The 72,089-nt window shown below is 37.0% G+C and overlaps 4 protein-coding genes and 1 pseudogene across 5 annotated transcripts in view; 4 read left to right on the forward strand and 1 right to left on the reverse strand.

Moving 5' to 3' along the window:
• The first annotated feature begins 17,811 nt into the window (after positions 1–17,811).
• Positions 17,812–24,277, forward strand: LOC132032645 (serine/threonine-protein kinase PBL34-like). Of its 2 annotated transcripts, XR_009408564.1 has the most exons (7): positions 17,812–18,948; positions 20,319–20,656; positions 20,968–21,103; positions 22,365–22,501; positions 22,575–22,698; positions 23,349–24,015; positions 24,180–24,277. XR_009408564.1 is itself a non-coding variant. In XM_059422306.1 (6 exons), exons 1-6 carry the CDS (start codon positions 18,756–18,758, stop codon positions 23,867–23,869), a joined length of 1,449 nt encoding a protein of 482 aa, XP_059278289.1. In that variant the 5' UTR covers positions 17,812–18,755; the 3' UTR covers positions 23,870–24,164. The 2 variants fall into 2 exon arrangements, 1 of the variants encoding a protein (XP_059278289.1); XM_059422306.1 differs by lacking the exon at positions 24,180–24,277 and having other exon boundaries at positions 23,349–24,164.
• Positions 24,278–33,543: 9,266 nt separating this feature from the next.
• LOC132035145 (disease resistance protein RPP13-like) lies at positions 33,544–36,127 on the forward strand (annotated as a pseudogene).
• A 989-nt stretch (positions 36,128–37,116) lies between these two features.
• On the forward strand, positions 37,117–41,163 carry LOC132032647 (hypersensitive-induced response protein 2-like). The gene is made up of 5 exons (XM_059422308.1): positions 37,117–37,571; positions 38,542–38,662; positions 39,506–39,597; positions 39,696–39,792; positions 40,399–41,163. Exons 1-5 carry the CDS (start codon positions 37,383–37,385, stop codon positions 40,716–40,718), a joined length of 819 nt encoding a protein of 272 aa, XP_059278291.1. The 5' UTR covers positions 37,117–37,382; the 3' UTR covers positions 40,719–41,163.
• Positions 41,164–41,481: 318 nt separating this feature from the next.
• LOC132032646 (mitochondrial outer membrane protein porin of 36 kDa) lies at positions 41,482–45,403 on the reverse strand. The gene is made up of 6 exons (XM_059422307.1): positions 45,243–45,403; positions 44,049–44,116; positions 43,269–43,379; positions 42,628–42,714; positions 42,324–42,532; positions 41,482–41,982 (listed from the first exon to the last, which is right to left on the reverse strand). The coding sequence occupies exons 1-6, from the start codon at positions 45,289–45,291 to the stop codon at positions 41,676–41,678; spliced, it is 831 nt and encodes a 276-aa protein (XP_059278290.1). The 5' UTR covers positions 45,292–45,403; the 3' UTR covers positions 41,482–41,675.
• A 23,513-nt stretch (positions 45,404–68,916) lies between these two features.
• The window catches only part of LOC132032649 (ricin B-like lectin R40G3), a 6,264-nt gene continuing 3,091 nt past the window's right edge, over positions 68,917–72,089 (forward strand). The window contains exons 1-2 of the mRNA XM_059422310.1: positions 68,917–69,499; positions 70,482–70,604. Of these exons, the coding sequence (XP_059278293.1) occupies positions 68,963–69,499; positions 70,482–70,604 (660 nt within the window). The 5' untranslated portion in view covers positions 68,917–68,962. The remainder of the gene's footprint in view (positions 69,500–70,481; positions 70,605–72,089) is intronic.

Here is a 72,089-nt window from a genome sequence, read left to right on the forward strand (position 1 = left end):
GTATTTCATGCATGACGGCTCGGTCCACGGCTTGCAACAAGCAACGTTGCGGCCACCAAATAATAGCAAGGACAGCCGCAAATTCAACTTAGATGAGATTATAAAACATGTATCGAGGTTTAATGACTTTCATTTAGCTACGTTATTAACTTCTAAAAATACTATCATGCTTAGTTGCAAAAAGAGGGAAGTTTAACACAGCATTTACTATAACAGTAATCTCAACAGTTTGTATTCGAGCAAACAATAGAGATAGGTAGTCATATAGAACTTTAATATGCTTACGCTTGACCACAAAAATAGAAGCATTGACTCATTCTCGACACAATTAGCCAAGACAAGAATTTCAACCCACATGATATGCCTTAACAAAGGTCAAAAAGAGGAAAAAAAAAAAAAAAAAACATTCAAGACTCATGAATCAAAGCCTTGTTCAAAGATCACCACGTGATAATGCTAAGCCTGATTAAACCCATTAACTTATTAAACTAGTTTCTGAGACAAGAATTGTAGAACTAAATCATTCCACATGACCGAACGAACACAGTTTTTTCAATTTGAGTTCATCAAACAACTCCAAGGCCTACAATATGACTACCATTCAACATTTTTCTTAAAACCAGTTTATGAACCATAGCAAGGAGAAATTACTTCATGTTCTACATACGCAGAAACCACGGGAAATAGTAAGGATTCAAACTTATGAATTTGAACTAACCTATAACATAACGACACTAGAAACAAGAAGCGATTAAAGGAAAATTACTTCATGCTTCACACACAAACCAAATAGAGGCACAACATCTCACAAATTTGAATTAAACTGAACAGCACTAAAACGAAACACTTGCCAACATCGAAAATAAAGGAGAATTATTGAACTAAAAAAAAAAAAACCAATATAATCATTGCAAAACAACTACACACGAACTTTAATGGATAAATGTAAAACAGGAAGTGAAATGCTAAAGAACAAGAATGTTACACTAAGCAAATACTGACATTAAACTAAACTTAAGCATGGTCACTAAACTAAACAGAATCTAATCAACAAACACATAACTGAGCTAACCCTCGAACTTTGAACAAGGAATCTATGCTACCCTTTTTAAAAGATCCTGATACTAAGCATAGCAATAAATTAAAACCGAACATTATCAAGAAAAGTCATCTAGACCTGAGCATATAGGCATCACTAGAACTTACACTAAATTAAGCAAGAACATGAATACTATTGACCAAAAACTAAACTGAAACCTGAACATACTTATATGCACACACATACACATAATATAGACTATTAACTATAGCTAACTAACGAACGCACAGAATCTTTGTTGGGCCATCAAAATGCCACCAGATTAACTAAAAAAAAAACAGAAACATACTGACTAAACAGAATCATACACGCATACACGAATGCTATTCGGCTACTAGCGAACTGAAATTAAACGAACTAAAGGAAAGTTATTTACCTTCTTCGAGTGCAGCGAACTGGGTACGAGGGTCTTGGATCTAAGCTCGAATACCAACCTCGATTTCAGGAGCAAAATAAACGATTAGCATCAAACGAATCTCCTCCACGACTAAAGCGGACAGAGATCCAAAAGAAATCGAATATGACTTTAAGACTAATACTTTAGAGGTTAAACTTAACAGACGATTTGGAAGTTGAAAGGGGGAGAGGAGGCGGAAAAAGAACTTCCCTCAACGAATGCTAATAGGATGTATTTATAGGTGACGAAGAGCTAGGTTAGGGTTTTCTCGGCGGGAATTGAAGATTTGGTATTCAAAATCGAGTCAAGAGACCCGTTTGAAAAATTGTACGAATTGCAGAGATACGCTTCAGATCACTAACCGAAATAGTGAGATTTTGTTTGAGATTTGAAGGGAGCTGATGCGTCTTGGAGCGTAAAACGGGAAAGTCTTCATGAGACTTCTGAAATACACTAGTCTCGGGCAAAGGGGACGGATCTCTTTGCTTTCAAAATGGAAAGATGAAAGGCGTCCATAGCTAGGCTATTTGGAACCTTTGCTTGAAGAGGAAAGGGAGACGAGCGAGTGAGGAGAAGAGAGAAGATTTGCACAAAAATGGCAAGGAGACATACGCCATTGATGCTTCAAGTCTTTGGTTTTGCTTCAATTGGAAAAGGGTGAAAGAGAGCCGCCTTAGGGATTTAGGATTCGTGTTCTTCTTTTTTATTTTTTTTTAGGAGAAATGGAGAAATGGGCTGATCGGATATGGCCGTTGTTGGGCCGGTTTTTGGGTCCGGTTGGGCCTAAAAATTGACTAGCCTCTTTTAAATAGGTGGGCTTCAAATAATGAATTAACATCCTTTGATAAATTACATATTAATAAGTGCTTAAATGAACAAATTATGCAATGCCAAGTATAATTACTAGTAATTACGTGGTAGTGAAAACTATATGATGCGATAATATTTATAAATGCTATTGTTTACTTGTATAAAATAAAGGCGATGCGTCTTGCATAAGACGGAAAACAAAATGTTGAAAAGGACTATCGCGATTATAATATTAAGTGCTTTGCATGATGAAAAATAATAATAATAAGAATAATAATAATAATATTAAGACGACGATTATAAAAATATTAATAATTATAATATTAAGTGCTCGCATAATAAAATAATAATAATATAATAACTATGATAATAATAAATATAATAATAATAATAATATAACTATGATAATAATGATAAATATAATATTGATAATAGTAAAAAAAAAATGACAATAATAATAATAATATTAATGATAATAATGACAGTAATAGGCGATGACTATAGTTGAATAACAAACGACGATATTAATAAAAAGCAAAATCGTAATAAAATATAAATAATTGTTCTTAAATTATCAAAATATTACAAGCTCAGATAGATATTTCGGAAGAAAGACGGGACAAAATTGGGTGTCAACAAATGGTCCAAGCTGTGGAAAACATTGTGACAAAATTGCCCCCGTCGGATCATTACCGTATATCTTCAACCCTAACCGTAAAATCTCAACTTGGCTTCCAGTTCTCGAATTCCCCCGACTCTCTCCATTTACACAATAAATACCTGCAACACGACAAAAACACATCAAATGACACAACTTGCTTGAAAACAACTAAAACTCGCCGTTAAAAAGCATAAAATGGGCCGAAATTACACGACACATCATTGATCCTTCCATTTTGATGCTAAGTTCTGATAATATCCTTCGTAGCCAAATGATTTTAGAGCATGCAGCAGACATACTTCTATACTCTCCTCTTCAGGATGACTTCGATATTCGAGCTTGATTTTTGCATTTCCAAGAGATCATGCACAAGCCGAGCATCATGCACCATCCTGTAATGGATCGTCTTGGATCAGGGCATCCTTTCCAATCTGCATCAGCGTATCCCACCATGTCCAGCAATGAAGATGCTGGAAATAAGAGACTTCGATTCACAGTGCCTCTTATGTATCTAATAACCCTTAGCAAAGCTGAGTGGTGAATCTTATAAGGCTTGGTAACAAATTAACTTAACACCTGTAGTGCATAAGAGATGTCAGGACGACTGATAGTAAGATATATAAGTGATCCAAAAAGATGTCTATGCAAAGTATGATCTCCAAAAAGCTCTCATTCCTCTTTTTTGTATTTCGTATTCGCTGCCATTGGAGTATGAACCTTCTTATGATCTATAAGATTGGCCAACTGAACCAGATTTTCTGCATATTTTTGTTGACTTAATCGTATGCCTTCTTTTCCATAACTTACCTCTAAACCCAAAAAGTATGTTAGTTTTCCTAAGTCCTTCATCTTGAACAAAAAGTGTAACAATTTTTTCAAATGAGAGATTTCAACATCATTGTTTCCTGTGATAATCATGTCATTTACATAAAGGAGGAGAATAGTAATACCTAAGCTAGAGCGACATAGGAATAATGAATAATCTTAGCTGCTCTGAGTAAAACCAGCATCCAAGATTGTAGTTCGAAATTTTTCAAACCAAGAGCGAGGAGCCTGCTTTAATTCATAGAGAGATTCTTAAGACGACACACTTAATTTGGATTAGAATGTATGTGTTTGGTGGATTCATATAGACCACTTCCTGCAAGTCTCCATGCAGGAAAGCATTCTAGACATCTAGTTGATGTAACTTCCAACTTCTTATTGGCGCTAAAGCAAGCAATATACGTACTGTCATTATCTTAGCAACCGGAGCAAAGGTTTCATCATAGCCGATTCCATATTTCTGCTTGTATCCTTGAGCTACTAATCATTCCTTGTATCGATCTAGGGATCCATCAACTTTCACTTTGATTGAATACACCCATCTACTTCCTAATATTGTTGCATCGGTTGGTCTATCCACCATATCGTATGTATCATTCTCCTCAAGGGCAACTAATTCTTCATGAATTGCCTCCTCCCAACATTTCTGACCACTAGTCTGCATGTAAGAATTTGGTACAACTATAGAATTCAAGGTTGTTAGTAAGGCATAAGATCAGCCATGTTCACCTGTTGAGTATCCATATCAATTTGGAGGAGGAGCATGACGAGATGATCGTCTAACGTGGTCAATGATATTTTGATGAGGAGAAAGTTGGATATTAGGGCTTAATGAAACATTATGTGTGTCAGCTTGGTGAGGTAAAGGATTAGTGTTTATCGAAGTTGTATCATTATAAAAAAAAAAAAAGGATCAAAGTCATAAGTAGTACCTGTTATGGCAGCTGACAAGTTCAACGATGGACCAGTGGCTAGGTTGCTATGGCAGGTAGAATCATGAGTAGAAAACTTTTTCAAAAAGGATAAAGTAGAAGATTGTGAGTCTTTGTTAGCATAAGTAAAAGAATTCTCAAAAAAGATAACATGTCGAGAAATTCTCAATAAACAACATGTTGAATCATAACACAAATACCCCTTTTGAATATCATTGTATCCCCAAAAAATACATTTAACAACTTTTGAAGATAATTTATGAAATTCATGATCTGGAAGAAGAACAAAACATACATAACCAAATACTTTAAGATGCGAATAATCGGGCAATTTTTTTAAAAGAATAAAATAAGGGCAATTTTGTTTCATGGCTGAAGATGATTGTCTATTTATAAGATATATAGATGTTTGGATTGTTTCAGCCCAAAATGTTTTTGGAACATTTGAAGTATCAAGAAGAGCTAAGGCAGTTTCAACAACATGTCTATTCTTACGCTCCGCCACACCATTTTGTTTAGGTGTATAGGGGCAAGAACATTGATGAATAATTCCTTTTTCTTGAAAAAAAATTAGTGAGGTTTGTATTGACATACTCCCCTCCCGAATCTGAACGAAAAATCTTGATCTTTTTATCAAACTACGTTTCTATAAGGTTATAAATTTTTTTGACAATGTTTGGTACCTCATATTTGTGTTTCAAAAAGAAAACTCATATATAACGAGATGCATGATCAATGAATAAGATAAAATACTTGTACGTCGAATGAGATATAATTGGAGAAGGTCCCCAAACATCGCTATGAATTGAATCAAAAGGAGTAGATTAAATAGTATTGCTTAATTGAAATAGAAGCTTATGACTCTTTGATCTTGCACAACTCTCACAAGGTAATGTAAAGGGCAAAATCAGTGAGTGTTTACCCAACAAATTACAAGATTTCAACATGAATTTTAAACAAGAAGTGTGTGGATGGCCTTAACGAAGAGGCCACAAGTTCAACATTTTATCTGAAAACTCAATATCTTTATTTGAAGCTGAAAGAAAACATTGATGAAGCTTGGTGTCCGAAGATTGAAGAAGAAATAGCCTGCCAACTTTTCGGCCCATGGCTATCGGTTCCCCTGTCAATATGATTTGAATAACACAACCATTAGGAGAAAAATAACCAAAAATTCTGTTCTACAAGTTGTCCGATAGATAAAAGATTTGCTGTAAGTTTTGATACACAAAGAACTTTTGAAAATGGTTTAATAGAGTCAATGCCTGATACAGATAAAACATGACCATTTGTTGTAACAATTTCATGTGGAGAACGTGTTTTAGATAAAGTAGAAAAAAGTTTTGGATTTCCTGTCATATGATTAGATGCAGCGGAATCAACATGCCATACCATTGAATCCAAAATTTTATTCTTACCAGGGTAAGTAGCCGATTAGAGCAGGGAAGAGATTAGGAAGAGCGACCACCAATGATTCTTGTATCATCTTATAAATATCGTTGCGATCAAGCAATGCGAATTGCTTGATGTGTCTTTGTGTCCGGTGTTCGTTTTGTATCAACATCCCTTGCCATCACCTGAAAGGCTTTATAAGGAGTTGAGTGTTCACCTGGACCAAATTTCTTACGATATTCCAGAATAATGTGACCATCCTTCTTACAATAGTTGCAATAATTTCGCTTTTTGCAATGAGAGATGACATGCCCTGCTTCCTTGTAATGATAGCACTGAACTGGCTTGTTGGAGTTGCCCACGGATGAAGAACTTCTGTATGTAGCCATGGCAATGTCCACGAAAATGGAATTCTCTATAGAAGCTTGAGAACCCAACCGAGTTTCTTCATGAAGAACTTCAGAAACTGCCACATCCAAAGCAGGTAGTTTTTCCCGGTTAAGAATATTGTCACGTAAAGGCTCGAACTCAGATCTGAGTTTCATTAGAAATTGAACAGTCCTTGTCCTCTTTATAGTATCCATAAAATCCTTCAATCCAGTCGCAGGAATAGAGGCAGCAAAAACTTGATCTTGCTCTGCCCATAATGTGAGCAATCCAGAATCGAAAAAGAACGAACATTTTTCTCACCTTGTGTCGATTCTGCTAGTAGTTTGAATTCTCTCGCCAGATTATGTTGGTTACTGAGGGTATGTAGATGACTCCAAATTTCTTATGCTTTCTCAAAAGATGTCAGTTCCATAGCTATATCAACAAAGACGGAATTGATAAGCCATGTGATGATTTTTCCATTGTCAGCCTCCCAAGCTTATTTTTCTTCGTCTTCTGTTGGTACAGCCTTTGAGCCATCTAGAATACCAAGGAGGCCTTTGCCTTTAATGAAAGCTTTGAAATGGAACTTCCAGATTGAAAAGTTATGTCTGTCAGATTTTGTGGACAATGTATCTCGTGAATCCATCCCGAGGCTGATTCAAAAAGGAAAAAAATGGAGTTGAAAGGAGTCACAAACAAATTCGAAGATAACTAGGTGAGTGCCGAATATGGATCAAGAATTCGAGCCAAAGAGGAATCAAACAGATTTTCTGGAGAAGAAAAAAAATTCTGACTCGGAGAGAAAAAAAATAACGTGGCTCTGATACCAAGTTGAATGAAAAGAGAGAGACCAGAAAAATTAGGAGTAAAAGAATTGTAATGACTTTCAATAATCAGACTGCATGATTTACAAGAAATTTATACAAAGAAAGGAGTCCTAATTAACCCCTGATTGCTAGCTAATGACTGTTAGCCATTAATAGGAAATTCCTGATTTTAGGGAGATTCCTGATTTAGGACTGCTAATTAAGGATAACTTAAGCTGATAAATAAGGATAATTAACATCGAAGCTACCATATTCAGGTCTAGCTAGGATTCTCTATATACATTCAAATGAAGAAGATGAGCAAAGGTATCATTAATTTATAACATGTTAATTATTAATCTTAAGCTACATCATCCGACCATTTTTATATTAACAAAAAAGTGGTTGTATTAATTTAAAGGGTTAACTATAGTAAATACCCTTATACTATGACTCAAACACTTGCACCATTTTACTATGAAAATCCTACAATTACACCCATTGACCTAAATTTGTTGAGATCCGATGTAGCCAATTCTTTTCTTTTCTTCTCTTTTCTGGGTCGAAAAGTACAGGGTAGATAATTAACTAGTATACCTACTAATATCATGCCGAGTTTCTGGACCAAAAAAACAATTTGCTAAACTGGACTATTCACATCTAAAGAAAGAAGCGTGACAAAAGCCTTTGAATTGCCAAATTAAGAAAACTACAATACGTTTTCCTGTGGTTGCAGGCCTAACTTAGCACATATTCCTTGCACGTTTAAAATTGTATTTTGTAGCCACTCTTTGACTGAACAGGTAAATCTTTGACCTCGTCCTCATGCCTGTGTTATCCCACACATTTTGTTATTGTATTTTTATTGCATTTTATGTATGTAATCAGGCTTGATTTATTAGAGTATTATTTACGGGTTCACGTGATATAAATAATTTGTCCAAATGTTATATATCTATTAAGAAATTCACTTAATATCTATAAGATAATAACTGCTTCACAGAGCAATAATTATAAATATTTTGTAGAATTCTTAATATATAAATAAGGTCTGGGCAGAAGTACATTCATAAGGTTCCCGTGTACCCGTAAGGTTGTGCTTTAGATCCTCCGGTGGATATAAGAATTCATAAATTTTAAATTCTAAATTTTGCGTCTGTGACTGTAATAAGTTTCAAGCTAGAAAAATGAGGATTGTGATTGGTTTAAAAAATTATTTGAGTTACTTGAATATGTTCAGTTTATTAAATGTGCGCTACGAAATGAAATGAATCTGAATAGATTGGAATAGATACAACAAGTTCATACAATTGATGTTTCATTTAAATTTGAGATGAAATTGATTGACAATAGATAGAGCGTTACATTTAGGGGTGTACATGGATCGGGTTGGTTCGGATTTTTTAAACGCCAAACCAAACCAATTGCGTCGGGTTTTTATATTTATACACCAAACCAAACCAATAAAATTCGGGTTTTTCAACCTCAGGTTTTCTCGGGTTATTCGGTTTTCTCGGGGTTTTTTTTTTGGAATAGTCTTGATACAAAATATATAACTTTTACTTCAAATATTTCTTTAGTTCTAGTAAGATACAACTATATAATTAAGGTGTTTCTTAAGAAAATAACACAAAATGTGAGAAGAGTGATGGCATTGTATTAAAATATTCAACAAAAGCTAATAAATTCGGTCAAAATAAATATTGCTAATTAACAAGCCATAAAGAAAATGACCATAATCTAAAAATGCTAAGTCATGCTAAAATAAGTAGGGCTAATAAGTATTAATTACATGACAAAGAAATAAAACTTAAGTTATGTTTTTTCACTCTCTAAATAAATTATGCAAAACTGAAGAATAGATATCCAACATTATTGTCATTCCTAGTGATAAATTGAATTTCTTTTGTTAGCATTAGTGTTGAGTTAGTTTTGGTTTGGACTTTATTTGAGTTGGACTTTATTTGAGTTACTAACATCCATAGGATATAAAACTTATTAACATTCAAAACTCGAAGTTCAAGCTTGAATATTATGATAATAGTTAAAGAACTACCAAAAAATTTAAGAAATATTTATAAATTACATTACAAATAAAAAATTTTATGTATAAAATATTTTAAAATTTGAATACATGTAATGTCGGGTTAGTTTGGTTCGGTTTGACTTTTTTTAGTTAAAACCAAACCAAACCAATTATTATAGTTTTTTTTTCAACACCAAATCAAGTCAAACCAAACCACTAGTCGGGTTTTTTTCTCGATTTGACTCGATTTATTGGTTTGGTGCGGTTTACTTTGTACACCAATAGTTACATTATTGTAGTTGTTAATGGTGTTAGGCCTCGGTTGAATAAAAGAGTTGTTTGACAAATAAAAGAACTGAAAATACTTGTGTCACACGCAAAAGGGCTCTCTTGTTCTGATTTGCTTCTCAAATTGTTTATACATCTCTCGTTCTTTTCTTTTGTTTTTTTAATTTATTTTCTGAGTTTCTCCCATCATTGTTAGTATTTTATATTACCCCTTAAAGCCCACGTTTGTAGGCTTGTAGGTTGTGGGGGTGTAAAGTGACCCATGGATAGTCAGCTTTTCATGTAATTATTGCCTTAAACTTTGTCTTAGAGATCTGAATTTTATGGGCGCACACCTCAAATCATTTGAAACTTACACCTTCTGATGCTAATAAAAAAATATTTAAATGAAGTTAATATAAGCGTAGGAAAATTCCAATTGAACTCGGTGTAAAAATAGGTGTAAGAATTTAAATCGTGGAGGATAGGGGTAAAATGGATTGGAGCGTTGAGGCAGTGTGTCTCGTGACGTTTACCTCATCAAATTGTCAATCCCACATGAGATTGAGTGTTCACCTTGGATAGTTCTACTGGAGAGGGGTATATTTGAATTTTATTGGTAATGGCGAAGAAATTTTTGTATGGATAATATAACATATGTTACCCAAGAGTGTGGGTTAGTGATCGATGAAGTGGGTTGAGCACCATAAGATTTCAAATTCAATTTCCAACATAGACAAAAACACTAGGTGATTTTTTCCATTCGTTCTAGTGTTGGTGGACAGAGTTACCTGGTACCAGTTGCTAGTGGGAGGTGACAGGTATTACGTGAAATTAGTCGAAATACGAGAGCTAGCCCAGACAGCACAATTATTAAAAAATATATATAACAGATAGTAAAATCAAATTTTTCCAATAGTAGGGGAAATTTGACCCTTTTCCCTTAAAATTAAAATCATAGTAATATTTTAAAAAAATCAGTATGACGGCATCTGCAACTCATTGAATGACACGTCACATTGCGGGTCCCATTCTTTCACTCTCCTGCCCAATAGTTGCCCGCGTTTTTCCACTTCGCACTTTCTGAAAACTGACCGCTAAACTCTTTGAATTCCATTTTACCAAAACTATACTCTCCCTAGATAACTCTTTGCTAAGGGTGCTTATCGGTCGGTTCGATTCTGTTTTGTGAATTATTGGTTAGATTTATTGGTTTTCGGGTTTTAAATACTCTAAACCAAAACCAAATCGATAAAATATTCGTTATTGATTTTCGGTTTTCGATTTTCGGTTTATCAATTTTTAGCCCTTAACAATTCGGTTTTCGATTTAACCAATAAAAAAATGCTCCGCTATTTATTTTTGCTTTCTCTTATTTTCACTATTTATATATATACTGCCTTCATGCATAAAGTCAAAAATTAGTACCTCAAACAATTCATAATATGTATTACAAACAGAAAATCAAGGACAAGAATGATTGCTTCATTGAAATTCTCATCTTGCAAATAGAAAATCCAAAAGAGAAAAATTGAATTGAGAGAAAGTACCTGAAACACGGGGGCGGACCCACGTACAAAATTCCAAATGCTTTCCTTCTTTTTCTCCAATACAAGTTCTTCATTCCTTTTCTTAGACTAACTAATTTTATGGCTTTTCCTTTTAATTTTGGTATCAACTTTTAGTGATTCATCCTCTTCCGTTTATACTTTATTTATCTATTTTACGTTTTAATTTTTAATTTTTTTATGTAATATCTTGTGACAAAGAAAGAGGACAAAACCAGTGTTCGGTTGTTTTTCTTGAGAAATGTTGGTTGGCTAAGAAAATCTTTCAAGTTAATTCATTTTTTTCTAAGAAATGAAGCGTTTTATTTTTGAATAATAATATTAATCGCATTTTCTAATTCATTTTTTTTAAAGTACCGCATCTAAATAGTTGTGCACTTATACTATGTAGATTTGTAGTAACTTTATATTAAAAAGTGAGCACCCACAAGCTTAAAATTCTGAATTCGCCACTGCTGAAACAACTCAACGGTATCGCCTGAAACTGAGAGAATTCCAAGCCATACTTTCGTTTGAGAAGTGAGGGAGAGAGACAAAGAGGCATGCAAGCCCTGGTTCGTATGAGAATTGAGAATTAAGAGAACATTAATTAGAATAATTGAGAATTAAGAGAACATTAATTAGAATAAGCGTGCCTGCTGTAAGTAATTTAGAAATAGAGTTTGTATGTAAAAAATAGAATTTAAAGTCAATAATATATAGTTAGGGATAAAAATATAATTTTAATATAAGCTTATTGGGTTATCGGTTTAACCATTAGCTAAATCCTTAAAATCGAGAACCGAACCGATAACCTAATAAAAAAATTACAAAATTGTTTACAAACTGTTAACCCAGCAACCCATCGATAAACCAATAGCGGATTAGACCGGTTTTTGCACGCCCTTACTCTTTTCTCAATCACATTGGCATTTTGGGCGGCCCAACTTGACTGAAAATAGTTACTTGTATTTGGTAGTATATTATCATTTCTTTGCGCGGATTGCCCTTCTTTTGGGATGGTCTTTAATTTTAGCCCCTCAAATTGCTAGTCTTTAATTTTTGCCCTTCGCTTAAAAAAGCGGCCGAAAATACCCCGAGGTTCTGGATTCAAACCTCCCTCAGTCAAAAAAAAAAAAAATTGCAAGGCAAGGCTTTGGGAAAAGTCTGCCTCATGCGACATAGGTTGCCTTAAGACATAACTAAAGTTATGCCGGAACCAGCATAGGTTGTCTTAACGCATAACTAAAAGTCTGCCTTATAAGGCAACCTATCCCGGATCCGGCATAAATTTAGTTATGCCTTAAGAGAACCTATGCCGTCTCCGGCAGTGGTTGCCTTGGCATAACTTAAAATCTGCTTTATAAGGCAACCTCTGCTGGATCCGGCAGAGCTTTAGTTATGCCTTAAGATAATCTATGTCGCATACGGCATACTTTCCAAAACTCTTGCCTTGCGATTTTTATTTTTATTTTTATTCTTATGCCTGAGCCGGAGTTTGAACCCAGAACATTAGGATATTCTAGGCGAAAGGACAAAAATAAAAGACCAGCGATTTGAGGGGGCAAAAATTAAAAACCACCCCGAATAAAGGGCATTCCTGCTAATTGCCCGTGTATTATTAGTAAAAAAGTTATATTAACCTATCATAGTTATGTGGTAAATTAAATTGAAAATCAACCTGGTGTTCGTAGTGGTAGAACCTATGGTTTCCTAGTCGGGTATGCCCTTGGAATAGAGATTTGAGCCCGAGTTTGGAGGTAGAAAATGTCTTACCCCGTGTACAAGGGTACCAGCAGATATTCCTGGCAATCTATAGAGTTAAAAGTTGAGCGAATCAAGTCGACGCGACCGGAACTGAACCAGAAAAACCTGCAGGACACCAGTCATCGTCGACGGGTCGTCGACATGTTTGACGGACCGTCGACGTGCGGCGTCGATGGGATCCAGCAGCCATGCATTTGCAGGCGTAGGTCGACGGACAAGTCGACGGATCGTCGACACGTCGACGGGCCGTCGACCCGCTTGTCGAACCGGACCACTGTAGCCTTTTTGGCTTCCAAGTATAAATAAGTGGTCCACGATCCTATTTGATATTTTCCTCCTTCCAAAAATCAGAAAACCCTAATATATTCTCTCCCAATATTTTTCCATCATATTAGTGAAGATTTGCTAAGACCCGGACCCCGTAAACCTGAGATGGTGACGAAGAAGGTTGCTTCTAGCGTTTCTTCAAGTTGTGGAGTTTAGGGAGTTGAAGTTGAAGTGATTCTTGGGATTCTTGACCCCTCAAGATATGTAAATGATTTCTACCCTTATATTTAAGTTGATTATCAAGAGTTTAGTGATGTTAAGTGAAGAGAAGGTAATTATGGAAGTGTTAAGTTGACGAAGGGCAATGTAGTGATATAGGGTTGTTTTAGGAGATGAGTAGAAACGGGTTTACGTATATTTTGATATATATATATATATATGTGTGTGTGTGTGTGTGTGTGTGTGTGTGTTGTCATTGTTCTTTTGTGAGTATTATAGTTGATGTGGGATCGAATGAGAAGTTGGAGAGTTGTAAGCTTACAAGGAAATTATTGTCTATAGTTCGTTGAGCTTTATGCACATTTGAGGATGACTAGTAAGCGAAGTAAATAGCCTAATTACGCCCTACGTTATCTTAATTGTAGACTTGCAAGTTCAAGAGGTAGAAGTTGAGTGATTGCGTATACTTCAAGGTATGATAAGACTAACCTTTCCTTCTTTTGGCATGATCCTATGATATGATCCAACAAGCGAGTAAGCGAGATTTCTTATTACTCTACTCTTAGAAGTATTAGGAGTACCTCAGTCTTTGATGTTCATCTACCCCATTTATGAGTGATCCTTCTGTTCATGGGCCCAGTCTTGTGTAGCCAATCCTGTGCATACAGTTTATTCATGCATTACAATTATTATATATTATGTATATTGACCCGTGACTAGAAGGCGTTAGATACGCACACATATCAGGCGTTATACACGCGAATATTAGACATATGCAAAGTAAGAGAAAAGATATAGGCGTTATATACGCATTACTACTATGATGATGATATTGATTATGGCCACAGAGGAGCCAATATGATACGACGAGATGCCATAGAGGCTTACAGGCGTTATATACGCACGTATCGTGCGTTATATACGCGCTCGTATAGATGCACGGTCATTATTGATAGGTATGAGCATGCATACTATGTGCCAGGCATTATCGGATTCTCTCGCAAATTTAGGCAGATACTAGTTTATACAAGTACATGCAGTCAGTCATTTCAGTTTATGAGTTCAGATTTTATCCATGATTCTCATGTATATTTATGTATATGTTGCTCTTATGCCTTACATACTCGGTACATTATCCGTACTGACTCCCCGTTACTCGAGGGGCTGCATTCATGCCCGCAGGTACAGGGAGACGAACGGTGGTCCAGCCCGATGCAGACCTCTAGATCTGCGTGTGGTCGCACGCTCCATTCTATCCGGGCTACGGCCGGGTTTTGGTGTGCGCTTTTCGAGATGTGTATGCATATGGATATGACGAGGCCCCCGTCCGTCTTTCTGGCGGCTTTCATTCCAGTAGAGGTCTATAGACAGTTGTATGTAGTAGTCAGATGATGTAGCCTTGTCGGCTTCTATTCTTTTGTGTACAGTATATGTAGCTGGCTTGTACTGTTCTTCCGCATGTTGTGTATATATATGTAGATTGTACAGAGTTCTGATGTTTCCCTTTTATGAGATTACCCTTTTATGAGATTAGTTTGTGCCATTTATGGGCCTTTGATGTTCAGTATGTCTCAGATAAGTATTTAAGGGTGTTTGGTCGCTAGAGGTCAGACTCCCGTCACGGCTCATCGGTTTGGGTCGTGACATGTATATTTATCAAATATAATTAAATAATAAAAATATAGGCATAAAATACGTTATGTCTTTAATCGAGTCGATTGAGTGAAAATACTACTATGAGTAAATTTTTGGTCAATTTGTTCTTTCGTATCAAGCAACTACTTAAAATTCAATTAAGAGTTTGAGTAATACATATTGTTAGTATAAATAATTTTATTAACAATCATATTATTTTTACATGTTGTAACATCTTATTTTCAACATTACAAGGAAGCTTGCCTGTATATCATTTGAATGATAGTATAAGAAAATATTTTCGCTACAGTATATAAGTAAAACTTAGAGTCTTCAATCAATTATTAAAACTTAGAGTCTTCAATCAATTATAACTAACTTAAAATGTTTAACTGAGATTATATATAAAGATCACAGGTTCTTAAAATTTACACTTGCTTCGTACAAATATATGTTTTTTATTGGGATAAAAAGAACATTAAACTTTAATTTTTAGGAGGAAGTTAATTTGCAGTAATTTTCTTTCTTTATTAAAAAGCAACCAACTTATGATTTGCAAAACTTACATATAGAACATAGCTTTCATTTTCAGTACATGTCAATGTATCAATGGTAACTTTTTGTGAACCAATTATACCCCCACACAGACATACATTCCTGTACTTATCAGAAAATATTAACCGCCCCCCCCCCCCCCCCCCCCCTTACCCACCTCTAAATTTAATTAACATTTTAAATAGGCTTAATGCATGTGCGACCCTCTAAATTTGTCGTTTTTTATTTTTTTTATTTTGACATTTCAACTAAGTAAATTCCTAAACTCATCTTTAAGTGTATTTATCAAACCTTTTAAACCTGATTTTTATTAGCAGCAAAAATTAAATTGGGGAAATGAAGGTGAAATAATATTTTAGACATGTGGTAAGCTATTGATGTATCGGTTTCTGCTGGTTTTGCTCTTCCACTGTCAATTTAATTAAGAGCTACTATTTTTTTCTCTCTCAATTGCTGTTGATCTTAGCTAAAAGATGTCATAATTAAATTAAAATATATATTAACATGTTGCTACATTGAAGATAGAATACTATGTAAGTCGGATTGTGTTTGATAGATACGCTTGCGGACGAGTTTAGAGGTTCAATAGAAATAACACTTAGTTGAGGTGTCAAAATAAAAAAATAAAAATAAAAAGACAACTTTAGGAGCCACATATGCATTCAGCCTAAATTTAACATATACTGAAAATTGAAGCATGCTACTATAAGTTTTGCAAATCAGAAGACGAAGGAAGAAAAATAGTGTAAATTAACTACCTTCCAAAAATCAAAGTTTACTGGTGTACTATCCTCTCTTTATTCTAATTAAAACTTTAGTAGACGTTTGGCCATGAAAATTAAATTTTTTTTATTTTTTTATTTTTGTAAAAAATTAGAGTTGAAGATGGAATTCTCTTTGGTTATAGTTTTGCAAGTATATTTGGTTGTTTGAATGTACTGAAAGTTAAAAAAAGGAAGAAAAAAAAAAGTGAAAGCAAAGTTTTACATGCTCTTCAATCAAAACTACTACAAATTGAAGCTATATTTGGAATTCTCATGGCCAAACAGTCCTTATATTATACAGGACATGCGTAAACTTTGAAGAACCTGTAGTATTAATAATCTCAGTTATCATTTTAAGTTAATAATTAGACAAATAGACCTGTCAGAACGAATATAGAAAAGTCTTAGTAAATAAATCATTGATGACTTTATGTTTTATGTACTGTAGCATAAATTAATTTTTACGCTATTAGATCCTTCAAATTATATTTATATATGTAAGTCTTCTTGTAATGTATATTTAAAAAATTTAATGCATATGGAGCCCCTAAATTTGTCCCTTTCTTTATTTTGACACCTAAATTAAATATTATTCTATTAAACTATTAACTCGTCTTTAAATGTGTTTATTAAACATAATTTGACTTTTTAAGGTACCAAAATGAAAAGAAACAGTAACTTTTTTAAAAAATGGGACCGAATCGAACCGAACTTCAAGAAACCGAAACCGAAAGAACCGAACCGAACTAGTTAATTTTGGTGTTCAGTGCCCACCTTTAAAAAATCGAAACTGAAATAACCGAACTGAAATTTGATAAAATCGAACCGAAGAACTGGAATTTAAACCGAAATTTAATATATTACCCAAAAAAATTAAAATAGTCCAGACTCATTAAGTTTAAGCCAGAAAAAATCCAATTATAACAAGTCCTCTGTTACTTTTGTATCCCTAATTTTTCACCGAGTTGAGAAAATCAAATATACTTAACAAAGGAAGGTGACTAGGATGCGTCTTTAGGATTAATGTATATACTTTATGTATTTTCTTAATTATTCTTACTGTATGTGTATAACACCTAATAATTCTATATCATAGTTATGATTTTTTGTTCTTCTGTATCCTGTTTGTTTGATTTTGATTTCAATTTATCTATTTTATTGCTTTTGAGAATATAAATTAATGTAAATGAAATCGGTTCTAATATCATATCAAAAAAACCGAATTGAAAAAATCGAACTTCAAAAAAATGAAATCGAAAGAACCGAATCGAACTAGTTGGGTTCAGTGTTCGGTGTCCACCTTAAAAAAATCAAAACCGAAATAACCGAACCGAAATTTAATGAAACCAAACCGAAGAACCAAACGTCCACCCCTACCTCCACCCCCCCCCCCCCCACCAAAATTTAATTAACTATATAATTTTTTTTTTTATTACCATGTGTATTTTTTTTTTTTTTCCATTTAGTAGCCAAGAACTGGTCAGCATATTTGAGTCTCTTTCTTTTTGTTAATTAAGATATCAGTGTCTTTGTTTAGCAGACATTTCTTTGGGACACTTTTTTGAAGTGGTATTATCTGATACAGTGTCTTTGTGATCTGAAATCAAAATTTTAGCTTTTTTAGAGCTATTTAATGTCATATTTTCTTGATCTTTTGAACTTGGTCTAAGTTATTTTCATCTCTATATCCCTTAAAAATAATACTTTCTTTTAGGGGATATTTGGATTTCCTTTTTTGGGGTCTCTTATTAGGTCATGTTTGTGATTTTTAAGGAACTTTGGTTCAGTTGTTTAGCTGATAATTTAAGGGTTTGAAAAAAGAACAGATTTTTAGAACTTGGACTGAGCTATTTCATCTGTGTATTTATATTTTTGTCTTTTTTCCCCCCTTAAAATACTTTTTTTTGTGTTGTTATTGGAGGATTTAGCTTTGAAGAAAGTGGAGATATTTGAAATTTCCTTTTTGGGTCTCTATAAGGTCATGTTTGTGCTATTTAGGGAACTTTGGTTCAGTTGTTTAGCTGATATTTTAAGGGTTCTTGATAAAAGAACAGATTTTAGTGTTGTGTGAGGTGAGGGGGTTATTTAAAGTTGGAATCTTGGGTGGTGGGGTTTGATGATTTTTGAGTTTAGCTGATAATTTAAGGGTTTTTGGAGATTATTAGACACAAATTTGAAAAAAAGAACAGGTTTTTAGTGTTGTGTGAGGTGATTTAAAGTTGGTATCTTGGGTGGTGGGGTTTGATGATTTTTGAGTTTAGCTGATAATTGAAGGGTTTTTGGTGATTAATAGACACAAATTTCAAAAAAGAACAGGTTTTTAGTGTTGTGTGAGGTGAGGGGTTGATTTAAAGTTGGTATCTTGGGTGGTTGGGTTTGATGATTTTTGAGTTTGATTCTTGGTATTGTTAAGTATGAGATTGGGTGGTGATGGTGTAAAAGGGGAGTCTTTGGAAGTAGAGAAATCAAAAGGAAGGAAGAAAAAAGAAAAAGAGGATGTGGAGGAGACTCAGACTGGTTGTTGGATTAAGTTGAGGTTTATTGGTAGCTGTATTTCTTCAAGATCTAAAGTTGATAACTCCATCAGTGGCATCAGCGCTCGCTGTGGTAATTTTTTACTCACTTTGAACAGGTTCCATTGATTTGTTATGCTTGCAAGTTTTAATTGCATTATGAAGTTTCATTGTTTGTTATTCTTGGAAGTTTTAGTTGAATTGTTCTTTGGTTTTCCTTGATTATTAATCCTACCTTTTACTAAAGAATTTTGTTCACTTAGCATTCGTAGTCAGTTGTCACAGGGGAAAGAGGTTAAATGGAAAGGGGTGTTTTTGTTGGAATAGTCATTTGAGTCTTAAGGGCATTCTTTATGGTTGGTACTAGCTCGAGGTTCTTTTTGGTGCTTTGATTTTGAAGTGTAAATCTCCAGTTTTTAGGTAGTGAAATGCATTGAGTTTCACCAATGGTGTACAGGTAATATTTGAAAATATGATGTGGAAAGACATGTCTCTTCGAGCTGTAGAAGTTGATGATATTAACGCAGAGGAGCTAATAATGATGGCAATTTAAAGAAATTCAAGATGGGTAACGGGATTGTTTAAGAGGCATTACTTCTTTTGATAGGTGAAAATAATTTGTTTCATAGGTCAGGGTAATAATGTTTGTGTTTCCAGATAATTATGTTACCGTTAGCGATATGCAGTTTTCTCCTGTCATTCTTGTTGTTCTTGGGTTTTATTTTTCTTTCTCTTATGTTTGCCTGTGTCACAATTTTCTTAAATTACAAATTCGCACTTGATATGTAAAGCTGCAAGACAAACTTAATTTGAATCAACAATCAACGGCAACAGAAAATCAAGATGAATCATATATTGTCTCTTTAGTTCTGGTGAGAAGAACACCATACAGATGAAGCTGAAACTTTGTTATAGTTTCTAGAATCCTTGTAAGATGAACAAGGCTGTTCCTTTTCATTGTCTCCAATCATTTCTGAACTGTAAATATGGCTGCTACTACAAATCTTTGTGCTGATGAATATAATGTTACTTTTCTCAAAAAATATCTTAACCATTTTCCTTGTTTACTTGAGGAAGAGATAGTAAATTAGACTGCTAATGTCATCTAGTTATAGATTAGAACAACAGTTTAAATCTTTATCTACTAATGATGCAAGCATAGACTACATAAAGATTTTAAGGCGAAAATAATGTCATTGGAGTCATAGTTCTCTTGGCATAATGAGAACATATCAATAAAAACATTAGACACTTTGTAGACTTAAATAATGTTGTATCGCATGCACACATATTACTTACGTCAGTTGCATCTTTCCTCGCTTCAGTAGCGAAAACCATTTATTCTATTCCTAACTGATAGGAATATTTAAGGTCTTTTCAAGATTAAACTAAATAACATATTTCCTTTAGTGGTAAATGGTAATTAGTGTCCATGCTCCTAATATCTTGTATCATTATTGGCAGAAAGTAAATCCACAAATGATACAAGCATAGACCAGCCTGTTGCTCCAATTATCTCATCCACAACCACAAGTAATGCTGAAAGTAATAATTCTTCCACCTCCAAACTCGAAGAGGAACTTAAAGTTTTTTCGCAGCTTCGGAAGTTCACATTCAATGATTTGAAGTTGGCTACGAGAAACTTCAGACCAGAATCCCTTCTCGGTGAAGGGGGTTTTGGCTGTGTCTTTAAGGGTTGGATTGAAGAGAACGGGACGGCACCTGTTAAGCCAGGAACAGGGCTTACTGTTGCTGTGAAAACTCTAAATCATGATGGACTTCAGGGTCACAAAGAATGGCTGGTTTGCTTCTCTCTTGATCTTTATTTAAATGGTTTTTTTTTTCTTTTTATTTTTTGGTCCGTCAGCCGAAATTAATTATGGATGCTAGCCAAAATATACAAAACCTGTACACTGATTATGTATATTATATGTCTATTTTGCTTATACCATAGGTATATTTATACTTAATATACAAAACATTTACGTTTGCTAGCTATTATTCTTTTGAGTAGTCCAAAAATGTAATTATCCCTTACTTAGAAGCTTATGGTGCATTCTCTATTTCTGCTTTTCCTGTTGGTTTGTATTAATTTATTATCTCATTTTGGCAGGCGGAAGTAAATTTCCTTGGCGACCTCATTCATCCAAATTTGGTTAAATTAATTGGTTACTGTATTGAAGATGATCAGAGGTTGCTGGTTTATGAATTTATGCCTCGAGGAAGCTTGGAAAACCATCTGTTCAGGAGTATGTAATTGGCCCTTCTCTAATATGCTTTACATTGTTGTATTTTGTGGATTTTGATTATATTTGAAGATCAGTTTGTAAAATGTGTATTCTCAAATTTATAACCCCACCCCCCCCAAAAAAAAAAAAAAACATAGGAAAGACAAGAGATGATGTTTTCTTTATATTATTGGAGAGATTTTGTTACACAAGTAAGTTCTTAGGTAAGTTAAACACCATTTAAAAATTCACATGCATCATGCTGATCTCCACTGCAACCACTAGTTGCTTTAGTCATGTGGCATATCACTACTTGTGGAATATAACTTGAGTTCTCTTGTTGCTGTTTAATGATCTATGAAGATAAGATGAAGCTAATTTATGTTCCAATACCAATTAGAAAAATTGTTCTGTTAGATATAATGCAGTTCATTGCTCATAAATTTAAGGTCGGAATGGTAATATGGAGTTCTCCATATTAGCAAAGCTACCAACAGGGGAATGATTTTACCTTTAATGCCTTCTTCACAAAAAAATCCATTTCCAATGAAATAAAAAACAGTGGTTAAAGAAAATAATCATTTGCGATATTAGCCACAAGATAAGAATGACTAATTTGTCGGCTGAAATCAGCAAGACCTATTTCTATTGCTCGAAACTAAGCAATATATAGCTGCGTTTTCCTTCAATCCTAAGTGAAATCTACAATATCCCTGTTGACCATTTAATTTATCTCTTTCATTTCAAGAAAACATTGAAGCTACTGATTTCTGAAGATGCAGACGAATCAATGTAAAGACAAGGTTGTGTGGAAGTGAGGATTTGAGTTTGGAGATTGTGATCAGAGAGATAGAGAGAACTAGTTTGTCAGAAGGGCACGGGTACTGTAGGTTGGAGCCAGAGAAAAAGGGGTTTGGCTGGTACAGTTTGAGATAGACTAGAGGAAGTAAGTAGGTTGGCTGCTTTTGTGTGTTTGGGGGAGAAGGAGGGGGGGGGGGGGCGGATTCTATTCTGGAAGAACGGCAGTTAATCATATGATGCTGGGTGTTTTGATCAGTAGGATTGATCTGTCCTTGAACTCAAGAAAAACCAAGTTGAGACTGCGTGGATCAATCCCTGTTTGATCCCTTAAATGAGGCTTGAATAACCAAAATATGATGGCTTTTATCTCTTATGATTTTCCTGTATTGCACTCTGAATCTGGTGAACTGATGTTATTACTTATGAAGTTCATGTCTTTGCATATCCTTTATGAAACTTTGAAATAATTTATTTATTTCAGGGTCCCTGCCTCTTCCGTGGTCCATCCGCATGAAGATAGCATTGGGTGCAGCAAAAGGTCTTGCGTTTCTTCATGAGGAAGCAGAAAGACTAGTGATATACCGTGATTTCAAAACGTCCAACATTCTGCTAGATGCGGTGTGTTCAAACACATTGGCAAATTGATCTCTCGCCCATTTTTTATCATTCTTCTAATAATACATTCTCTCAGGATTACAATGCCAAACTTTCTGATTTTGGACTCGCTAAAGATGCTCCGGAAGGCGACAAGACCCATGTTTCTACTCGTGTCATGGGAACATATGGTTATGCAGCTCCAGAGTATGTGATGACAGGTAAGATTGAGATCTCGGTGGCTTCTTTCTTCCTAAAATGCTTACCCACTTTTTTACTTGGACGACCCGCTCAGCTTTATCTAATTCTAAGGGTGTGTTCGGTATGAAGTAAAATGTTCTTTACAAACAATGTTTTTCTTACTTATTTTCTTGTGTTTCAGACGTAAGTAGAAAATATTATCCCAAAAACATTTGTATATAATCTAGACAAATATTATGGGAGCTGGGGTGGGGGTAGAGGGTGTGGGGATGGGGATGGGGTCTACGGTGGTGGGGGTAGGGGTGGGATGTGTTGGAAGGTGGGGAAGAGACGATCGATGTGGAATGACGCTTGTGGAACTTATTTTCCCTACTTCCACTAGAGAATTCATTTTCCTCATTTTTAAGGAACTTCTTTTCATAGAGAAAATGTTTTTCAGAATTTCTTACCAGCCAAAACATGGGAAAATTGGAAACATTTTTTGAAAAATATTTTCCTCCATACCAAACACACCCCAAGTGTCACCTCAAGTCTAACCTAGTTGGATATAGTTTGCTTACAAATCCTTCAAATCGTTTTAATCTAGTTTTTCTTGCTATCAACGTCTCTGTATAACTCCATGACTTGAACCTCAGTTAAAAGTTAAACGTGTGCCACTCTTTTGTCTCAGGACATTTGACATCAAAGAGTGATGTCTACAGTTTTGGTGTAGTTCTGCTTGAAATGATGACAGGTAGGAGATCTATGGACAAGAACCGGCCAAACGGGGAACACAACCTTGTTGAGTGGGCCCGACCACATTTGGGCGAAAGAAGAAGGTTTTATAAATTGATAGATCCTCGACTCGAAGGCCATTTCTCTATAAAAGGTGCGCAGAAAGCTGCACATTTGGCTGCCCGATGCCTCAACCGGGATCCCAAAGTAAGACCTATGATGAGTGAAGTGGTCGAGGCCTTGAAGCCGTTGCCAAACCTCAAGGACATGGCCAGCTCCTCCTACTATTTTCAGACCATACAAGCAGACCGGGTCGGGTCCAGCCCGAATACAAGAAATGGGCTCAGAACGCATGGATCATTCTCGAGGAACGGACAACAGCATCCGAGAAGCCTATCGATTCCAAATGGTTCTCATGCTTCTCCATACCGTCATCAACCTCCTCAGAATTCACCAAATCCAAAAGGCAAAACGTAGAATCCGAATGACAGTAATATGTTTGTATTACTCGTCTTTCTTCTCTATAAATATATTTTGTTGGTCCACATTTATGCTTTGGATGACTGGCAAGAGTATAGGAGTACAACATGTAGTACTTCACTCCTACTTGAGAAGCATGTAGTGTAAGCACCATGGAGTAAATATATTTTTGTGTCAGATATGTCACTCTCTTCCCATTTCTCTTCAGCCCACCACATCATAGGAGGAACTAGTAACATGTCACGGATTCAATTCCTCTAAAAGTTTTTTTTGTTTTTTGTTTTTTGTTTTTTTGGTTGTTTTGCAGATTTCATGTAGTGTAGCACATAGAAAAGGGTAAACAATATCAGGGGTTGAACTGCAGTCTTCATGTCTTATCAGATGGTAATATACTTTTGTTTCTTTTTTGTTTCTTTCCATTTGTGGTTGGACACTAGAGCAAATTTTTTGGATGAAGGCAGTCTGTGTATTAGACTCTTGTTAAAAGGAAAGACGAATAAAGTTGTGAAACATCACGCATGACTATATTATTTATACCAATGAATGCAATTTAATCACTTAAACGCGGTTAAGTTAATTGATATATTCTCAGTTTAACTTGTAATTGCCAAAGTTAAATTATTTAATTTGGTGTAAAACACTGGGTGTATGCAAGTATCTATGGTGCCAAATCGGGTGGCTGATATGTTGTTAGTACTCTTGTTTTTTCCTCCGAGTACACGTCTTGCAAAACTTGAACTCGATCTTTATTTTTCCAGGATTTCAAGCCCTATGGTCTATAAAACTCCTAAATCATTGATTTATCTTCAAGATTGGATTTCAATTGGAATAACACAAATAGCAGATGTTGAATTATATGTAACACCATATTTCGTCATCGAATAGACAAATTTTTGCAATTAATTATATATAGAAGAATATTGGGTAAGGAAATGACTAAGAGCCCGTTTGGATTGACTTATAAGTTGCTTTATAAAACTTTTTTGAGTGTTTGTTGGCGAAGCAAAATCATTTTGTCTTAAAATAAGCTTAAAAAAATAATTTCCGTTTGGCTTAGCTTATCTAAAGCGAACTTATAAGTTGAAAATAACTTTAAGCCAAAAAAAATAAGTTGGCCTCAACTTTTTTTTTTTTTTATTGGCTTATAAGTTTTTTTCGCCCATCCAAACGAGCTCTAACATTCCACTATTGATCTTATACCTGTTTAGCTGAGAACTTTATTTTTTTTAAAATCTTTATTTTTTTCAATAAGTGCTTATTTTAAAAGAAAGTGAGGTGTTTAACCAAGCTTTTGGGAGAAAATAGGTGCTTCTGGGGAGTAGCAGAAGCAATTTTTCAGAAGATAAAAAAAATATCTTTTGCCCAAAAATACTTTTTTGAAAAGCACTATTGAGAAAATACACTTAGAAGCACTTTTTAAAAACTTGGCCAAACACTAATTGTTGTTCAAAAGTGCTTTTAAAATTAATTGGCCAAACAAAAAAGCACTTTTGGAAAAAAATACTTTTTAAAATAAACTGATTTTAGAAGCTTGGCCAAACAGGCTATTAGATTATTTAATTTCCTTTCCTTCCCCTTCTTGTGGAAAAGATAATTTTGGGAGGACAAGAAGTGACAAAAAGAAGATAAAAAATGTGATGAGGCCTGAGGGGTATGAATAACTATTAAAAGGAGTTAAAAAGAAGATAGGAAGATAAAAATGCGAATGGATATTAGGGGAGATGGGAGGGGTTCAAAGACAAAGAAAAAGGGAGAAAGACATGGACTATTGGTAGAAATAATAGGGTCCACTTTAGAAGAAACAAAAAAGATGACAGGAGGAAAAGTGTGAAACGAAAAAGAGAAAAAGAAAAGAAAGAAAATATGGAAAATATATTTTGTATTTGCCACAAAGTGGTGCATTTCAAAATAATCATTATAAATCTAATTTCTTTACAAATATATGTTACATTTTTTTTTTCTTTGCTTTATTTTTAATGAAATTTCAAAAGAAACTAGTAATTAAGAACTATGCTCAAAGCCTCAAACTAAGTTAGAAATGGTTTTCAACATGTATATAATTTGTTTTCCTTCATAAAACATCTAAACTTAGGGAAAAATATTCTTTTTCATTGTTGTATAAGACAAAGTGAAATGAAATAAATAATAAAAATAAGATAACTTTTTTTTTTTTTTTTAAAAAGTGAGCGTAAAAATTGAGTATTTACAACTATCTCTATTTCTTCAAATGAAAAGTAGTAGATGTTGTGATCGAACTTTGTATTCAAGTTGCCAGTAGTAGCGGAGTCAGGATTTTTATTAAGGGGGTTCAAAAATATAAAGTAGTAACCAAACGAAGAAGTCAAGCGGGTTCAATATCTATTACATATAATACATAAAAAATAATATTAATCTTGTGTATACAAGATAATTTTACGACGAAGGAGGTTTGGATGAACGCACTAGCCTTTACTTGGCTCCGCCCCTAGTCGCGACATCAAGTTCTTTACTTACGGAAAAATGCCACTTAGCCACTGTTTTTTTTGGCTAATTTGCTTTCAATATGCCCCCAACGGTGAAGTCGTTGTCTATGCCACTTGATTCTCAGGGGTGTTTTAACTATGAAGATTATAATTCAGGGAGGTTATGTGAACACCTAATAGTTTAAGTATGAAAATAACAAAACATACTATAGTTTAGGATAGTTTTAATGTATTTTTCCTAATTTGAAACAAAAAGTTTCTAGAGGCGAAATTGGATTGTTACCCTTGCAACGTCGGGGTGTGGGGTTAGGATGATAACAAAATGACCAATTCTTGCTGAAAATGACCTTTTCTGTAGTATTCACTTTGTGATGTCTTGTCCAAAAGTAGTTGGTGGCTTAGAAAAGATGTTAACTTTCACATTAATTTACCATTTTAGACATAGATATCAACTTCCATAAAAGGTGCGCAGAAAGCTGCACACTTGGCTGCACGATGTCTTAGCCGGGACCAAAGTCAGACCTATGATGAGTGAAGTAGTCGAAGCCTTGAAGCCATTGCCAAACCTCAAGGACATGGCCAGCTCCTCATACTATTTAATTTTGGAAAATTTGCATGTAATAACTATTTCTAAGAGCTATTTATGGATTATAACTATCTTTTATCTTTCATAAATAAAAAAGAGTTGACAGCGCAATTTCTGTCCAGACACCCTTTAATAAAAATACCAACTCCTAGATAAAAATAGGTAATTTGACTAAACTACCCCTAATTAAATAGGCATTGGGATTTGATCATATAACACTTAATAGGTGCAAATATGAAAAATAAGGTTAATTCTTTCTTGATTTGCTAGGTAGACTCTTTTTTTTATCCAAGAAAAAAAGGCTAAGTGAACTTTTTTTTTATCCGGAGGGAGTAATAATTAGATTTCATAGCTACATTTTACATTTCGTAGCTACTATACATGAGGCACACTTTAGTTGGAGTGGTCATTGGGCATGTACTTTGCCCTTGAGTGCCCAGGTTCGAATCCCGCTCGCCACATTCTTTTTTCTAAGAAATTACAATTTCGGATGTATTTTCATGTTTTTAAATACAACACTGATAATCTTTTTGTTTTGGTTGTATTTAAACGTACAAGTTTCTACTGTATATAAATACAATCAAATGCACTTGTATCTGACTATATTAACAAAATTGGGTTGCACCACATTCACCTCATATGTTTTTCGAATAGCAACCTAACATTTCACTGTATTGGACTGTATTTCAATGTATTTGGTCAGATGTATGTCACATGTATTTGGTGTATTCAGTTATATTTCGGATAGCAACCTTACAGCTGTATTTAAAAACTTCCGAAAATATACGAAAATACAGCCGAAATTGCAAAGATAGCTACGGTTTGTAAATTGCAAACTTGTAGCTATATATTATTACGAGCTTATAAAAGATAGTTGTTTATGTAAGTTGCCTACTATTTTCAAACCATGCAAGCAGACCGGGTCGGGTCAATCCCAAATACAAGAAATGGGCTCAGAACGAATGGATCGTTCTCGAGGAATGTACAACAGCATCCGAGAAGCCTATCGATTCCAAATGGTTGTCATCAACCTCCTCAGAATTCACCAAATCCAAAAGGCAAAACGTAGAATGAGATCGGATTTGTACCATTCTTGTCTTTCCCCTCTATGAATATATTTTGTTGCCCCACATTAGTGCTTGAATGACTTACAAGGGAATTGGAGTACACATTTACATGTTCTAATCTATGAGATAAATATATATTTGTGTGTCAAATATGTCACTCTCTCCCATTTCATTTCAGCCCACATCATAGGAGGAACTAGTAAAATGTCACCTAGTGAATTCCTCAGAAAAAAGAGATTTTCTTTTTCTTTGTTACTTGCAGATTTCATATAGTGTAGCTTAGCACATAGAAAACGGTAAAAAATATCAAATATTGAAAGCAATCGTAATGTCTTAGCAGATGGTATACTTTTTTTTTTTTTTTTTAGTTTACACTAATGAATGCAAGATGTTTCTTCATGCATACATTAATCACTTAACCATAGTAAAGTTAATTGATATATATTGTCAGTACTTGTAATTGCCAAAGTGAAATTATTTAATTTGGTGTAAAACACTGGGATGTATGCAAGTATTTATCGTGCCAAATGGGAGTGGGACTCCTGTAGGGATGGGATGGTAAAAAAAAACGGAGAAGGCTTATAAATACCCCTAACCTATTGAAAAAGGTTCATACATACCCTCCTTTTATCTTTGGGTCTAAAAATACCCTTAAGGTTTATTTTTGGCTCACATATACCCTTCAAACTAACAGACCAAATTTGACGGTGTTAAAAAGCCACGTGGTATTTTCTAATTGGTGCCACATTTTAATTTAAAATAACTAGTATCCGTACCCGCGCGATGCGCGGATCGTGTCGAAGAAAAAAGGAGCGGCGAAATTCTAACAATTTTGGCTTTAAATTCTGATCATTTTGGATTGTGTTAATAGATTAAGAAATTATACTAACATAACATCGTGATAACATGAAGTAGAACCGAAAAAAAAAATTGAATTTATCTTAAAAATATTATTGATGCCCACAATTCAATTTCCTAATTTTCCTAGTGGCACCATCATCATGAAGTTTCCGAATCTACACAATTTGAAAATTTTTCAATATTTGAGATTTCAAATGGTTTAGTAGGCGTTTGACCATGCGATTTGGAAGTTTGATTTCATAATTTGATTTCACATCAGCATTTGTTTATGAAATCTGCACAAAATTTTAACTTTAAATTCATGATTTCAAATCCCATATTTTCCAAAAAGTATGATTTAGAATTCCAAATTGTGATTTCAAATTTTTAAATATTGTCGTAGACGGATAATTCTCAAACTCTACCATTAAAAAAGAAAAGGTGACGACACAAGTCATGAGTCTATCCTTCAAGTAAACTCTGAATTATCAAAATTTTAAGCAATTATTTTTTATGCTCATACGACAGATATAGTTCATTAACTTAACGAATATTATTCATTAATCTTCTTGTTCCATTTCAAATATACTTACTACTCCATCTGCAAATAACCTTATTAAATTAAAAAAAAAAATCAACTAATAATGACAATTCATATTTATTTATAACACAACTACTTAGGTGGCATTTCAAAAACCATCCCACTATAACACAAATTCATGTTCATATCCATGTAAATGTTTGGCACCTGTTGGAATCTTCTTCATTTTCAACTTTGTGAAGTAAAACAAAATCCCTTCTCCAACAATAAACAACATTCGCTACATTTTATTCATGTAATGTCTATTTTACCTTTTATTATTTTCAGTCCTATTTTGACAGATACAATAATTGACTTATAGTTTTTCTTTTCAATTTCTTTTTCTTTTCAATTTCTCCAACAAATAAAAACTGCAATTCTTCAAACAATTATTATCACGTTTTTATTTTGTAGATACATGCAAGGAAAAGAAATATTTTGGAGAAGTAGCTCCCCTTGTTTAGTTACATCAATGATTCCAGCAAAACTATCACAGGGTTTTAACATCAATAATTAATTTTTCCATTTTGATTCTTTTTTTTTTTTTTTTTTTTTTTGTCAATGCACATGAAACTTAGATCAAAACTTACCTCTACTTGTACTTACGATTGGACAGCTCTTATAGATTTGCAGCTTATAAATGTGGATATACACTTCTTCCAGCGAACTATCGGAAACATCTGTGGATGACAAAAAAAAAATTAAAACTTGACAGCCCTTTTAACATAATACTAATTTAAACATGTCACGACAACGTAACGTACTTATGGAAAACACAGAAATTTGAAAAAAAAATATGCAATTGACATAACAAATTAGCACGCATTGAAGCTCATCCAAGTATTGTGGTTCTTGATCAATAGAAAAATGGTACTGTGATGTCTCCACGTGTAAAATATGTACTGTGATGTCTCCACGTGTAAAATATGTATCTATTTAAATTTAGATTTTGTAAGTAGGATTTCTTTTTCTTGTGATCTTGTTATTTTTAATAATTTAAATTCTCATGTAGGTAATTTATTTCCTATTTGTTCTTCCAATGACACTAATTAAGAGTGCAAATATCAATGAGAAATTTAGTAAAAGATATAACTGCAAAATCTGACGATATTTACTTTATCAACGTCGTCCCTCATTTCTTTATACCTATCATACAACTCATCAGTAACGCTATTAACAAATGGATCAAATATCATATAATCCTTAAAAAATAAAAAGTATGAAAATAATGAGAGATATCTAATCATTTGGCGTCTACAAAAGGACCCAAAAATTCCTTCTAAAAAAAGGTATACTCATCCCTAAACAGAGAGGTGCTATTTAAATAAAAATATTCCATTAGCATTAAGCAACATTTACCATACATTCATCGATAAGGATCTAACAAAACCTCAAATTGCATGTTCTCAACCCTCCGAATGGCAGGAAGGACTTGAAGAATCTGTTAAACGCAGAACATTGATATTCAGTAAGTAATGAGGAAAAAAGGGTTGGTGAAACCTACATACATGAGATCTCTACAAATAAATTTATATATTGTGACTTATTAAAGTAGATAAAAGGGTACTGAAATACGCCAATGAAATCTCCATTCAAATGGATAAGGAAAGCCCACGTTCAAAGTTGTGGTCCATTTAGCCAGCAAAATCGTAAGTCTTTAAAACTGCTTTTTTAAAATTAATTCAAACTATTTAAAAAAAATAAGATATCAGTTATGAAACTGAGAAGGATAAACTTGAGTTCGAATTTTAATTGCGATTTAAAATTTATTTCTTAAGTTTTTAAACTTTGTGAAAACACAGTGTATTTTTTTAGATTTTATCCTGATTCATCCTAAAAGTGTCAAGTGACATATTCTTAAAGTGCACTTAGCTTAATGACATTACAGACTTTTCTTAATTTTTTTATATTTTTATTTTTATTTCTTATTTCTTATGATTAAAAGGAAAACAAATAAAAAGAGAGAGAAATGTAACTGAACTACCCCATTTCCCCCTAGAAGTCTACTTCATGCACCAAAAACCCACCCACGTCCCTTTTTTTTCCAAAAGCTTTAACCACATACTAAAAACTTAATTTTTCTTTTTCAATCCCTTTTTTAAATTCAAATTAAAAAAATTAACTAATTATTAACTAATTAACTAATTGTTGTCCTAAAACTAACACATGGCATTCTCCTACATTGCCACTTGTCAAACTCCTAGGGCAAACTATCCTCTTTTTAATAATATATAGATTATATAAAACCCACCTAAATTCTGAACCCAAACCCGTGGCCGACCCGTTCTGGAGGTACTATACATTCTTTTTCTCCTCCTTTGTCTCCAATATATCAGAAACTCAAATACTCGATGAGATTTGAAAGTTTTGATTTGCAATATATATAACAGGGTTTTGTTTTTATGTGAAATTATAACCTATGAATTGTCAAACGATTTTTATCCTTTTGCTAAGCCATTATTTTCTTATTTGAAGGAAAACATCACATGCGACTGCCATGTCTTCTTTTTCAGTGAATTTCTTCCTCAACACCCCACCCACCTACCCCTTTGTGCGTTTTCTTCCCTTCATCAGTTTCCATCATTTTCTTGATTTTTTTTTCCAGTTTTGATTTCAAGAAATTGGAGAAATTGAAGTGCTTTGAATTGAGAATTCTAATTTTTATAAAGTTGGGTTTTTTTTCTTTCATGAAATTCATATTAAAGATATAAATGGAGAACTCTGCTACATCTGAGGAGCCTCAAAAAAAGCGTCCACATATAACTCTGTTTTTTCATTACCCACCATGGCTAGGTATTCTAAAGCTTCTTAAGATAATAAAGTTATAAAGTTTTTTTTCACTTTTCATTTAGTGTATCGTACCTCCAGAACGGGTCAGCCACGGGTTTGGGTTTAGAACTTGGGTGGGTTTTACATAATTATTTTAAATCAAAATGTGGCACCAATTAGAAAATGCCACGTGACTTTTTAACACAGTCAAATTTGATCTGTTAGTTTGAAGGGTATATTTGAGCCAAAAATAAACCTTAAGGGTATTTTTAGATCTAAAGGTGGAAGGAGGATATTTATGAGCCTTTTCCAATAGGTTAGGGATATTTATGAGCCTTTTCCGTAAAAAAAATACAAAATGACCAATTAGTAAGGTCTTATCCGAAAGTAGTTGGTGGCTAAGAAAATATATCAACTTTAACATTTATTTACCATTTGAAAACCAAGTGGACAGATAGGTACCACTAATTATATTTTGTTTTATTTAGTCCCTTTCTTGAAACCCCTTTGTGAATCTTGTCCTACACTTGTACGGTTAGGATGTGGTCATGTCTGAATAAACCAAGATTCTGCTAATAATATTATCTCTAGCTTTTAATTTTTAATAATTAAAGAAACGTTGAGTCTAAGACTCCCAGATATAGCATGTGGATCGATCATCCCTCGTGAATCACTAATATGTGTTTGGTCTCGGATTCCTTTGATTGGCAAGAACCAGAATGGATAAAGAATTTACTAGCATTGACTTACTTGTGAGAAATAAAAGGAGGCAAATGACATTGAAAAGATTGACTGGAGAAGAAATTAGAAGAAGAAAATTGTGTTAGTTATGTGAGGCAAGATGTCAAATGTCTTTATCATTATTCTGATATAATACAACAAAATCAAATGATTGGATCGAAAGATGCTTTTTCAGGTCTCCAACTCCAAACAAACCAATTATACTATTTCTAATAATAAGATGGAGTTAAATTAATTTTTTAGGGAATCTGTACGAATAATGAAGAGTAATGCAGTTAATATTAATCTAAATTAGAATGTATTATTTTATGTAAAATGATTACGATCAAAAGTAATATTCCTCATCCTGATTCCTTTTTTTTTTTTTTTGGGGGGGGGGGGGGGGGGAACAAACATCAATTATCAAGTGTGGATGCAAGTGGTTGGTCAAACTTGAAACAATTAGTAAAATATTAGAGTAGTTAAATGACAGCTAGAAACATATTAAAATATATTTACTCTGCATCAAACTTCTTTCTGACAGCGACCTTATAATATAAGCCTAGTGCATGTATTGTTATAACACCACACTCAAGAAGGGCACAACTTCATCTCTTGATAACAGTTAAAAACCCAAACTCCTGAAGATGGTTGATGCCTTTGTTTCATATGCAGTTGAAAAACTGGGGGATTTCATCATACACGAAGTTAACCTGCGTTTAAGTCTGAGAATGGATGTGAAGTGGCTGAGAAATGAGCTGTTCTTCATGCAATCTTTTCTCAAAGATGCAGAAGAAAAGCAAGTTGAAGATCATAGAGTTCAACAATGGGTGTTTGAAATTAACGATGTTGCTAATGATGTTGTCGCTATCTTTTGGAGACTTACTCCATGACAGGAGATCAATGCAAGGATCATGGATTTGCTAGTCGTCTTAAGGCTTGCGCTTGCATCAGTAGGAAGGAGACCAAACTCTACAATGTCGGCAAGGAGATCCAATCCCTCAAGCAGCGAGTCATGGATATCTCTCGCAAACGAGAGACTTATGGTATTAGAAATATCGACAATATTGCAGGAGAAGGACCAAGTAACAGACCTAACAATCGGTCCACTCTAGTTAAAACATTGAGGAGAACTACCTCATATGTTGATGAGGATCACATTTTTGTTGGCTTTCAGGATGTTGTAGAAAGATTGCTAGCTGAACTTCTCAAAGAAGAGCCTCGCCGAAGCGTCATCTCCATTTATGGTATGGGCGGATTAGGCAAGACCACTCTTGCAAGAAACCTCTACATCAATCCTAATATAGTCTCTCACTTCCCAACACGCGCTTGGGTATATGTTTCTCAAGAGTACAACACCATGGATGTACTTAGGAATATCATAAAATCCATCCAAGGTCGCACCAAGGAAAATTTAGATTTGTTGGATAAGATGACTGAGACAGATCTAGAAAGTTACCTTCGTAATCTATTAAATGAACGCAAATATCTTGTCGTGGTTGATGATGTATGGCAGAGAGAAGCTTGGGAAACTTTGAAAAGAGCACTCCCGGATAGCAAGAATTGCAGCAGAGTTGTAATTACGACGCGCAAAGAGGACGTCGCTCAAAGAGCAGATCACAAAGGTTTTGTACATTATCTCCGTTACCTTAGCCAAGAAGAGAGTTGGGACCTCTTTTGCAGGAAACTACTTGATGTTCGGGCAATGGTTCCAGAAATGGAAAAGTCAGCTATAGATATGGTGAATAAGTGTGGAGGCCTACCTCTTGCAATTGTTGTATTAAGTGGACTACTTTCACATAAAAAGGGGCTAGAAGAATGGCAAAAGGTGAAGGACCACCTTTGGCAGAAGATTAAAGATGACTCTATTGAAATATCCTTCATACTATCATTGAGCTACAATGATTTGCCAACTGTGCTCAAGCAGTGCTTTCTTTACTTTGGTATTTTTCCAGAAGATAGTCTGATCAATGTTGAAAACCTGATGTGGTTGTGGATCCCCGAAGGATTCATACCAAGAGGAGAAGAAAGAATGGAGGATGTCGCTGAAGGCTTCTTGAATGAGCTGATAAGACGAAGCTTGATACAAGTGGTAAGTACGTTGTGGGAAGAAGTTTATGAATGTAAGATTCATGATCTACTTCGAGATCTTGCCGTACAAAAGGCATTGGAGGTAAGCTTCTTTGACATTTATGATCCAAGAAAGCACTGCATATCCTCCTTATGTCTTAGACATGTCATTCATAGTCAAGGAAAAAGGTACCTCTCACTCGATCTTTCTAACTTGAAGTTGAGGTCAATTATGTTCCTTGATCGCATTTTTGTAAGGTGAGTCTTGTAAGGTTTTGTAACGCGTTCCAACATCTATATGTGTTGCATTTGGAGATTCGCGTTGGCACTATATCTATAGTACCTGATGCCATAGGAAGTTTATACCACCTCAAGTTCTTAAGCTTTACAAGTATCCATGATCTTCCCTCCTCCATTGGCAACCTCAAGAATTTACAGACAATTCGTATCTTGAATCATTTCGGGCGCTTATGCCAACTACCATCCGAGACAGCTGACCTAATAAATCTAAGACATTTAGCTGCTCCGTATTCAAAACCTCTGAAACGTATAAGCAAACTCACAAGTCTTCAAGTTCTTCAAGACATCTCTTGTGATCAGTGGAAAGATGTTGACCCCGTTGATTTAGTCAATCTTCGAGAATTAACCATGCATGGTATTAAGAAATCTTACTCCCTAAATAACATTGGCAGCTTGGAAAACCTTAGCACTCTCATATTGTATTGTGAAGATGATGAATCATTCCCAGCCCTTGAATATCTTACTTCTTGTCAAAAGCTCCGCAAAATGTTCTTGCGTGGGAGAATAGAAAAACTGCCTCATTCGGTCTCATTTCCAAATTCCATCACAATGATGGTCCTTTGCTACACGGAAGATCCGATGCCTATTCTGGGAATGTTGCCAAACCTAAGGAATCTCGAATTAGTAGCACCTTACAAAGGGGAAGAAATTACCTGCAGTGATAACATGAGCTTCAGTCAACTAGAGTTCCTTCGTCTTGATAGTCTTGAGAACCTAGAAAGATGGCATTTAGCTACAAGTGCAATGCCTCTGATTAAAGGTATTGGTATTTATGACTGTCCAAACCTAAAGGAGATTCCCGAGAGAATGAAAGATGTGGAGATGTTGAAAAGGTCTCATTTATGGTGAAGCTTTTCAAGCATATATGATGTCCTACTTCAGCCTCTTTCATTATCTTAGAGGTAACAAATCCCAATCCGTAATGACCATTTCTTTAATTCCTTTTACTCATTCAGCCGCAGATCTGTTAGTACTAGGTATAATTATTATATTATGAAAATTAAATATATTTTTTTCCATTATCAACTTACTAAATGAAATTTGAATCCAAATTTGTGACAAACCACTTGAATCTGGTTCTTCCTCTTCAACAAGCAATGTTGGACATGAAACTTTATCGATTGTTGAAGTCAAACCTAAAAAAGGTTTTGCAGTTCAATGTAATAATATAGTATTACATTGTCATGACCCAAATCTGGCAACTAAACCATGACAGGGCACCCAACGAGCCACTACCCATTAGGCAAACCCTCTAAGCTAAAACATGCCAGTTTTGGTTAGGTCTCTCATCCTCGTGATTGCAATCGTGGCTGCATCAGTTTAAAAAATTTGCAGCAACATAGTGACACATGCCTGAGCACTTCGGATCTCAACCCAAACCATACCAACAAGTTATAAAATACAAGATTACAAGACTGAGGGTTAGATTGTTACACATGTGGGGATGGGATGTGGGGTTCGGAAATAATAACAAAATGACCATTTCTTGCTGAAAATGACTTTTCTGTAGTGTTCACTTAGTGAGGTCTTATCCAAAAGTAGTTGGTGGCTTAGAAAAGATATTAATAGCCCGTTTGGATTGGGCTTTAGGCAAAAATTTGTTTTGTTCTAAGGCAAAAAAAAAAAATAAGTTAGGGTAGTCATTTTATTTTTTTTAAAAAATGTTGTTTTTATAAGCCGCTTTAGATAAACTAAGTTAAATGGGTCAAATTATTTTTGAGCTTATTTTAAGACAAAATAGCTTTAATTCCCGTAAAAAAAAACTACCCAAACACTCAAAAAAAGTCGAAAAAAAATTTATAAGCCTAACTTATAAGCCCAATCCAAACGGGCTCTAACTTTCACATTAATTTACCATTTTAGACATAGATATCAACTTCTTATCATCTAAACATTAATGATTTGAAAACCAAGTAGACAGACCACTAATTATTTTTTGTTTTATTTAATCCTTTTCTTGAAACTCCTTTGTGAATTTTGTCCTTCACTTGTACGGTTAAGATCTGGTCATGTCTGACTAAACCAAGATTCTGCTAATAGTATTATCCATTAACTTTTATTTCAAAGGGCTTCCTTCCTCTGTGTTATATGTTAATAATTGATTATTCTTGTAGTTATGGGACAAGCTTTGGGTTGTATTCAAGTGGATCAATCCACAGTTGCTATAAAGGAAAATTTTGGCAAGTATAATGATGTTCTTGGTCCTGGTTGCCACTTCATGCCTTGGTGTTTTGGAAGCCAATTAGCTGGTTATCTTTCTCTCAGAGTGCAGCAACTTGACATTCTATGTGAATCCAAGACTAAGGTTTGTTCCGTTGGACGTTGCATCTGTTACTGCTATTGAGTATCTTAGTTATAATAAGAGTCTACTATTTGTTGTTTATTAATTATGAGACAGATTTTCATAAATATTTTCAACCTTGCTGGTTGCATCTTTCTTCAAAAAATCACAACATGTTCCTGGTTGCATAATTGTCTTTTTATTTTTCTTTATCCTCTTACTCAAAGGCTAGCTCTTAGTACTTCATATAATCCCCTTCTCTGTTATTCCCTTTTTCAGCTAATTCCCTTGTGCAAATACCTATGATTATAAGCTGCTAAAAGTTAATATTGGCAGTTGCCCCCATGCTTAGTTCAAATGGACCGGTGACTTAGGTTAGATGTTCGAGCCCTACACAACGCGAATTAAGCCTGGTATTTAAGTGAATAAGGGTAGAGCGGCGGGCCTATTATTCTGAGTTTCGAAAGTTGCGGTTGATCCTAAGGTTTGATAGCAAATCGATTTCTTGATCATTAAAAAAAAAATTAGTTGAAATGATTAAGGTACCAATAGTCTCCAGGAAGTGTATCTATCTTTGCTTTCTTGCCCATAATTTCATGACAATTGACCCGAGGGCAGAGGCAGATACAACTTTTCAGCATGTGAAGCATCTATTGCTTTTAGCTCGAATTACGTATTTAGTTGAAGTTTTTGAAGGAAAAAAAAAAAGTATATTTGTACTAAATTTACTTATCGTGGGTGCTAGTAGTGCTCTGCACTCACTTGATCAAAATCTTGGATTCGCCTCCACAACTGAGGTTGATCAAAGAATCGTGAATCATCTGCGCGACTTGCCAGCAGTTTTGTTTTGGGGTTTTTCGACCCAAAACAAGAAAACTACGCTTTTTTCTTCTATAAACTTATGCGTATGCAGTATTCTATATTACTTTGAACTTTTTAAGTATTTTGTAAACCAAATGCTTTTATTTGTTTCTCATGAATGCTATATTTTCAGGATAATGTTTTTGTGACTCTGGTTGCTTCAATCCAGTATAGAGCATTGGCAGATAAGGCAGCAGATGCCTTCTATAAACTAAGCAACACAAAGGAGCAGATTCAAGCATATGTCTTTGATGGTTGGAATGAAAATCTTATGTGCATCATAGCTTTTATCTGTTTGTTAAGACCTTTCTTATAGAAACTCCTCAGTTATATTGCTAGGACTCTTCAAAAATGTCATTGGGCGCATGTCGAATCCTCCAAAAGTAGTGCATTTTTGGATGATCCGACTTGGGTGCAGCAGCATTTTTAAAGTGTTCGCGCAACGTCTTTGTTAGGATATCCCCGTATCCAAAATTTTCAAGATTGCTTCCTGCAATTCTTCTTCTTTAATGACGGTAGTGATAAGGCCAGCTCACACACACGTCGACTATTCTATCGGATACCTGCTACCTCCCACCAACACTGGTATTTAGTGTTTCTGCCTGCCAACACCTAGACAGATGGGAAGAGATTACCTGGCGTCTTTTGCCTATGTTGGGATCTGAACCCAGACCAATATTGCTTTCTGTGATCAGAGGCGAATTTCATTGCACGAGTTCGGTGAAAACCCAATATCTTTAACCAAGATCCTGTATATGTATTGAGAAATTTACTAAAGATGTACATATAAGAAGTCGTAAGTCCAATAACACAAAGGGGTTAGGGGCTCGGTTGCAAACAAGGAGTTGCCAGAATCCATAAGCTTCAAATTTTAGACCTGTGACATAGTGAATGCCATTAGCTAGAGAGATCTTGCTTTCTCTTGTGCATATTGTAGAGATAATACTTATTCCTCTCTTGAAATGTGTTCTTTTCTCGTTCTGCTATGTTAAGTAAACACATGATTATGGTAAAAAACTTGCCAATCTTCATAGGAAGAAGTCTTTTCACAATCCAAAAACTTCTGTACTGAATAGGTTCTTATTGATGATTAACAGTTATTAGGGCAACTGTGCCAACATTGGAACTGGATAAAGTTTTTGAACAGAAAACTGAGATAGCAAAAACAGTGGGGAAGCAACTCACCAAGGTATCTCTCTTTATATTAGTACTACTCCAACTCTTAAGCAAACAAATAAAAAGAAACTAAGTCAATTCATATCTGATTTTCCTTCTGGAATTACATAGGCAATGTCTCTGTATGGATATGAGATAGTACAGACTCTTATTGTAGATATTGAACCAGATGATCAAGTGAAAAGTTCAATGAATGAGATTAATGCAGGTATGGTTATCTTTAAACTTCACTGGCTTATTTTCTTCTCCAACCGCCCCCCCCCCCCCACCCCCACCCCCCTCTTCCCTCACCCAACCCCCACAACCCAAAATGAAAGTAAAATACAGTTGTTGTTGGCACTGCCTCAGAATATTCTTGAAAGTTGGAAAAGAGTAACTTTTCACCAGACTTGTTATCCACCTTTTTGGCTTTTTGGACGATAACCACCTTTTGGCTTTCAACATGTGATTACTTGATTTGCATTGTCGGTGTTTGTAGCACATCTTGGCATTAAAAGGGACTAGCAGAATATTGGAGTAATGATAAAGTTGTCTCTATGTTACCTATAGATCACATGTTCACCCGCAATATCAGCCATAGATGCCTGTATCATGGGGGGGGTGTTCATCCCCGAACCCTCAAAAAAGCGGGATGATTCGTGCATCAAACTACCCTTTTATCGCATCTTGGCATTAAGCTCCATTGATAAAAAGTCAAAACAGTTATACAAAGTTAATGTCCCAAGTAAACTACGTATTCAGTTCTTGCTTGCATATTGATGACCATGTAGACCTTCGTTCTTCTAACATGAGCTGAAAATTTCATGAAAACCAGCTTCAAGAATGAGAGAAGCTGCATATGAGAAAGCAGAAGGAGAGAAGATTCTGCAGATAAAGCAAGCAGAGGGGGAAGCAGAATCAAATTATTTAGCGGGGCTAGGAATTGCTCGTCAACGACAAGCCATCATAGAAGGGCTTGAAGCAAGTGTGATTGGCTTCTCTACGAGTGTTCCAGGGGCATCAACCAGGGATGTCATGGACATGATTTTGATCACCCAATACTTTGATACAATGAAGGAGATAGGTGTCTCCTCTAATTCATCTGCTGTTTTCATTCCTCATGAGCCAGAGGATGCGATTTCTGAGCAGAGGTAAAGACAGTTTGCTTCAAGGGACATCCAGGCTATGATGCTGACATGATGGTTCCCTTTGTACATATAAACTTGGAAGATCAGAAGGTATCTAACTGCCTTGAAATTTCTGTCACGAAGACAGAATTGCTGTTGAAGAGAGGATGGTTTCCAAATCACCCTGTCCATGTATTGTCAGCTCTGGCTACACATCGCAGGCTAGTTATAGAGCTAACTGTGTGCATTCGATCTTCTATAGAACAACATCGCAGGCTAGTTATTCAAACACTTGTAAGTATCATTTGTTATCTTACTACAGTAATTTCAAGGAGGGTGAGGATAGACACACTGAGAAGGATATGGGGTTTATGTGAAAAGAATATGGAGTTCTTATGTTTCTTGCACAGGCAATGACTAAATATATGCACTGTATTGTATGGTTTTGATATTCAATGAGCTTTTTTATGCAATTGTAGCTTACTACCAAAGCTAATAGGAACTTTTATAAAAGATGCAGTGCGCTTGACCAGACCTTTGACAATAACCAAATATATCAGAGTAATCCATTCAGTAGATGGCCAGGCAAGTAGTACCAATCAAGAAAGTCTCAGGTAAAACTCTTTTCTGACAGGAATTAAGAAAAGAAGAAAGGCCGAAGAGTTCTCTTTCAAGAGCCTTTATGTGATCCAACAACAATGGCAGAATGTTCATACCATAAATAATGATCAAAGAAAGATTAATAAATTATGTGAATGATTAATAAATTATGTGAATGATGAAAGCCCAGGTGAAAGGTTAAGAAACCAGTCCCTCAATCAACATTTAGGATGGATATAAGCAAAAATTCATGGGTTTGCATTACCAGTTGCAGGTTATTCTTACTGGCGCAGAAGAACAATGTGCTGAAACCTATCTAATTTATTACTCTGGACCATACAATATGACACTGCTTCACTCGCTTTTCTGTAAGGGAGCAACAAACTCATGGCTTGAGGGCTACAGCCAACCCAATCTTGGCGCTCTTCTCAATTGCCCTGGTGTCCACTTCACCAGATATTGTAAAGAGGGATTTTGGTCTCCATTCGTGTTGGATGAGAGCACTTGCCTTACCATAGCTGTTAACCCGAGCCTTCACCGTGGTCAATGGGTCCAACAAATGCTGTGTACCAATGGTCAGTGTGTTCTCATTGTTTGAGAAGCTGTGAGTCAACTCTGCACCAACAGCTGTATTTGTCACTGGCTTCACAGTGTGGTAGTAGGAAGCGCTGACAGTATCCCCCTTGTCATTCCTGCATAAAATTAGTACTCAGTACAAAAAGGTTCCAGGATTAGAAAACAACAAAATAATGATGGAACATGTTAGTCCCCAAGTCACAATTTCCGCAAAATTCTAGAACTTCAATGCAATTATACAGCCTCATTTCATTAGAGCAGATAAAAGATTTATTAATTTAGCCCGGATTAAATTCAAACTCCTAAAGTGTTTCTTGCAGAAAGACAGAAAACCAAGACGTCACAAGGAAATCATTTGACAGCCAGCAATAGAACGAATGGCTAAAAGGCAGACTTTGTTAAATGAAGAATCTAACAAATATATTATGTCCGGGGAGAATCTCACGTAAATACTTACAATGCTAAGGAAGCAATCAGATCAGAAGTAGTAAAACTCAGACCAGCATTGCATTTTGTGAAATTGCCTGTGGCAGTGTCAAATGATAGATCAGTGCCCAAAGCAAGGGAATTGTTGCCAGCAACGCCAGAGAAGTTGACAAGAGGACTTGCCGTAAGTCCAATGCTAGTGTTGATCCCAGCATACTCATGCAAGTACTGGAGCTCTACCTGTAACACAATTCTATTGCTTAGAATCACGCAATTCGCGATACTACTAAACCAACAAACCATCTACAGAGAAATATAGTTAAATGCAAAGGTACCTTTCCAGATTTCTGATCTGGTAATATGAAGCTGAATATTGTCTTGAGTCCTGGGGCAGGTTCATCAACAGTAATGGTAGTGTAGACCTGCATCATTCAATTCAAATTGATTAATATAGTGTCGTACTGGCCCAACTCAGTTTGAACAAAAGAAACTTGAACTCGTCAATTTCCCAATCAATGTCTCAAAAATCAAAACTTACAAAGGCGGAGAACATTTTGTGAGAGTTTGTAGGTCAGGGGAGAGGGGAGAACAAGTTGGATAACTCAAAAACGTATTTCTCCTCCACCAATTGACTATCCTTTGAAATTTGATTGTCAAACTCATTTTTTTGACTACCAGAAACTCTTTTCTTTTAATATCATACTTGACGATTCAGTCTTCTGTAACTATAAGTTTGCATTTGGTGGCATTTTCATCTGACTTGTCTGCTTTGAACCATAAAATATATAATCATCCTGTTGCGACATGGTGCGACCTAGCATCTCCAAAGATATATAAATATATTGTATCTCCATTAAAAAGAAGAGAAGTTACTAAACTACTAAAGTTAGGTGAACAAATATTATGCCAGTAATCAAAGCTGAAAAATGAGAAGGAACAAAGCAATAATAGGTAACGAAAGTATTGACAAACTCACATTGGAATTGGTATCCACTTTCACATCGGTGGTAAGGTTTTTGTTCTTCAGCTGGGTGCTAACATCCGCCAAGAACAATTCACCTTTCTTGAAACCAGATGAGGTAATAGCCTGAAATGTGAGACATAAGCTCTAGCAACATACTCCTAAAGATAAAATCGACCACAAGACAATTTCAGTAATAAGAGATCATTGCTAAACAACACGAAGCATCCACTACATGCATCGTGAAGGCATGCATTGTGGGGCAACACCAACGAAATCCTTCCCAAGAAATACACACACACTAAAGATATAATCGACCAGAAGACAATTTCAATAATAAGAGATCATTGCTAAACAACACGAAGCATCCACTACATGCATTGCGAGGGCATGCATTGTGGGGCAACACCAACGAAATCCTTGCCGAGAAATACACACACACTGCTTGAAGTTAGTAATAAATAACATCCAGAAGATGAAAATAATAACCCGTGCGGCAAATGTAAATTAGATAACATCTCACTCCTCATTTCCTAGAGATATTAGTTTTATTTCCCTATTTTCCTAGGAGCTGCATAAGACCAACTTAAACCCATAACTTCTTCTAATTTCATGTATACGAGTAAAATTTATGACAATTAAATACTTGACCATAGAATCTCCAAATTCCTTATCTGACACCCCAAACACAATCACAAATGAACAATAAACAAAAGTTCCAATAATAAAACCATAGTATTGAACCGGAATATAATACTACAAATAAAACAAATACATATCCAGAAAGGAACTTACTACTCCCGTTGTGCTGTACGTGGTAACGGTGAACTTATGGTCACTGACATAGTCCCTGTACAGAAGATCTAAAAACAACAACAAAAAGACGTAAAATCCATCAATTACCAACATACATGAGGTTTGTTTGGTAGGAGAATTAAAATATTTCCAAAATAAATTCCACAAAAAACACTATTCCATGTTTGGTTTTGTACAAATAAAGGTTTTCATACATCCTCTGTCCCAATCTACGCAGCACCTTTCGAATTTCAAGAGTCAAACATTTTATTTTATTTTTACCATTATTTTTTCATACGCCTTTTAAACATTTTGAATTGTCAACTATTGTGACTTATAGTACTTTTACGTTGTTTCTAAATCCTATAAAAAATTAAAAGATTTCATATCCGAATTAACGGTCAAAAACTCTCGAAACTTAATGTGCTAAATAAATTGGGACAGAATGAGCACCAAATAGTAATTAAATGATACAAATAAAGGTTTATATACTCCCGCAGTCCCAATTTACGTGGCACTTTCGGAATTTGAGAGACAAACGAGTTTTTCTTTTATCGCAATTTTTTCATACACCTTTTAAATATTTGAAGTTGTCAAAAATTGTAATTTACAAAGCACTACTTTTTACGTTGTTTCTAAATATGTAAATCTTTCAAAAAACCTATCCATGTCCGAATTTACTGTCAAAATTCTTTTACCGTGATTTTTTTCATACACATTTTAACTATTTTGAAATGTCAATTAATATATTGTTTTATGTAGTTTCCAATTATGTAAATCTTATTTCAAAAAACCTAAATATTCCATGTCCGAATTTACGGTCAAAATTTTAAAAACTTCAATTCTCGAAATTCAAACAATAAATTGGGACATAAGGAGTACCAAATAGTAATGAAAATGATGATTTCAACGAGAAACAAAAATTGCAAATATGTAAATCCTATTTTAAACATTTTGAAATGTCAGTAGTAGTAGTACTTTTTACATAGTTTCCAAAATATATAAATCTTCCATGTCCGAATTTACATTCAAAATTTAAAAAGTTGAACACTCGAAATTAAAACTGTGCCACATAGTAATCGAGAAACAAAAAATTGTAATACAAAAAAAAAAAAAAAAAAAAAAAAAGGACATTTACCGTAGTAACAAACAATAACATGAAAACGAAACAATACGAAAAGAGAATTAAATTACCTCTAGCTTTTTTACCGATATCAGAGTAAAGTCCAGGTCCCTTCACCATTTTTGCGACTATTTTTTCTGCACCAAAAAAAAAAAATAGAAAATCGAAATGCAAAAGAGAAAAAGAAGGTTCTAGAGAGAAAGAGAGAGAATCGGTGTTTATCAAATGACTTGGTTTGTTTGTTGCAAAAGAAAAATTATAGTAGTAGGGAGAATTGCATTTTTGATCCCTCATTTAGTGGTAAATATTTATTTTACTCCTTGTGATATGTAATGACCTTTAATTAACTAAAATGTGTGCCTTTTAGGTCCTGTTTGTCCATAAATACTTTTAAAAAAAAATCACTTTTTTTGGAATTTTGGAGTTAAAGTTAGAGTTGTATTTGGCCATAGTTTCTGAAATTGTAGTTTTTGGTAAAATGTAGTTATAAAAAAGTAAAAAAAATTTAAAAAATAAGCTTTTTGAGTTTTTGGTATTCCGGAATACAACTTCAAGTTGTATTCGGAATTCTCATGGCCAAACGCTGATTCCGCAAAAAAAAAGTGAAAAAAATTTCCGGAATAAAGTGAATAATTCTTATGGCCAAACAGGGGCTTAGTTTATTTAGGTAGGAAATATTCACCGTGTTGCAATTTATGTGGCACAGCTCAAATTTTGAGAGTCAAATAATTTAATATTGACAGTGATTTTAGACATGAAATCTTTAATTTTTTTGAAATATTTACATATTTAAAAACTACGTAAAAAGTATTACTATAAGTTACAATAATTGACAATTTAAAGATAGATGAAAAATTACAGTCAAAGAAAGATTTATTTGAATCTTGAAATTTCAAAAGTGTCACATAAATTGAGACGAAGGGAGTATGTCATATGTGGAGTAACTTTAGTAGTACCCTCAAGTATGTTACGCACAGGTAAAGGTATCAAAAGTGCACATTTCAAGTAATTGAAATGTTAACTGTGCCTAATCAAATATGTAAGCACTAAAAGTAAAATTTTCAATAATTAAGGGACCAAAAGCGATATCAACTCATTATTGTGTACGGTGAAAACCGGATATAGCGTAAACCGGTGAAGTGATGACCGGATGGGAGAAGTGAGGAAGCGGCACGATGACATTCGGTGAGCCGGAGTAAGCGGCTTGTGCGGGGCGCGGAGGAGCGCGGGCGCTTATGCCGGTGAGCAAGGGCGTCTTTCGGTCCGTATGGCGGTTGGGCGGTATAATCGTTGGCCGGGTGGTCGTTGGCCGTATAGCCGTTGCGTGTGAGGCTGCGCGTCGGTGGTGTCTGTCACGGTCGGCCACCGACCGTACGTGTGTCGGACGGCGCCGTCGGTCAAATCCCTTAAATCCGTTGAAAATTTGTCCTTGTTATTATTATTTTTATTCATTTCACATTGTATGAAGCCCGTGGAGGTGCACTATAAATAGGGGACACCCACTCGCTTTGAGAGGGTTGGCTCGCTTACATTTCGAGAACATTTGTAAGAAAAGAATCTCGTATACTTGCTCTCCCTTTCGTTTACTCGGCCAAGGCCGTTTTCCTTTCAAGGATTATTGCTAATCGTATAATACGGTGCTCGCAAGATCTCGTCTTTGGCCGCTCCGTTGGAGAGCCTCTAATCTCATTTCCTTTAACTTACGTACGTCGAGAACAAAGCACGTATCACATGCCCGACACAAATTCAATTGATTACCCGATTTCGGGGTAAACGGTTTGGCGCCCCCGTGGGGCTGGATAATAGTTCTTAGTCTTGATTAACATCAAACTCATTTAAACCGTGACCCCTCGTTCGCCTCGTCAAAAAACGAATCTATGGCGACGTCGGAGCGATCCGGTCCACGTTAACAACTTCCGAAATTGTGGCGGAAAATGAGGGCGGCGAGCGCGGGGGGGCTGCCGGAACCACTGTCGACCCGAACCCGTTGACTCGAGGGAGGGGCTCGGCCGACGAAACACCGTGGATCGGGGAGAATGCGCCGCCGGCCACGGATCCTACAGAACTCATAACTCGGGTTCTTGTCTCGGACCAAGGCGGAAGGAGCGGGAGTCACCGAGACATGACGGCATTAATTTGCGTCGATTTTCGAAATGTTGCGGGAACAAAGAACGTGCAATGCCAGGGAGCAAGGAATGGCGATTGCCGGTTCAAGGCGGACGAGGGGAAGTTGGGCGGAAAAGGCAAAGGGTATAGTGGAAAGCGGAAGAAACGAACGGCGGGTGGTCGAGAGCGACGGTTTCGGGCGGTTCTTCCACCGGGTCTAAAAATGCTTGAGACTTTGGCAAAACGGGTGGATTCGACCGAGAAGAAGGTTGAGACGTATAACTCTCGGGTGGATCGGATGCGGGGCTCCGCTGGCCGGAAGGGCCGGGTCGAAAAGATACATCCAAAGGCCTTTTCCGAGTGCGGCCCGGCGATCCCGAAAAGGTTCGGTGCCGACGTCCGAAATACGACGGCACGGCCAGACCCGCGCGAGCACGTGACCTCATATGCGCCGTAAGGGCAATGATATGGAAGAAGACGAAATTGAATCGGTGCTGAAAAAGTTTGGGGAAACTCTTGTCAAAGGGAGCGTTGACATGGTACGACCATTTGCCGAACACTCGATCACCGTTCGAAATGATGGCCGACGCCTTCGTGAAGGCGCACGCGTGCCATCAAGGTGCGAGCCGTAAGGCCGACATCTTCGGATTACACAAAGGGACGATGAGTTGCGGGAGTTTGTCTCCCGGTTCCAGAGGGAACGGATGGAATTACCCCCGGTGCCGGAAGAATGGGCCGCGCAGGCTTTCACGAAAGGGCTCAATATGCTAAGTTCGGTTGCCTCGGCCAAATTGAAGGAAAACTTGCTAGAATACGAGGCGTAACATGGGCCGATGTCCTGATCGATATGAATCGAAGATTCGGGTAGAGGATGACCAGCTCGAGCTCTCTCCAGTAAAGTCAAAGATGAACGGAAGCTTCGAGAAACCGAGAAAGGGTCACGAAGCAAAATCCGAATCGGCTAAAGAAAGGTTTCGGCCATACTCGCACCCGGAGCGATCAAATTTCAAAACGGAAAAATCAAGGGGGGCCGAGCCACCCTCGGTCGGGGTAGCGAGAATGGACACGCGCCGGCCCGAATAGCAGGGACCCTCGTTCGGGAGCGAAACCGGGAGTTCGGCCGGCAATAAAGGTCTCCAGGATTTCGGAATACAACTTCAACGTCGGTACCTCGGATCTTGTCTCGGCCGTCGGTCGTGTTTCGGATGTTCGGTGGCCAAAGCGGGTGGGACGGTCCGGGACAACGGGACTGAGCATGGTTTGTGAATATCACGGAACCCGCGGTCACAAAAGCGAGGATTGCCGCCAATTGAGAGAAGAGGTGGCCCGGTTGTTGAAAAACGGCCACCTCAGATTTATTGAGTGAACGAGCTAAAAGCCATTACAAGGAAAGAGAAGTTCGTCGAAGGATCGAACCGGTCGAACACCGCGGGTGATCAACATGATAGTCGGGGGAGTGACACCTAGATGCCGGTAATGAAACGGACTAAGATTTCCATCGTTCGGGAAAAGCGAACCGAGACCATTTATCCGGAGCTTCCGTCTCCTTCGACGACGCGGACGAAGAGGGCGTCGTTGACCACACAATGACGCATTGGTAATTTCTGTACTTATCTTTAAAACTATGGTTAAACGTATCTTGATTGATCCAGGTAGCTCAGCCAACATAATTCGATGGAGAGTGATCGAACAGTTAGGGCTGCTCGATCGAATCGTACCGGCAACCCGGATACTCAGCGGGTTCAACATGGCGGCGAAACCACAAAGGGAGATCTCGGTTGCCGTGAGCATCGAGGCCACCATTCAACAAACCTGTTCTACGTGATCGAAGGGGACATGAAGTACAATGCATTATTGGGCGGACCTTGGATACATAGCATGAGGGCGGTGCCTTGACATTGCGTCAAATGCGAAATTCCCCGCCTTAGAGGGAGTGAAAGCCGTCGCGGTGAGCAACCCGCGACAAAGGAGATGTTCGGCGTGAAGAATCGGCACCCCGGCCGAGGAACCGTCCGGGAAGGAGGGTTCGACGGACGCCCCCAATAGCAATCAAAGAATATCGGGGAGGACCGGAGTACGGAGACGATGACTTCGGGATGCCCCGATCTTTTGTCACACCGGATGACTCGGACGCACCAAGTCGACCATAGAAGAGGCGGAAGCGAGATCATCTGGTCGAGTTCTACCCGAGACGGGAAGGTATACACGGGCACGGGGCTTACCCGGAGCTCGAGCACAAGTTAATTGAATTTCTTCGAGCTAACGCCGGTGCTTTGCATGGTCACGTATAGACATGACAGGTATATCACCGAAGTAGCTTCGCACAAGCTCGGCTTGGACGGTAAGTTCTCCCCGGTGAAGCGAGAAAAAGGAGGCCATGTCGGAGTCGAAGCATGCCTTCATCAAGGACGAGGTAACAAAGCTTTTAAATATTGGTTCTATCAGGAGGTGAAATACCGGATTGGCTGGCTAATGTGGTGGTGGTACCCAAAAAAGGTAATAAATTTCGGATGTGTGTCGATTATAAAGATTTAAACAAGGCGTGCCCGAAAGGATTCATTCCGTTGCCGCACATCGATAGAATGATCGATGCTCTTTATGCGGACATGAAATGTTAAGTTTTCTCGACGCTTACTCGGGGTATAACCAAATCGGATGCACCGGAGGATCGAAACGTCCTTCGTAACCGTCTACGGGACTTCTTGTTACAACGTCATGCCTTTCGGACTAAAAAATGCCGGTGCAACTTACCAACGCCTAGTTAACGAAATGTTCGAACAACATGTAGGAAAAACGATGGAAGTTTATGTTGACGATATGGTTGTTAAGTCCACGGAAACGAGAGGACCATTTAAAGCATTTGCGGGAAACCTTCGATGTGCTCCGCGGGCCTGACATGAAGCTTAACCGGAGAAGTGCGCCTTCGGAGTGAGGTACTGGCGGGTTTTTGGGCTTCGTGGTGTCAAACCGGGAATCGAAATCAACCGGACAAAATCAAAGCCATCGAGGACATCGAGGTCGTGAACAACATAAAGGGGTACAAAAGGCTTGGGAGAATAGCGGCGGCGAGTCGCTTCGTATCAAGGTCCTCAGACAAGTGCCACCGTTTCTTCTCTTTGCTCGAAGAAGAACGACTTCGTATGGACACGGAGTGTCGAGAGGCTCTAAGGGCGAAGAGGTATTTGACCGGCCCCCGTTCTTTGCACGCGACCGAAGGCCGGCTTTTCCACCTACCCTAGGCTGTCTCGGAGTAGCGGTAAGTGGCGTTTTGGTCGGGAGGAATCGGGTACGCAATTCCTGTCTATTATGTAAGTAGAACTTTGGGGGATGCGAAAACGGTACCTCGTTTGGAAAAATTGGCGTTAGCATTGGTAAGCGCCTCCGAGAAAACTCAAACCCTATTTTGATGCCACCCTATATCGTGTTGTGACCACTTACCCTTTGAAAAATATCATGCATAAACCGGTACATACGGTAGGTTGTAAAATGGGCCGTAGAAATTAGCGGCTACGACAGTATAAACCCCGAACGGCCATCAAATCCCGAGTCTTGGCCGACTTCGTAGCCGACTTTGCCCCGGCTTTGGTCCCGGGTCGAGAAGGAACTCTGCGACCTCGGAAAATATCACGGGCATTTGGACTCTACGTACGGACGGGGCCTCGAACCTTAAAGGTTCGGGGGGGAATCGTCCTCAAGCCCCGGCGGAGATATCATCCGACGATCGATTAGAGCTAGCCTTTAAATTAACTAACAATGAAGCAGTATGAGGCTATGATTGCGAGGTTTGGAGGCCCGCTCGAGCATGGGAGCGGCGAACTTATCGAGGCTCGATGCGACTCGCTCTTGATCGCAAATCGGTGAATGGTGTTTTCGAGGTTAGGGACGAACGGATGCAAAGGTACCTCGAGAAAGCCCGGGTGGTACTCCGCGATTTAGAGAATGGACCGTACGGCACATACGGGGAACGAACGGCGAGGGCGGCCGCCTTGGCAAATCTAGGATCGTCGGTTAATGAGGAAGAGATCAACCTCGGGTCGACGGTGCACTTGACGAACACGGCCATAGAGAGCCGGGCGGCGAAATATGCACGATGAGCCTGACACCGGGGCGGCGTAACAAGTACGTCGACTACTTGCGCGATGGCGAGCTCCGAGAGTGATCAAAAGAATCGCGATCCTTTACGGACCAAGGCCGCGCGCTTTTGCTTAGTGGATGACCGATTGTATCGGCGCTCCTTCCTCGGACCCCTGGCCAAATGTGGGACCGGGCGAAACGGAGTACGTGATAAGAGAGAGATACACGAGGGAACTGCGGCAACCGCTCCGGTTCGAAGCTTTGGTTCGAAAATTAGTCGGGGCGGCTATTCGGAATCGAATGGACGAGGACGCAAAAAGCTTTGTCCGAAAATGTGAGGGTACATCGGAAGCATGCCCCGATGATCCATCGGCCCGGGAGCTCTTGCACTCGGTGATCTCGCCTGGCCGCCGTGAAGTGGGGAATGGACATCGTGGGCCGCTACCCCAAAGCGCCGGGTAAGGCCGTTTCATTACGTTTATATGGTGACTATTTTTCTAAATGGGTTGAAGCACGAGGCCTTCGAAAAAATAAGAGAGAAGGAAGTGATCGACTTCGTATGGGATCACATCGTACGCCGTTTCGGCATCCCCGCCGAGATAACTTGTGATAACGGCCCTCAGTTCGTGGGCAGCAAGGTCAACAGTTTCCTCGAAGGATTGAAGATCAAGAAAATTGTATCGACCCCGTATCACCCATGCGCGAACGGACAGGCGGAATCCACGAATAAAACAATAATCCAAAGTCTAAGGAAGAGGCTTGAAGCGTCGAAGCACCGTTGGAGAGACGTATTACCGGAGGTGCTGTGGGCTTACAGGACCACGTCCAAATCGAGCACCGGAGAAACTCCGTTCTCATTGGTATACGGGGCCGAAGCTCTTATCCCCGTAGAAGTCGGTGAACCGACTCTCCGTTTCAGGTACTCCGTAGGGAGGCAAACGATGAAGCCATGGCGTGAAACTCGACCTCGCGGATGAACTACGCGAATGCGCGTCTATTCGCATAGCGGCCCAAAAACAAAGAATGGAAAGGTACTACAACCGGAGATCCGGCCTCCGGCATTTCGAGTGGGGGACTTGGTGCTTGAAAGGTCACCTTGCACACGCAAAAACCCCCAACGAGGGGAAGCTGGGTCCGAGGGGAAAGGCCGTACAAGGTATCCGGCATAACGGGCAAAGGATCGTACCGATTTGCAATCAATGGACGGGCAACGGTTACGCAACAAGCCGGGAACGTGGCTCACCTAAAGAAATACTACGCAAGGTATGGGCCATATTCTCTCATTAACCTTTCTCATTTTTGCGGGAAGTCGAGAACGGATGGGAAATAGAATCTAGGCACTGAAAACACGTGTTGCACTCTTTTCCTTAGTACGGTTTTGTCCCAAAGAGGGTTTTCCGACAAGGTTTTTAACGAGGCAACAAGTATAACGTGTTACTGAACAAGTATGAAGGGCAAAACGAGCACTCACCCGGAGTAAAATAACAGCACTCACCCTGCCTTAAGGCTCGGATCAGTGCTGGGGGAGTACCGTGCCCACACCAACGACGACACCGATTAAAGTGAATAGGAAGATCCAAAATTTGCTACGGCAAAATAAGGCCCGGCCACCGGCCATAGCCTCCAATGTAAGGACCAAAACGATCATAACGAATCGTGTCCCAACCAAAATTTGCTACGGCAAAATAAGGCCGGCCTCCACCGGACCAAACCATATCGTGTCCCAACCAAAATTTGCTACGGCAAAATAAGGCCGGCCAATGTAAGGACAAACGATCATAACGAATCGTGTCCCAACCAAAATTTGCTACGGCAAAATAAGGCCCGACCACCGCCATAGCCTCCAATGTAAGGACCAAACGATCATAATGAATCGTGTCCCATTTTTACTTGCTACGGCAAAAGAAGAAAGAGTCAAAACTCTCGTATGTACAAACGATTTACAAAAATAAAGTTGTCAAAAGTTTGTCAAAGTTAGCAACTCCCTGTTAAATTGTACTCTACAAAATAGCAAAGGCTACCGGCCAAATGTTCGATAAGACTTAAACGGGGGCTGACACTTTATTAGCCAAGGCTAAAAAGATACCGGCCCTAAAACAAAGCCGAAGTAAAATGTCGGCTCTAGTAGAACGGCTCTCGGAATTCGGAGATAACCGAACTCTCGAAGAGTCGGGTAAAAAACCGAACAAGCATGATGAATCGGTGACCACGAGTCACCTTACCGTGAAAACGGACCAACAATCGCAGTAAAAATAATGGCAAACATACAAACGAAGAAGCTGGAAAGATACACTTTTCATTTATATACAACGGGTGTTCTTTACATTGAGAAAAAGAAGAATGAAAGTTCTACGAAAATGAAGAATAAAAAGATAGATGCCAAAATAATGGCTCTACACTATCCGGCATGGCTAGAGGAGGATGAATGCTCGGATTCGGTCCGCTCGGAGTCATCTGACTCGGACCCGAGAGCGCGGTTGGCCTTCTCCTCCATCCCTTGGGCTTCTAGTATCAGGGCCGGAAGGTTCTCGAGGCCATGCCCAACTTGCTCGAGGGTGAGGCGCCGAGATTTCCCTCCCTCATACTCGGCGACAATAGCGGTATGAGCCTCGGCCGCCTCCACACTTCTCCATGCTTCCTCCAAATCGGCTTCGGCCTTGGCTAGTTTGGCTTCGGAGTGAGCCGGTTTCTTTCGAGGTCATCTTTCACACGGTTGACCGCATCCAACTTGGCCTTAAGGCGTCATTGGCTTTATTCGCCCCCCCCCCCCCTCGAGTTCGGCTCTGTACCTCACATATCCGGCCCGCTCCTCGGCTCTTTCCTCCAAAATTCTGCTGCGCTCGTTGAACAAGGCGACCTCGGACTCGAGTTGCCGGTTCCTCTCGGACAAGCTTGTAGCATCGGCCTTCACCGAGTTCGGCTCTCCCGAAGGTGGGAAACCATGGCCTCGAGCTCGTCCAACCGCGTAGAGGGTGGGTGTTATCCGGCTAAGCGGCGATCTTGTCGGCCTCAAGACTCCGGTTATAATCGGTCATGGCGGCCAGGTCGCTTGCCAAACGACGGTTCTCCTCCTTAGCCGCATCAAGCTCGGGGCGAAGATTGGCTAGCACGGCCACCCGGCTCAACTCTCCCTCCTTCTGCTGGAGAAGGTGTTGATATTTCTCCGTCTCCCGCGGCCACGGGCATCGAGTTGGCCCGGAGGTCGTCTATCTCGTGTTGAGCACGGATGAAGGCCTCGTTGACGACCACACTGCGAGATAAGACAAACCAAAGGACTTAGGCAAAAGACGGGATGGCATTCCGAGAATAGAATGTACGGGGATGGTTAAGAATCTTACCGGTTGCCCGCGTGCATACCCTCGTTCATAAGGCGCGCCGTGACCCCGGTCATCTTGCGTTTGTCCGAATCCGAGACAAGGGGACGCAAATAGCTCGCGACGCCCACGGGGCGTGATAAAACTAAAGTCTTCGGGGACGGTGACCCGCGCCGATCGGGTCCTCTCGAGGTTCCACGCTCGGGGGGGGAAAACATTCACCAAACCGGTCTCCTGGCACCAGATTCCGATGCTCGGTTGGCCGGCCTAGTGACCCGGGGAATAGGAAGGTGACCGAAGCCCGCTGCTTCACAAGAAGCCGGAGGAGTCCCCAAGAACATCTCCTCGAAATCATCAACACGTTGAGCCTGGGGTGGATGAACTTGGAGCGGCCTCGATGTTCTCGGCGAAGGCCGGAGGCTCGTAGTCACGGCGAGGCTCGGAAGGTGGACGGGCACCTACGGTGGCCTCGGTATCCGGTTCTCCGGCTACGCTCGCGGCCTCGCAATAACCGCTTCCCGGATCTTTTCCTTTGCAGCGAGTATCCTCGAAGAAGTTTCACTCGAAATGTCGACAAAGTCAATCGCCGAAGAGGACCGGTGAAAGTATTTCTTCCGCGCCGATTGGGGAGCGAGGGACCCGACGGGCACCTTCGGCCGGGGGGGAAGGGGGGGGGGGCCGGACGGAGGCCGTCTCCTCCGATATCGGGGCCACGGAGGGGGACCGAGCGTCCCTCGAATGACGATGTCGGGCTCGCTCTCCTCCCTCGAAGACCGGGCAACGGCCGCGTGCTTTCTTCCGCTTTTGGAGTCGTCGCCTTGTCGGAGGACCTCTTTTCTTTTGCGGATCATCGAGGATACGGGAAGAACCCGCCGTGTCAAACCCGGACGACGACGCGGGGGTGGCGGTTCCGGTTCCCGGCCTCGAGGCCGCGAGCCCTTGGGCAAACTTTGAAAGGCGAAAATAATGGCGAGAGATGGTGAATTCGAAGAGGCCACGGATAGTGAAGAACGCGATAAACACTAAACAAGTATAAACGTGTTACCGTGGTTACGCGCTACCCGCGCCCGCGAGGGCACGGTGGGCCCATGTCCGATTCTCGTAGGGATGCGGCGGAGGAGAGCGTAGAACCCGTGTGCTCAAGTCTCGGATAACGGAGGGGACGTATCCGTTGGGTCGGTGTGAGAGCGAAAAGCAATGAGTCAACAAGATCAAAAAATGGATAAAAAATGACTAAGTGCATAAGGGCGATTGCCCAAAGAATCGAGCTTACGCTTATTGTTCCATTTTCTCCGGGAAGGGCGGATAGTCGGTGGGGATGATGTCCTCGGTTTTCACTCGGACATACCTCTAGCCAACCCCTATCCGGTCCTCGTCCATCTTCGAGAAGAACGGGTTCGGCGCGCTTGACAAGCTTTATTACGCCGCCCGGAAAACCCTCGGGGAGTACAAGCGTATCAAATGGCCCGGCGTAAATCCGCCTCGGCATTGTTAGCTAAAAATCGGAGACACGCAACGACCCTCCAAACGATCGGACCGATGCGCTAAAGTCACACCGTAGGTTCGGCACATATCGAGGATGACCGGATCGATCGGGGATCGATTTTGAGGGTAAAAGGGTAAGTGTATACGAACAAAAACCCTTCTCGGTGATCGGTGACTGATTCATCGGGCCGGTGCAAAAACCTGCAGGGCGGGTATCCCATCCACGATCGGCCCGAACTACGTCGAGCCTTTCCTCGGTAATCGATGAGGGTATCGCCTCACATCGTATCCCCGTCCGAGACCGAGGACGGCTTGTCGACCTCGAGATCTTTGTTAAAATTGAATTTGGCCGGAATGATATCCGAGGCGCGAGCTCGATTTTGGCGGTGACGGAGACCGGACCGGGGTGACGTCGGTGGAACTTCGTGGGAAGTAGATTCGGACATATCGAAAATACGAAAGGGAAGAGTTGGAAAGTGAAAAAGGAAGTGGAGAAACTTGTGACTCGAAACAACGAAAGCAAAGACACTCGAACCAAAGCAAGTGGCAAGAGCAGCTCTTTGCACTAATTTCGAGTCGATGATTCAAACAACAAATCGAATGCAACTGTTAACAATTTGTGAGAGTGTAAAGGAATATAGAGAAAAGGGGGAGAGCGTAAGAGAGGAAGAAGAGCGTGAAAAATGGCAAAGGAATGGGTGATGGGCCTTATAGGCGAAAAGAACGATTACCGAGGGTAACCAATCGCGCGGCCCGCGTGTCCTATCATTAATGAGAGCGACGTGGCGGGGGGGGGGCAGAGCAAAAAGGCGGTTGGCAGGCGTTACGTGGTCATTCCCGCCAAAATTTAAAAGATAAACAGCCGCCGAGTCACCGGTTTCTAAGGTTATTCACTCCCCGTTACCCCGACGGATCAGCATAACGAAGAGTGAGGGGCTATCGTATACCCCGGTGGAAAAGCCGGATGGCCAGTAAGCCGTGAAGCGATGACGGATGGGAGAAGTGATAACGCGCCCGATGACATTCGAGCCGAACCGGGTAGCCGGGCCAGACGGAAGCCGAGCCGGAGGAGCGCTTATGCCGTAGCCGAGTGCGGCGTCTTTCGGTCCGCCGGCGGCCGGGCCGGTATAATCGTTGGCCGGGTGGTCGTTGGCCGTGCCAGCCGTTGCGTGTGAGTCGCGCGTCGGTGAGGTCTGTGTCACCTGCCGCCCACCAACCATGCGTGTGTGGACTTGGCGCGTCACCAAATCCCACCAAATCCGTTCGTAGCCGGTCCTTGTTATTATTATTTTTATTCATTTATTCATTGTATGAAGCCCATGGAGGCCGCACTATAAATAGGACACCCCCCTCCTTTGAGGAGGTTGGCTCCTTACATTTCAAGAACATTTGTAAGAAAAGAATCTCATATACTTGCTCTCCCTTTTCATTTACTCGGCCAAGGCCGTTTTCCTTTTCAAGATTATTGCTAATCGTATAATACAAAGGCTCATAAAGATCTACATCTTCGGCCGCTCCATCGGGGAGAGCCTCCTAATCTCTATTTCCTTTAACTTACATACGTCAAGAACAAAGCACATATCCTATACCCACTTACAAATTCAATTGATTACCCAATTTCGGGGTAAACAATTATAGTACTATAATACGAATAACCCTAGCTTATTCGGTGGTTCGTTTTAGACCGTTGGATATTAGGAAGGGTGTGAAGGAAGGAGTTGTAGACCGTTTGATTAAATCTAACATGAGGGCAACACTGACTTTTTATATTTTGAAAAGGACTTTTCTACATTTTTCTGTTTTGAGGAATTTATTGTTTTCTTAGTCCAACCTGGATCATTCACAACCCTTCGACCCTGCCTAGTGCCTACAAATCCGTTGTCAATTTTGAATATTAGTAGGCGTTTGGCCATAAGAATTATTCACTTACTTCAGTAAAAAAAATTCACTTTTTTCATTTTTTCAGCATTTGGTCATACTTGAAGTTGCATTCTGGAATACTTATTTTTCAATAATTTTCACTTTTTTATAACTATATTTCAAAAATTATGGCCAAACACAACTTCAACTCCAAAATTTCAAAAAAAGTGAATTTTTTTTTTTTGTTATCCATGGACAAATGGGGCCTTAAAAAGTGGTCGTTTGATTTGCGGATAAATTATTTCGAGATTACAGTCTGGGATTATAATTTTTAGATTAATTTATTCCATCTGAAAGGTGAGATAAAATAATTCAAGTTTCATGGGATAAGTTGGATATTCAGGAATAAATTTATCTCTGTAAATTTAATATTTATACCGTCAATCATGTCAGACTTAATACTGGGATATCCATCTTTCCGATGTACCAAATGACTACACTGCTGTGAGATCGTTTGGTTGCTTATCAATAACAGATTTTTTGTTTTTTTTATTAACAATACAAGAAGAGAATTATTCATGTATTAAAACTGACACTTGTATAGTTAATATGTTTGGTAGTTTTTTAGTTGCTTTGTATAAAATCAACACATTGCATACGGTTTTGATTATTATGTTACATCTGATCTTACATAATTAAAATGTGTGTGGATTGTGCTTCAATTAATTATTTTATGTAGAATAGATGATAGAATAATTATTATATAAATAACAAATGCATAAAAAATAGATTCTGCATAACGATGTTTACATTACTAATACAACCTACGTAACTCTAACTAGCGAACAAACGATCCGTTAATCCACTAAATTTTAGATGAACTAGATTATGATTGATTTATTGGTATAATTTGTATTTTCTCAGATTAATGAGCAAAATCATATTCTATTAGGCTCACAAAATTGTTAATCTAAATCACAAAAGTGTAACATGTTTAATTAGAGAAATTTGAGTTCAACGGATTAGACTGTGATCGTTTCTCAATCCAATCTTAACCGAACAAACTTGGAAAGATTGATCATAGCTGATCCAATCAAAGTCTAATATTGTTATGCAAAATGACAACACTGATGTTTTATGTTTGAGAAATTAGAGAAATTTGAGTTCAACGGATTAGACTGCCTGTTATATTTTATGAGAATTCTATTGAAAGAATTTAATCAAAAACACTAGAAAAATCTCGTCAAATCTTAAAAAATGCAACATCAAGAATTGCATCAACAATCCCTACTCTAATTCTTACAGGTATGACACTCAATACAGTTGGGAATAATCACATTAAAGTTGCATTGTTAATTATTTTTAGTCTCAAATTTGTATCAAAACATATAAAAAGTAGCACAACCTATACCTTAACAAGTTGCATCACTCTAAAGATTGGCAAGAACGACACCTTCAGAATGGATTCATATTTTTTTTTAAAAATCACCATTTCTGCTAAATCTAACAACCAGAATTTGTTAAATATTTGTCAACGATCAATAAAATATTTACTTAAAGTAAATTTAAAGGACTAAAATTGTTCAAGAATAGTATAAGGGACCAATTAAATTTACCTTCAACGGTAAAGGATCATTTTTGTTATTTATGTGTAGGAAAATTCATTAGTATAACAACCAGTTTAATTATTAGCAACAGGCATGAAATCCAGGTCATAGAAATGGAGATAGTTTTTTAATAATTTGCTAGCAAATAATCACACACAAACAAGCACGCACGTCTTCATTAATGTTTTTCTCTGTTTTTTGCTTCAATTTTTTTTTTTTTTTTTGGAACCTCACATTTATAAACAATACAAAATGTAATAATAACTTAAAGTCGATGTAACTGTAATTTCTGTCCACACTTCTTTCACAAACCAATGTGAGAATATGCGGTTATTCTCTTATTGGCCTTATCATTATGGAGGAGAATATGCTATTGCCAATTCCTCGAAGATGCTTCTCATTTGATTCTCTTTTTTCATGCCTTTTAGTACCATAAATATACTCCCTCCGTTTCAATTTATGTGAAGATATTTTTTTTAGTCTGTATCAAAAAGAATGACTCCTTTCCATATTCAAAACAATGTACCTCTATGCCATGATTTATAGTTACACAAAATATATGTGCTTCGTTTTACACCACAATTTCAAAGTCTTTTTTTTTTCTTAAACTCTGTGCCCAATCAAGCATGTTCACATAAATTGAAACGGAGTCATGCCAACTCCTTTTGTTATACAGCTTTTATTACTTCCTCTGTCGCAATTCGTGTGACACATTTTTTTTTCAAAGGTTAATTTGACTAAACTTTAAAGATTGGATTGAATTAGATTAACTAAATATTTCAAGATATATATATATATATATATATATATATATATATATATATATATATATATATATATATATATATATATATAAAATAACCATAAGTTGTAACTTTTCTCATATCAATTTGGTGAAAAAATACATCTTAAAATGTTGGTCAAAATTCATGCAGTTTGAATCTCGGAAAGCGAAAAGGGTCACATACATTGGGACACGGAGAGTAATTTCTTTTTTACTTATCTCATTTTGCTTTTGTTCTTTTGTTCTTACACCAGAGAAATGACAACACACTTCGATAAGAGTTATGCTACGGTCGTATGTTGGGGTTTAATCACACGAAGAACAATATAAGGGCGATCAAGAAAAATGAAATATTTTCCTTAATTTAGCTAAGTGAAATTGTTTGCAACAAATTTCAAATATGGAAAATGAACTGCAAGCACAAATATAAAGAGGTTTTATTTATCAAGATTGTGAGTACAAATCTGTTCATCTCTTGATTCTTCTCTCCTTTTTCTCCGTAATTCGAGGGTAGTGTATTTCTCGAACGTAGGATGATTTGGATTTGGATATGTGTGAACTTTCTTGGGATGTATTTGATCTCTATGAAAGGATATTGCGGATGTCAAGAAATATCCGGCCACATATTGACCTCTTTTTGAGTACCCCATGAGTTTATGGGATATTTGAGATGCCTTTTTAAGGGAATATGTGTCCCTTTATTTATGCGTGAGCTAGGATTTAGGGTAGAGTAGCCTCCAAGAAACCCAACAGATACAGGGCTTGTTACGGTTCGCTTTTACGCAGGTTAAGGCATAAAAGTTACGACGAGGTTGTTGGTGCTCTAATTGGATTCTAGTATTTTAGAGTTGTCACCTAATTTCTTTATGGAAAACTAGGAAAACTGGGTTTAAAGAACTTTTCAAACAAGAGAAAAAGTCTTTTGGACCAAAGTTTGAGGTAAGGGTTCTGGTGATCCCCTAGGGAAGGTTTTACGCACCCTAGTATTAAAGATCAGTAGAATACGGTTGACCTACGAGCTTCAATTTGTGATTTACTGTATTTATTTGCTTAAAAATGGTTTAAGTTTGTGCAAAATTTTCATTTCATTCATATCATAATTTCGAGAAAAGTTCGGCAAAAAATCCCTTTAAAAAGGGGTTTTGGGTTTCAAAAATCCATATAAGTGTTCAACTCACCTCATTCCCGGACCAAGACACACTCGAAATTTCTCTTGGGTAGAGTCGCTACTATTTTGGTCCTAATGATATGAGTTTAGTCCTTATAGGTTTTATACATATATATAAGAAAGTATGGAGTATATCTCCTATTTTTTATATAAGTATATAATGAAAATTCAAAGGTTTTATTAAGTCCATTTTAGTCCTATTGAAGCTCATGAATGTCAAACATATTCCCATCCAAACCCTCTTTCCTTAAAATGGTCCAAGTATACTTCTCTTTGTTTTTGTCCTTTGAATTTGGGCTTTGGGCCAAAAAACAAAGCCTTTCTGGCAAAAATTCTCTCATTTAGACAAGTGAAACTCATTTCATTTTTTTTTTTTTTTTTGGAATCTGAAATTCCGAATCCTCAACCTTTTAATCTTTTCTCAAAATTTAAATTTGGTTCTTGAAAAATGTTTCTTTTCAGTCCAAATAATCTTTAAGTCAATCTTGTTTTCAGTCTGATTTTAACATTTGAGCCCGAAAGGAAAAAGAGACGATTATATCCATTTAATTTCAAAACATGATCTGAGGTGGGCTTGAGGCCCAAAAACTATCTTTTTCACCAATCAATTTTTGTTTCCAGATCCTACCAAGGGCAGAAGGATCAAAATCATAACTTAGCTCCATTCATAGAAAATCATTAAACTACGATACTGAACCAGTTTTAGGCTTGAAGAAAACTTGTAAAAAAAAGGTTAGGTACCGGTTTCATGCTTGTATGAGAATTGGGCGAGTTTGAAAAACATCATTTAGATGACTGCCTAATAATTCTAGCGTATTCCCTAAATTCTAACACTCACAAAGGGTTTCAATATTTTACATGTTTGTTTACACATACAGTATACACATAAAATATACAAAAGGGAATGAGAGAAAGGAACGAGATTTGAACTGGCGGGCCTACCCAAGTTCACCAGCCTCCATTTTTACCCATAGATGGGCCTTCATCATATTTGCTGCACTTACCATCTCTTGGACTCGATCAATCAATAAGAGTTGGGCCTCAAGCCCAACATGTTTCAAATGGGAAAAAAATGGCCCAAGTGGCCTCCGTATATTTTTTACATGCAAGGCGAAGGAAAAAAAAAAAGGAGGGGTTAGAAGGTATCTATACTTACTTATTAAATGAAAGGATACATGGGTAAATAAATGCATATGATTTTCATAAGAACAAATAAGCACAGATATATTTACATGAGAAAAATGAGTGAACAAGAAGGAAAAGAGGAAATACAAAGGTCATGCAATTAGATGACATGGATAAAGCCCAAGAAGGGCTAAATATAACCCATTAAAATAGAGCCCATGTTAACAGTGATTCAAGTAACCAAAAACTAGCCCAAATTAGTGAAAATACACAAGACAAAGGCAAGCCCAAATATAGCATAAAGAATAGAGAATAAGCCCAAATGGATATTATACTCATTGGTACAAAAATTAACAGATTCTGAACCTGATACCAGTGGTATACCATATTTATACTGAATATACAAGTTCTTATACACTAAAGGTATATAGGGACTATGTATACATGGTATACTTTAGGTATAGCCCTGGTATATTTAAACACAAATACCCCAACAGTTAAACTCAAAAAAAAAAAAAAAAGTCTTGTTCCATTTAGTCTTTTCTACACCTTGTTTAACACTTCAATTCAATTAAGCACATAGGGACAGATTCGATAGGAACCAAAAAAAGAAAAAGAAAAGAGAAAATGCAGTGTATATGATAAGTAGTATAAGGAATTCAATGGACCAACAAACACAGTAGAGTACCATTTCAGGAAAAAAAAAAAACCAAACAACTTTGTGCCATTTTAAGAACTTTAGAACTGTTTTATCATGAATTCTACACATGGTCCTACTTGTTTTAACATTTAAAGGATCCCATGGTAAAATGAGTCGGATGGTGAGGTGGCATGCCAGTGTGGTGTCCACCTCACTGAGTTGTAAGTGTCACGTCAGATTTGGTGTTCACCTTGGACAATTTTAATGGAGGAGGGGTATATTTAGACCAAAGTATAACTGGAGGATATATATATTTGAACGCAAAGTATAACGGGAGAGGTATATTTGAACTTAAAGTATAACAAAAGGTATATTTAATCCTTTTCCAATAGTACAGAGGCATATTTGGCCATTTTCCGTTTTTTAAAACTACTTTCTTTAAACAACTAGCACACATACTTTATTATTTTTTAACTTTAACCTTTGATGCTCCACCAAATATCAATTCTTTCAATATCAGTTAATTTTCTCTAACTCTTTCTATATGGGACCATCTTTTAGCAAAATCAAATTGTTTGGTGATTAAGGGAGAGGATGGTGGCCGACAGTGACCATGCTGTTGGATGGTGTATTCTCAAAATGTATAATATACATATAATCAAAGTACAATAGAAGTATAATTTATATATAATATCTATACACTAATTATGTGTTGTCTAATATACGTACAATCAATATATAATAGATTTATAATTAATATATAATATTTATACACTGGTTATGTGTTGCTTATACAAAATATACAATGAATTTATATTGGACACAAAAGAATCGGTGTAGAATGTGTTACACAAATATACATAAAGTATTTTCCATCTCTTCAATTTTTTGATATACTCCCTCCGTCCACTTTTACTTGTCACGTTTCGCTTCTCGAGAGTCAAATTGCATATAACTTTGACCAACATTTTAAAATGTATTTTTTTTTATCATATTAATATGAGAAGTATGGCAATTTATAGTATTTTTCCTATAGTTTCCGACCATCTAAATTTTAGTTTTAAAATATTAAATAGTCTAATTTAATTTAGCTCCAAAGATTAGTCAAATTGATTCTCGAGAAGCGAAAAGTGACAAGTAAAAGTGGACAGAGGTAGTAACAATAACCGCACGTAAACATAAAAACTGAACAACTGATTTAGAAATGGATTTTCCTCGTGCACTTGCCTATTTCTGCTATTTTTGGTTGATACAAAATAAAATCACTCTTTAATTACTTAACAAACTCTGCATTATTTACCTTTAAAGTAAAGGTAATGAAAATGTTGTTGGTATTACTGTGGAAGATGGAAGGTGAGAATTTTGATATAACTTTTAGAAAGTCACTGAATCCCATGATGATGGGGAGTGTGTTGCTTAATGAAAAAAAAAAGAACCATCTTTAAGTCACTCTGAATTACTTCAAATTTAAGTTTTAAACTCTGTTTGGTATTTTTTATCGATTGGAGAAACACACAATCCAAACAACTAACAAAGTTACCCATTCCAGCTGTTTTAATTAAGGCGCCTTTAATTAATTTCTTTCTTTATGTCTCTAATTGATTTCTTCCTTTTACTTTACTTCTCTTTTTTGTTTCCATACTCATGGTTTTATCGAAGAATTGGGCAGAATATTCTTTGCTAAGTTCATTTTCAATACCGGAAACATTTACATCCAAACTGATGTTTGTTTTGTGACTGAAAAATCATTTTTAGTTTGTTAATGAATCGTCACTTTCCTTTTCTTTCATAAGCTTTCTTGTTAAAAGAGTATTTAAATTTGGAAAAAAGAATAGTACACAATGAAGGTCAAACAGCGTAATAAAGTAAAATGTGGGTTAATTTTAATAGCATTATTATTGCCTTAACTGATAGAGAGAGTAATTATTCCTTTAAAATAAGGGTGATGAAAATGTTGTTGATATTATATTTAAAAAGGAAGTCACTTAATCCCATGATAATGAGGTGTGTTTTGATGGGAAAAAGAAGAAGAAGGGAGGATGAGTACAAAATGAAGCATTAAAGGTGGGAGATCTTAAAACGTGAAAGCATTTATTTATATGAATAAAATTTATACGGCTATCTTTTGTTAATTAAAAATTAAAATACATAGCTAGTCGGTAGTAGAGGAAAAGGGCCAACTGGCTATCTGTGTTCTTTTTTCCCAAATAAAAATGTGTAAACAACTTTTCGTGGCAAATTAGATGCCAACTCACGTATTTTTCCCATTTTAAAAAGTCAAGTAAGATATCTCAACAACTCAATCACATGATAGATGTCACACACAACAGCACACCAACAAAATGAAACATTCATATAATATAGAAAACTTAATTCCCTAATTTAAAAATCAATCAAGGTAGCTTAACAACTCAATTACATACACCATCTATTTCAACGCATGTGATAAACTGTTCTTTTTAATCTGTCCGAAAAAAAAGGATACATTTCTATATCTAAAGATAACTTAATTTAAAACTTTCTTAGTTACTCTTATGAAATGACTTACAATCACACAAATGTCTATAATTTATTTTTTAGACTACAAGTTTTAAAAAATTTCCTTTCTTTTTTATTACGATATTTAATTAAATTCTACCACATAAATTGAGAAGAGAGTAACAAAAGTATTGAAAATCGTTACTAAACAAAATTACATTATAAGAATATCAATGAATTTTAAGAGTATTTAATTATTTATTAAAAAAAATAAGTTGATCACAAACTCAGATATAGTAATTAATATTTTTCTATTAAAAAAATCAAGTACATCTATATTATTTTAAGAAAGTCCAAGCTCTAAACAATACTCTAAAAGAAAAATAAAATAGAGAGACTTACACTTAGCTTGATAGATAAAAAAAACTCCTAGGTAAAATTAACTGTATTTGGTTGGTCTTCTCCAAAAATAATTAAATTTGTGATGAAGTGCTTCAATCCACACAAGTTCAAAATTATTCCTACATGAGTAGGAGGAACATGAATCATCATAGGAATTAATTTGATTGGTTAAAAGCAATAAAAAGAATGAATTTAAATTTACCAAAATTCTTCGCTAACGAAATTCTAGTTGAAACCAAAGTCTGCTATTAGACAAAGTTAAGATATAACGATTTTATCCAACATTTAATTATTTTTTGAAGGGCATAAAAATAGTTCAATTTATTGCGCATTGAAATGTTGCGTAATATGAATTAAATTCAAATAAACGGTCAAAAAATGCAGGATTGTATTGTCAAATCGGTTCTTTATGTGTCATAAAAAAGCTGAAATTGGCATGCATGATGTGTTGTCAAATCAAGCATGGGTGTGAATTACACAATACAATAACAAAATAAAAAAGACATAAAAGAAAAAAATAACCTAACATAAACCTAAATATAACAAGTTTTCAAACTTATTTCAGAGCACTTTACAACCCTTAAAATGACGATCCAAATGTATATGTATACTTGATGTAATGAGTCGATATTATTGTTCATTAAAAAAAATATTGAGTTCTATATAAAACATTTATATTCTGGTGTTTTGAAACGTGACTAATCTTCGGTCAAAGTACGGGAAAAAGCTTAATTTTGACTTTGATTTCCAAAGAATAAAGGTTGGGGTTGGAGGGAAAGAAGTTTCAAGCACAGAATCTGTGCGTGAAGCCTACTTTGGTTTTTTTTTTTTTTTTAACGGGTTAGTTTGGTTCCAATTTTTTTTTTTTTTTTTTTTTGGGTTAGAAAAGTTCGGACTCATACCGTGGTGATTGCGTTTCCAAAGAAGTACTTCAATTCTCTATCAAGACTAGCCAATAGTAGGTTTGGCCGTCTAGTAGCGGGATAGCGTCTACTAATTACTTGGTTACTATAGATAATTGAGTATTCTTTTGAAATTAAATCCAATCCACTAAAGGCTCAAAGTCCAGAGGCCATTTTTTTTTTTTTTTTAAATTTGAGACATAATTTATAAAATGTATTTTATTATTAAATTTAACATGTTTATCAATAAATAAAATATAAAATATATTTCATACATGTAATATTGTTCAGTCCGATTCGAAATTTTTCGATTTTTTTTATAAATTGAAAAAGACCACCCGAATTATTCGGGAGGGTTATAAGCTTAAATAAAAACTCACAATTATATTAAAAAAACCCTATAAATTGGTTTGATATGATTAGGTTCGGTCGGTACCATCAGTTTTCAAAATTTTTTACACCCCTACCCATGATAATGAGGTGTGTGTTACTCGATGGAAAAAAAGGAAAAAAGATGAGTACAAAATGCAGCATTAAAGGTGGGAGATCTTAAAATGTGAAAGCATTTATATGAATAAATTTTATACGGCTATCTTTTGTTACTTAAATTAAAAATTAAAATACATAGCTAGTCGGTATTAGAGGAAAGGGTCGACTGGCTATTTTTGTTCCTTTTCCCAAATAAAAATGTGTAAACAACTCTTCCTGGCAAATATATCAACTACCCAATCACAGGACAGATGTCACACACACCAACAAACTGAGATATTTATTTATTTAATGTAGAAGACTTAATTCCTAATTTTAAAATCGATCCAGGTAGCTTAACAACTAAGTAACATTGTACCTCTGTTTCAAATTACGTGATATATAATATTTTTTATCTATCAAAAAAATATATATCTAAAAATAACTTAATTTAAAACTTTTTCTTTCACTCTTAATGAAATAACTTACTATCACAAAAATATCTATAATTTATTTTAAATTTCAAATTTTAAAAATCTTCCTTTCTTTTTTTTATCATCATATCTAATTAAGAATTCATTTAGCTTAGCTTAAAAAAAGCAACTTATAAGCTGAAAATCAACTTATTTTTTTAGCTTATAAGCTAAGTCAAACGGGCCCCTTATTCTTTTTGGCTTATTTTAAGCACAAAACAGCTTATAGAGCCTGTTTGGATGGGCTTAAAATAAGCAGCTTATAAGCTGGAAACAACTTATAAGCCAAAAAAAAATAAGTTGGGGTAGGCTAACTTATTTTTTTTGGCTTATGTTCGTTATAAGCTCGAAGTGGTAAAAAGACCTCCACCCACGACCGTAGGTCCCGGGTTCGAGTCACATTTGGAGGGGAAGTGTGGAAACACTATAAATCCTCCTAAATGGGTGGGAAAAAAAAAAAAAAAAAAAAAAAAAAAAAAAAAAGCTTATATGTTCGCTTTTAGATAAAAGAAGTAAAAGGGCCAATTATTTTATTGGGCTTATTTTGCATAAAATTTTTTTAAGTTGGCAACCCAAACACTCAAAAAAAATAAAACGTTTTTATAAACAACTTATAAGCCAATCCAAACGGACTCATAAGCTAGTCAGCCAAACACTCACAAAAGTTAAAAACAGCTTATAGGTTATTTTCAGCAACTTATAAGCTAAGTTAAACGGGCTCTAAATTATATCACATAAATTGAGATAATTTATATTTAATTAAATTATATTACACAAATTGAGTGGGAGATGAACAAAAATCATGACAGATGTCACACACAGCATGGAACATCATCTATATAAAGTTTATACTAATATCAAATCAAAGATACTGATCTTTGCTACTTCAATTTTGCTATCTCATCATGGACCCTTTTGGACACCACCACCACCATCACCACCGTCGCGACGACGACCGTGAAGATGAATTTCCACCTCCTGGTCGTCGTTACGACGAACCACCACCACCTCATGTTAGCCATGTGTATCATGCTTCCCATGAAGGTGGTGGTAGTGAGCCCACTTACGGCCGCCCTGATTATCCACCTCCACAGATGGATAATACTTACGGCCGCCCTGATAATTATGGGCGGCCTAATTATGGCGATCCACCACCACCAAGATCTGATTATTATGAGGGCCCACCACCACCACAACCACAAACAGGATATCCCTCAGTTGAACACGTGTCACATGAGAGTGAGAGTGTTCGTGATGATGATCGTCATCATCGTTTTCAACCACATGTGCCTTCATTTTTCCATCATCAAACTAGTTCAGATCCAGAGCTTATGGAGAAACCTTCATTTAGGGTTTATACTAAGGCTGATACTGATTATTCTCTTACTATCCGTGATGGGAAAGTTGTTCTTGCTTCTAATGATCCATCAGATCCATTTCAAGTAAGGTTCCTTTTTTTTTTTTTTTTTTTTTTAAATTAAGAATAATAATCCCTCCGTCCCAATTTATGTGATATAGTTTGATTAGACAGTTTAAGAAAGGAAGGAATACTTTTGAAACTTGTGTTAACTATTTGTGTGACTGTAAATCATTTCATTAAGAGTAAAAAGGGTAAAAGGAGAAGTTTAAAGTGAAATTATTTCTAAGATAGACTAAAAAAGGAAAGTGTATCAAATAAATTGGGACGGAGGGAGTAGCATTCTTGGTCCCTAAATTATACTCCCTCTATCGCAATTTATGTGGCACCGTTTGACTTGACACAGAGTTTAAGAAAGATAATACTTTTGAAATTTGTGGTAAAATAAAAAAAACCTTAGATACTTGTGGTTGTAAATCATCTCATATTGTTAAATTGTTTCTAAATATAGAAATGTGACATTGTTTTTGGGACAGACTAAAAAGGAAAGTGTGCCACGTAAGTTCGGAATGACTATCTCTCTCGTCCAGTCCACGAAAATGCCCCTTCCTTTAAGTTGTGGCTAAAAAAAAACTGAGACAGAGGGAGTAGGTATATTCTGATTTTGGTTCTTGTGATATTCGACGTAGACGAAGCACATTTAACGTTCAATTAATCGAAATGTGTGTTTTTAGTCCTTTTATGTAAGAAGTATGTTGTATTTGAACTACTTTTAGAACTATATTGTCGTCAATTATGGGGCAACAGTACAAAGCTTAACATAACACATGAGTAATTAAGTGATTGAACGACTAATAATTACGGTAAATTTGTGAATATTCAAAAGCAAAAGGATCAAAAATGCACATTTCAATTAATTGGAGGTTAAACGTGCTTAGTCAGATATCATAAGGATTAAAATTAGCATTACCAATTATTGAATACCCAAAATTGCGATTAACCCTTTTTTTTAAATTTACTTTTGTTGTTTTCTCTGAATTTGTCATAATGGGTGGAAAATGTTGCAGCACTGGTATAAAGATGAGAGGTACAGCACTAAAGTGAAGGATGAAGAGGGATTTCCAAGCTTTGCTCTGGTTAACAAAGCTGCAGGACTGGCCATTAAGCACTCTATTGGCGCCGCTCATCCTGTATGTTTAATTTTTGGTTGACTATAAGCTCTGAAAAATTAATTAAAAAAATTGTTTCTTATCATTCTGTTTGGTTAGATATTGCTAGTTTTGTGTGCTTTATAGCTTGATTATAACCTCAATGATGCCTATATAATGTTAAACTTCACATAGGAATGAACTTTGATAGGCAACGGATTGCTTTGTCCTAGATAGGAGATTAGAGATTTCTACCTAATGCAAATGCTATGACTTGCTGGGAATGTTTCACATGTTGTCTAGAAAAATAAGGGAAATGAGTTAGTTCAAAGTCATAATTCAAAGAACTCCCGTCTTTGGGTTTGCATTTCTTCAAATTCCAACTCACGAGTACCATCAAATGCAAACAAGCTCATAAAGAATGTATCTTACAAGTAGACCCATTACAATTGTCCAAACAAGTATATGCATCTTCAATTTCAAAACTAGGGAAAACTCAAAGAATGGTTGTTTTTATCAAGTACGTCACAAACATCTTCAACTAATGTGTGAGCACCACAATTCAATTGCATAGAAATACTAAGTAAAGAATCATCAAACTCACAATTAAATGGACTAACAATTCCACTGAAGTCACTGGCAAACTCACATTAAGTAACTATAGAGTTAGGTTTAGCCATTTTACCTTAAGTAGCTCCTAAACACTCTTCTTTACCTTGGTTTTCCAAAATGGAGAATACTTGCTCACTTGAAAGTGTTAACTTCCTTTGATTCTTTCAGTCTTGAAGCTTTTCCAAAGGTAGCTCCTTTCCATGTTCTTCTTCGAGAATACCTGCAAAGGAATCCACACAACTAGAAGACAAAGAAGAAGATAGGTTAGAGTTAGTAAAAGAAAGAAGCTCACTCAAGCTCTGTTGATTTTCCTCCTCTCACTTCGTACCTCTTGCGCTCTTCACTTTTCTTTCTGCTCTTTACTTTTTTCTGCTTGTGACTATCCACACTTATTTTTCAACTTATTCGCCCCTTTTTTTACTCTTGGATTGTCACTTTGCTCTTGCTCCTCTCAGTTTTGTATCTCTTATCTCCACACTTTAAATTTTCTTCTTTGTGGTTCTTGAGGTTGGAGTTGTGGTTGAGGTGGGAAAGGTAGTGGTTGTTGTGTTGGAGTTGGTGTTTTGGGTGGTGGTTGGTAATATGGATATGGTTGGTAGTGGGATGGTGAAGGATAGTAAGATGGTGGTGGGTAGTAGGATTGACGTTCTAGTGGTGGAGTTGGTTCTTGATGTGTAGTTGGGTGGTAAGATTGGTGTTGGTAGTAGGTACGTGGTTGGTAGTTAGGTGGAGAAATATAAGGCAACTTTGGTGAAGTAGGTTGCCTTGGTGATTTTTGTGGTAGTTGGAAATGTTGTGGAGGAGTGACCATTTGAAAGGTTGTCCAAGATGTGGACTCACTCTTGCAACTTGGATGGATGGTCCATGAAGCCTTTGTTGCACTTGCACAGGAGATGGTGTAGTAGTTGAAGTGGT

Source organism: Lycium ferocissimum, chromosome 10, assembly GCF_029784015.1.
Source record: "Lycium ferocissimum isolate CSIRO_LF1 chromosome 10, AGI_CSIRO_Lferr_CH_V1, whole genome shotgun sequence".
Taxonomy (NCBI): domain Eukaryota; kingdom Viridiplantae; phylum Streptophyta; class Magnoliopsida; order Solanales; family Solanaceae; genus Lycium; species Lycium ferocissimum.

Excerpts from the sequence above, each read along its gene's own strand:
- LOC132032647 (XM_059422308.1), top strand. The coding sequence starts at position 37,383 with ATGGGACAAGCTTTGGGTTGTATTCAAGTGGATCAATCCACAGTTGCT. Across the intron at positions 37,572-38,541 it reads TATGTGAATCCAAGACTAAG|GATAATGTTTTTGTGACTCT; the intron begins GTTTGTTCCGTT and ends CTATATTTTCAG. Across the intron at positions 39,793-40,398 it reads AATGAATGAGATTAATGCAG|CTTCAAGAATGAGAGAAGCT; the intron begins GTATGGTTATCT and ends CATGAAAACCAG.
- LOC132032645 (XM_059422306.1), top strand. The coding sequence starts at position 18,756 with ATGAGATTGGGTGGTGATGGTGTAAAAGGGGAGTCTTTGGAAGTAGAG. Across the intron at positions 20,657-20,967 it reads AGGGTCACAAAGAATGGCTG|GCGGAAGTAAATTTCCTTGG; the intron begins GTTTGCTTCTCT and ends TCATTTTGGCAG. Across the intron at positions 22,699-23,348 it reads TCCAGAGTATGTGATGACAG|GACATTTGACATCAAAGAGT; the intron begins GTAAGATTGAGA and ends CTTTTGTCTCAG.
- LOC132032646 (XM_059422307.1), bottom strand. The coding sequence starts at position 45,291 with ATGGTGAAGGGACCTGGACTTTACTCTGATATCGGTAAAAAAGCTAGA. Across the intron at positions 44,117-45,242 it reads TATCGGTAAAAAAGCTAGAG|ATCTTCTGTACAGGGACTAT; the intron begins GTAATTTAATTC and ends TGTTGTTTTTAG. Across the intron at positions 42,715-43,268 it reads AAGTGGATACCAATTCCAAT|GTCTACACTACCATTACTGT; the intron begins GTGAGTTTGTCA and ends TGAATGATGCAG.